A 72,089-nucleotide genomic window follows, 5' to 3' on the forward strand; every position below is an offset into this window, starting at 1 on the left:
CAAAGCATGAATATATGCCTTTTCTTCTAAAACAATGATATATTAACTGTTTTATGCACAAACTATCACTCTGAAGCAATTATCAACATTTTTTCCCCAAAAAAGTCGAATAAGCGGTCAGCTATTTCAAAGCATGTACATATGCCAGCCTTCTAAAATTGTTTATATATTTACTGTTTTTATGCCCAAATTATCACTCTTAAGCAATCATAAACTTTTTTTTTTTAAAAGTCGATCGAGGAGTTCAGCGGCCTAGCGGCCCAGCGGCGTGAAGTTAGCGGCCTGGCGGCCTAGCGGCTTAGCGGCCTAGCGGCCTTAAATGGTTTCCTAGTTCAAAGTTTGTATACATGCGTTTTCTTCTAAAACAATGATAAATCTATGGCTTAACAATTCTGAACTGCTTGATCGACTATTTTGAAAATAAAAGATAATTAATTAAGAGTGATCATCTGGGCATAAAAAACAGTAAATATATCATTGTTTAAGAAGAAAAGGCATGTATACATACCTTGAAATAGGAAACCATCTTAGGCCGCCAGGCCGCTTACTTCACGCCGCTAGGCCGCTGGAGTGCTTGTTCGACTTTTGGGGGAAAAAAGTTGAAAAACGCTGCAGAGTGATCATTTGTGCATAAAAACAGTAAATATATCATTGTTTTAGCAGAACAGGCATGTTTTAATGCTTTGAAATAGCTGACTGCCTGATGGACATTTTGGAAAAAAAGAGAGTTTATTATCGCTTCGGAGTGGTAATTTGTGCATAAAAACAGTTAATATACATTTTTTTAGAAGAAAATGCATGTATACATGCTTTGAAATAAGATACCAGTTAAGGCCGCTAGGCCGCTAGGCCGCTAGGCCGCCAGGCCGCTAACTTCACGCCGCTAGGCCGCTGAAGTGCTTGATCGACTCTCTTGAAAAAAAAGTTGAAAAACGCTTCAGAGTGATAATTTGTGCATACTACAGTAAATTTATCATTGTTTTAGAAGAACAGGCATGTTTTAATGCTTTGAAATAGCTGACTGCTTGATCGACTTTTTGGAGAAAAAAATGTTGATAATCGCTTCAAAGTGTTAATTTGTGCATAAAAACAGTTAATATGCCATTGTTTTAGAAGAAAACGCATGTATAAATGCTTTGAAATGGGTTTCAATTTTAGGCCGCTAGGCCGCCAGGCCGCTAACTTCACGCCGCTAGGCCGCTGAAGTGTTTGATCATTTTTTTTAAAAAGTTGAAAAACGTTTCAGAGTTTTTTTTTTGCATAAAAACAGTAAATATATCATTATTTTAGACGAACAGGCATGTGAACATGCTTTGAAATAGCTGACTGCTTGATCGACTTTTTGGAAAAAAATGTTGATAATCGCTTCGAAGTGTTAATTTGTGCATAAAAACAGTTAATATGCCATTGTTTTAGAAGAAAACGCATGTAAATATGCTTTGAAATGGGGTTCAATTTTAGGCCGCTAGGCCGCTAGGCCGCCAGGCCCCTGACTTCACGCCGCTAGGCCGCTAGGCCGCTAGGCCGCTAGGCCGCTGAAGTGTTTGATCAACTTTTTTAAAAAGTTGAAAAACGTTTCAGAGTGAATTTTTTGCATAAAAACAGTAAATATATCATTATTTTAGAAGAACAGGCATGTGAACATGTTTGTAATAGCTGACTGCTTGATCGACATTTTTGAAAAAATATTTGAATTTCGTTTCAGAGTGATAATTTGTGCATAAAAACAGTAAATATATCATTTTTTATAAAGAAAAGGCTTGTATACATGCTTTTAGATAGGATACCATTTTAGGCCGCTTGGCCGCTTACTTCACGCCGCTAGGTCGTTAGGCCGCTGAACTGCTTGATCGACTTCAGATTGATAATTTGTGCATTAAAACAGTAAAATTATCATTGTTTTAGAATAAAACGTATAGAAAAATGATCTGAATAGAAAACAATTGAATGCCGCTATGTAACTGTATGAATAAAAAAACTCTGATTTATCATTGTTTTCAACAACAAAAACGCATTAACAATTGCTTTGATGAGGAAAAAAATAAGCCGCCAGGCCGCTAGGCCGCTAGGCCGCTAGGCCGCCAACTTCACGCCGCTAGGCCGCTACGCCGCTAACTTCACGCCGCTAGGCCGCTAGGCCGCTAACTTCACGTACATTTTACGATAGTACCAATACATAAGATAAACACTAAGAAATATAACATGATTATCTTTGATAGAGCTGATATGTTCATTCTAGTTTGCGATAAGATTTACTGAGCTTGTTTCTTTAATTTTTGAAGAATTAATGAATGTAAACGTAATTCATCTTTATATACAATGTTTTGGGTTAAGAAATCGCAATGATTGCACAATTCTGTTATAAAAAGTGTTATTGATTCTAAGTCATTAGCTTCTATACAGCGAAAAAACAATCGTAAAATGAGAGTAATCCATTTTAATATCTTTAATCAAATTAAAGTTGTTGTTTTGCCAATTAAGCAAAAAAAATCACTAATGAATTATAGTATTTTGTTTCTTGAGCCTACCATTACCATAACGGTCTACATAGGGTAGAGACGTTAAATTGGTTAAATTGGTTTAACAGTTTCCTATGATTTCTATATATATTTGTTGCAATTGTTGACAAATGTATGATCATAAATGTACACGACAATGCATTGGGCCGTTTTCCTGGATAAGTTCTCTGATGTTTGTGTCTAATGTTTTGTGTCTCCGTAAACATGTAAAGCTGATCATGTACAGAGTGGAACGAGGAAAACATACCCAAATGAATCGTCCACTTTATTCATACCTCAAGGTTACTAACGGTTTAAGAAAAATGCATAAAATATCAATTTTTCAACTTTATTATAAAAATCTGCGGTGGCTTTTTTTGTCACCAGTCCTTTATAACTGGTTTCAATGGATTTTCGCAAAAAATCGCTCGTTCAAAGACAAAATATAAAAAAGTTGTCAAAACGTTCAATCTGTGAGAGTGCAGCTTTAACCCAATGTGATTTTAATTATTAAGGATTTAGTTCGCGGATTTTTTTAAATTCTATAAGCTAATGAATTCGTTTTACAAGAGATATTCATAAGCAATAAAGCAATACAATTAAAATTTGTTATTTACAAATTCATGATTCAGAATCTGAAATATAAACTATTAAGTTTAACTGGACAGCATGCTTTTGTTTGGTACTAACAATTCATCAACTTCAAGATGCTCAAAATGTTTCTTAAAGTTGTCATTTCCACTGCCTATATAAATCATGTAACAGTTTAGAAGTTTGTAAGCATAATATACCCATCAACTCGACTGTAAAATATGTAAATTATAATTAATTACATGAGCTATACCTTAAGTGTTGCTTATTTGATCTTTATAAATGTTTTAAACGTCTTTGGTCTCACCATTTTTGTGTGGACTAATGACAACGAGGATTTTTCAATCTGTTTATTTATTAATTTGTCAAAGATTGCTTCTGACGAATGAATAAAAAATGATTCATTGAATGTATTTCAGTCACTCCATTCCCGACTAAGGTCTACTTGTAGAACGGCAGAGTTCATTGTTGCGATCTACAACCGCGCTTTTTTGGGGGAACGCACTTTTTTCATCCACTTGCTTTGCCCCTGTGATATGTTATCATGTGAGATTTTAGCGCGAGCGTTAAATAGCCCATGCGTTATAGATTAATTATATCAGTAAATATGTGTCGGGCGATGGTAAATTATCGCTTCTTTGTGAGTATTTGTAGCATATTTGTTTATCATTTTCGTACCTGAGTCTGTACGCATACAATTTTTGTATTCCATTCATCTTTCTATTCATGTGTGCTTACCCTAATAAACAAACCCATTTCTGCCTACCGTAGTTCTAGCGATAGAAAAATATGCTAAAATAAATATCTTTGCTTCTCAAGTTCGCAAGGGCGTATACTTGCCCATGCCTCGCAATTTCATTCAAGGCACTGGTCGACGCTTCTGTGGCAATACGTTCTTCTTTTCAAAGCTCTTATCTTTTACATCTTATCTGAAATTATTTCTTTAGATCTGGATAAAAATAATCCCTAAGTTCAAACTGACAGCTGCGAGATTCGCTAACTTGTCTGAAATTCATGTTCACTATCATTTAACACTTTGGAGAAAGAAACAAGTATATCAATAAATATTTTTGTCAGAAATATTTCAATTTATAGATATCAACTCCCCCGGCCATCATTTTAGCTTTCCTTTTGAAATACAGCGTACAATATTGGAAATTTTATTCTATTTCACCGCTACAAAAAAGGCTCGCTGTATAAATCAAAGCACTGAAAGTGCTGAGGGACGGTGCCTCTGGTGTATGTGCAGAAAAATATACAGGGAGAGCTGCCTGGTTTCAAAATCGTCGTTGTTATCAACTATTGACAGTTTGGTTATTTCAAGAGCCAACTTTCGTCATGCATAACTATTTTTTATGAATGCATGTTAAGCAAGCGATCACTTCGTACGAAGTTGCGTACGATGATTTCTGCGACCGTTTTATTAACGCTTTCGTACGTAATTACTCTTCAAAAGGGGGAAGAATCGGACTAAAAATGTAAACAAACCGTAGATGTGAGTATACCAAAAAAAAATTCGCAAATAGTGATTTGATCTGCTTCGCTTTTCGAATAATCAAAATAGATTTTTACTATTTATTTTAATAAATATAGTGGGTGGTAACCTTTTGTCGACTACGGTTGCTACGGCAAGGTTTGACCCGTTTAAACAGCTGTTTCTGTGTCACATTGCAATGTTTTCAGGTTATGACACATTTCGATACCAACTATATTCATTTCTTATCGCTTGTACTGTGTATAATAATTGTTATGGCGTTAACATGTTAAATAATCACATCCCAAAAGGTAAATGTACTATTACGTTCGTTAATTCTTTGTTCTATTCGATTGAAAACCCCGGAAGTACAAATTTAAGAAAGAGTTTAATTAGCGAATATTATTTGAACTGTATCTTAAGGTATGTAAGTTTACACACTCAAATATGTTTTAATATACAATTCTATATACTAACCAGTATACAAATGACATTTGTCATTACAAATAGGTATACCTATTGTCAATTACAGTATCCTCTTTGTTTGTTGTTGATTGCAATCTTTTGAAAGAAAAGCTCAGTCATCTGAGATGCAGTGTTGCATCACTGAAAAGCATTGGATATGACTGTATATCTCAGCGTATGATTAAACCAACTATTGCAAAAACTATGCAAACAAGTAATCGGGGAGGAGGATTATTATTAGATTTTTTATTGTTATTAGACCCAGTCTTTCAAAAACAGATGCAATTGCCATTAAAACATAGTATAAAATAAGAAAATACTTTCTACTGCTTTTTGCAAACTACCGATTTTTTTACCAATATATGTTATCATAATATAAAATATCACTGTCAAGGCAGGCATTTCATTTGAATTTGAGAAATGGCTTTTACAAAACAAATTTGTACTGTAGTGTTGTTGTTTTATCTCTTAAGATAAATGTGTACTTTTACAAGAAATATTATCAAGAATTGTATTTGAAAAAAATGGTAGAGTATTTCTTTTTTTTTATTTTACTAACAACTTTCACGTTTTATGGATAATAGTAAAGATTTATGTATCTTCTATTTTACAGGTGCCCATCATAGAGTGTTTCTCTTTGCCTGCAATCAGGATACATCAACTGACCTTTGAACTGTGTTTTCCAACTTGGGATTCAAACACATGCCCTCTTGGGTAGGAGAAAGTCAGACAAACACCTGTGGCTATATCACTATACTTCTTCAAGTCTCGCTCTATGAGTGATCATGATGTGAAATAAAACAAAATGCAGTCATCTTTTTGTCATATTAAATAAGTTATGAACAAATAAAATATTTCAAACATTTTATTCATTCGTTATTTTGACAAACAGTATGAATAAACATACATGTATACCAATAGACAAACAAATAATTGGCAAAGAATGGGCACAAAAATATAAGAATATTGAAGTTGGAGATTTATTGTTAACATTGATTTTAATGTGACAGAAAATGCCCCAATTTTCCAAAAACCACTGAATATCAAATGACAATGCTTGGATTTACAAGATTCTGCCCAAATGAGCATAGATCTGTGAGTTGCTGTTTGGTATTTGTTCATTAAAGTCATGATATATAAATCAAAGTTTAAAACAAAAATGTTGCAAACATAAAACAGTGGAGGATCTGATGTTATGTTGAAATGATATACTTGTATAAGCTATTTAAACTGTATATGAGCAGATTCTTATGGAAATATGAGCTTTAAGTATTACTTTATTCCAAAATGGTGACCTAGAAGGTTTAGTTCCTTGTATTGGTCAATGTTATATTGTTCACTTAACAGCTTGAGGTAAATGCAAGATATAATACAGTCAAGTTCAGAAACTGCTCAACAGTTATAATAATAAACCCTTCCTCTCAATATGGTGTACATTTGTGGGAAGTTATATCAAATCCTTCAAAAGGTTAAAGAATCATGGAGCAGACACAATTTGTTACAGACGGACAGACAGACAACTCGAGCTAAAAGAATTAGTCTATTTCAGGAGGAGACATACTTAGCCAAATGGTTCTTAAGAAAAAGTCATTGAAAATAATTTATAAAAAGTACAATAAACAGGCAGTCATAAAAGTTAACATGAACACTAACTTAGGCTTAGATGAGCTAGATGAAAAATGTCTTAAACAAAATAATTGAGAAGTTGCCCAAAATGTTACAGCTACATGTAAGAAATGAGCCAAGTATCAACAAGAGATGTTTGTCAAACAGTATGCCCCCACCTGAGCGCCATGTTGTCAGGATTATATGAACAATTGAATGAAATAAGCATGGACCGAAATGACAGCTGATTAGTCACTGACATTGGATGCCGTTGAGGCAGTTTTAAGATTATGACCATTCAAAGTGTGAGGATAGAGTGTGTTATGACCATGACCTTTGACTCTATGACCTCAAAATCCATATGAGTCATTAGCTGGTCTACAAAAATCTAAATGTGAAGTTTGAGGGACATGGGTTCAGGCATTGACAAGTTATCACACAGACAAGCTTTTTTCAATCAATGTCACTGTGACCTTGACGTTTCACCCGATGACCCCCAAAATGGAAAGGGGTCCTCTAAACAGAGGTCACTGTGACCTTGATCTTTGGCTCGATGATCCCCAAAAACAATATGGGTCACCTACTGGTGAGGCCCAACTTCCATAACAAGTTTGATGACCATAGGTCTAGGCATTGTTGTGTTATCACTCGGACAAGCTTTAAAATTAATTTACCATACAAGGTCACTGTGACCTTGACCTTTGACCCGATAAGCCCTAAAATCATCTTCTGGTCAGGCCCAACCTTCATGTCAAGTTTAATGACCATACGTCCAGGAATTGTTGAGTTATCACTCGGACAAGCTTTGGTCTACTGTAGACGGTACCGACCGACCGACCGACATGTGCAAAGCAATATACCCCTCTTCTTCGAAGGGGGCATAATAAAAAATGTCTTATTATGCACAACAGGAATTACATTGACAGAGACATTTTTTCCTTTGAAGTATTTATAAATTGAGTCAGTAGCTGAGTCCTTGGATGACATAACAGTGCAGTATGTTGGTTATAAAATTTGTTTCCTTTTTGAATGATATGCCAGCATGTATAAAGATTGTCTCTTCTTCCTGTATAGAGTCAACATCAAAGTCCACAGTAAATAGATTCATGTGAGTTGCAAGAAGACAGAATTTTCAAGTTTAAACAATTCACAATGTTGAACTGATGTAAATAGTTGCTCAGATGACACCAAGAGTAAACTGAATCAGAATGAATCCATTGAAGGTGTTGAAACAGTTTCTGTCTGAAGGCTGTTCAACTCAAGCACAATCCTTTGATATGAGATGGTGGCATATACTGTTTTGTGAATTCTGTCCTTGAAAAGTCTTTGGTAGTCTCAAGTATCACCTTGAAGAACAGTTAAGATGAATTTTGTAGAGATTGGAAAGTCTATTGCTCTTTCGGTAACTTTCATTCTAGGTTCTGAAGTATTTGTGACATGGTACTGAGTCTCTGAAACGAAAAACAAAAGTTATTTAAGAGCAAAAAAAACAATGATAAAAAAATAATTGAGTACATATACAAGATATTTTAAATTTACACCTTTTAACAGTCACAGAATATTTCACAGAGCCACTTGTAAAATACGTATAATAAAACATCTGTTGTTTTCTCAGTTAGATAAAGGGCACAACTCAAAAACTCTTAAAGCCGGATTTATAGACCTATACATCATTATACAAATATGATACAATAACATTAGTGTATTGTCTCTGACATGACGGACAGCTATAATGGTACCTTGAATTTTGTTCTTTGACAACAGACTTATCTGCTAGAAATCATTAAAAACCCTTTTTATTTCTTTTGTTTTCTTTAAGGCTGCACTCTTACAGATTAACAGTTTTGATAATATTTTATCTTTTGTCCAGGAATGAGCCAATTTTGTGTAAACATCTGAAAACCAGCGATACAAGAATGCTAACAAAAGATTTTATCGCAGTTTTTTCATATTTCTGTCGCAAATTAATGTTTTTGAAAAATGCTTAAAACATCAATTTTTGAAAATAAATATGAAAACTTGCAATGTGATTTTTTCAGCAGTCTTATATCACTTGTTGCTATGCATTTTCACATGCAATGTTACATATATACAGTATCCAGTGATGTGGATCAATCCATATATATGCTGCACATCTTTAATATCATAATTATAGAATGTGCATCAAACTATATGCATGATAAGCTTAAAAGTTTGTATTAAATTGAGATTTGGTAAAAAAAATGCTACAAACTGACTGTAAATACATACATAATGCACGATTTTCACTTGATTTGCTCTTGTGGTGTATTAACTTTTATCTTGATTATAAATAACACAAGTACGGTAAACCGGAAATAAACCGGCAGTTCTGTGAAACACTCCGTCCCGCCTAGTTACCAGCATCTTGGATCCATGTCAAGATCTGAAATAAAAAATGAATAATCTATTTATTTATAAACAGGCTGTTTTCTTTCTGAAGCTTAAAATATGGTTGACATTTTTCTTTAAATGCAAGGTGGTTTCTGTTTTAATAAAGCCATTGCTTGAGCTCAAGTATTCATCAGTCGTGGGGTTCAAGATCTGAACCTGTCCCACTTTTGCACCCAGGTTTACCGTACTAATATCATACGGTTCATGAGTGTGTCCCAGTACTAACCCACACAGGTCAGATTGTTTGCAAATTAAGTTATCAGGAACATTTTGTAGAGCTGGTTGAACAATTCAACTACAAGCTTTAAGTTATTTTAAGTTCTAAGGGCCTTTGAGCCAAGTTGATAGAGCACAAACTTGCAAACAGGGAGTCCCCAGTCCAAGTCCCATTACTAGCTGCACTGTTTTCAGAACCGCAAGAAAATTGGAAAAAAATGTAGTTTGGGACAAACAAGTCTCCCAACTGTGACCATCAGAGCTTATGCTTACCTTCTGGCTGCTCTGGATATTTTAAAAATACTTTTTGACTAGCTACAATAATGAGCAATCAACGATACTTTTTTTTATTATTTTGACATTTCTTATGTATCCCTGTAACGCTACAACTCTCTACCATTTAACACTGAGCGAAAGAATAAATAGTTATATTATGCATCAATGTTGAATAATAATGACAAAGTTGTTCAATATATACCCGACAGTGATCTAAACTGGATTTAATTTGACATTAGAGTCGTTATTTTCACATAAATATATTCTTGGTCACGAATACCGTTATACATGTACACAACCTGTCAGATTTGTCCCAGATTTACAGATATCGGGACACTTGATAAAAAAATCGACACATGTACAGTATACCTGAACATGTTTTTGGGCATAGTGACATAAATAAATATGTGTTTAAAAGTAGGCAATAATATTTTCGTAGAAATTTGAATTTATAACGGAGATAATTTCGAAATTGTGGTCGCGAAGATTCTCTGCGCAAGGACCGTTCGGTACTTTATGTTGGATGTACTCCACGGATGGTGGACGTCACGAGTCTGCCATATTAAAAAAAAATCGTCAAAAGACTCGTTGACGGCCATTTAGGTGGACTAATGAAAACACTGTGATAGAATCAGTCTGTTTTTAGCTTGTTTGTTTTACTCAAAACACCGTAAAATTCATATACCATGAGTCTAATGGTTGGATAATATTTCAGTCTATATTTCAGTGTTTTTATCACAAGAAAACTCTTGAAATGCATCGAAATAAGAGCATTTTGTTTTTTAAAACATTTTGACAGTTGGCGCGAGGTTGCGTCCCCTGAAAACTTAGTCAAAACGGCGTCGTAACGATTTGTTAATTTACTCACCGGGTTGCAGATTCTACAGAGTCGTCTTTTGTCTTGAAATTTGGCAGTTGGTTTTGTTAAAATACGCCATAATGAATGCAAGATCGCCAATATAGAATATTTCTGTTGTTGTGGCGGCCATTTTTTAGTCTACGAAGTTCGTACGCCACTGTAAGAGCTTTCGTAGAAATTTTCGTAAATCTACGAAGAAACAGGTGCTTGTTCGTACGAAAAATCTTAATAAAACGGCTAAACAGCCTGAGATACATATCGTACGAAGTTCGTACGCGAAGTTTAATAAAACTGGCCCTTATTCTAGTAAAGCTTGGAGTCCGGATTTAATTTTTTAGCAAGTAATTTGGTTGGTGCTAAAAAAAGGAAAAAGTCCAATGTCATTAAATGTAACGGTCAGCTCGCGCTGGAAAAAATCAAGATAAATAAATAATGCATTCTTAAGTAATGTCCTTGATGCTTTAGAATTATAGATTTATTGCATAATTATTAATGTTCTTGTAAGCTATTGAATATTACTGGTGTTTTGAGCATTGAAAAACCGCACTCTTTCTTCGACCGAGACAGGCGGTAAATCGGTTTGTAACTTTTCAGCCGATTGCCCCTACTATGAACGCTGCCCTGAGCGGGCACCGTCCAAAAATGATAGACGGAGGCCGCTAAACTGGACATTCCTGTCTCGAACGCCGCGAAGTGTCAAACTATATGTGAACCTAAATTTTGCATAAAGCAAAGAAACATTTCACATTGCTCTATCGCATACTACTGTTACAAATACGAGAGAAATCTGTCATCGACAAAGCAAACAACAAAAATACCATGTTATCAATAAAAACAAGCCTAAATCAGATAGTGACTGCCAACCGTGAATTTGCTTGTGACTTGTCAGCGTCTTTGATGTGGTTTTGCTTTCTGTTATTCAGCACTGAATGAGTTTGTTATGAAACAAATTAAACACTGAATGATTTGTTTGAACTAGTGTACTTTTTATATTTAAAATAACAAAAACCTGCAAACGTTAAAATATGCGTCTTAATTCTGCAGCCTAATTACGCACCTTATTGTAAATAAGTTTTACGGGAACGGCCGATTAAGCGATGGCGAAAACTACCGCACAGATCAGTGATACACGAAAACACAGGCATAACGACGTTCAAAGAGTGTATTTTCATAGATGCGAAAATGGATTTTTTTTAAATAATAACAAATACATAATTTCAATTTTTATATAATAAAAGCTGTATTGTTTCCATTCGGACATAAGAACATCTATTTGAACTTGAATTGATCTATAGATTTTAAAGCTGCTATGCATCTTCAAAAGATGTTATCAATTGACGGAATTTGGAAGTAAACCTAAATTTACCCCTATGTAATCAAAAACCAAAATGTAATATTGCATATTGAGAGCAGATGCCTACACTTTTCATCAAGGCAGCAGGGAACAAACGACGCAAGTCAACTCATGACCTTCAATATATGGTGGACATTTCAATGAACCACAACGTCCCTCTACAAAGTAAAACAACGCTCCATTCTGGTTAGCACTTCCACCGGAGATGGCCTTCGGATCAGCGTCCATGCACGCATAGTTTTTCTGTGACGGATGATTGTAATGGGACGTCATCAGATATCCCGAGTATTCGGTTTTCCATCCGGGATAACAAACATTTCTGGCTGGAATCATGAGAACATTGGTACTTTTGGTTTTGCAAACAGCACATGGAACATCATTGTTATGTAGGTTACTCATAAACGTGCCCGTTGTTTCGTATTCCGCTCCATAAAGAAGTTCTCTTGATCCTCCAGTAGGATTTTCTCCAAATATTGGATCCTCCGGAAGGCAGAGATAATTTGAGCCACCACCGGGATGATTATGTTGAGGCCCAGCAGCAAGTCCTTTGTAGACAAGCTCACTTCCAGTGTCATTAGGACATGTTGTTCTCCCCCATCGTATGTAGGTACTCCCGGCTGTCACACCAAGACTGGTCTCCAGAATATTAATTCTTGAGTCCAAGCTTTCTATTTCTTTTGATTTATCTGCAAAATGAAAAGTGATGCTACAAGAAGGATTTTATGAAGTAAATTCACACTTCAAGCCAACGTATCGTAGCATGACTCGTAATATATTACGAATACACGATATGATTTAAAGGCCCAGTACCACTTAGGAAAAAAAAAATTAGAGAAAAAAGTGCCAATATTAAATATGATGAAGTCTTAGATATTGGTTGATAAAACCCCGAGGTTCAGACGATGCTTTATTAAACAGAAATGGGTGGGAAATACCAAGGGGAATGGCTAACTCGACCACTGACTCACTATATTCTAATAAAGAAGATAAGTGGATGGAGCATATCGCTTTGCAAACAGTACCTGATCAGTTGCAGGACTCTTTTTGATATGGAGTAACGACTAGAAATAAAGTGAACATTTTCAAATAAAATTTCACAGAAAATCAAGCTACTGTTACTAAAATAAATGTAAAGCAATCATTTTGTATGATAAATTAGTAAGTTGTTTAGTGAAAATTCGCCGATTTCATGTGTTTATACAAATTGTCTTATAACTTTCATTTTCTTCAGATGAATATAATAAAGCTTTCAATTTAAATATTTTATGACAATAACAGAGTAAGTATTAACTTTTGTAAAAAAAATATTTAAACCAATAACTCTTTAGTTGAAAATGGTCAGCATAGTATATGAAGCAACATAGACTCTTCTACGAATGCAAAATTTAAGATATGCAAAAGATTTATTGACGTTGGGCACACTTGATTTAAATTTTTCTTTCGGTTTTGTTGGAGTTTGTAACTTCGATAAATGCATTTTTGTAACATCTTGGGGATTAAAAATGTCACAAAGGTGTAGAGAAGTCATTTTGATATATCTACATACAAAAACGTTTACATCACTAAAACATACTGTGACTTAAAAGTTTGAACACGGATCTTGAGTCACTATTTTGATTCGTTTGTTATGTGTATCTGTTATTTGTATTTATGTATTTGGCGCTTATACGAGTGTATCTCTATATAGTTTATTGACATTTGATATCTTGTCTTGTACTTCTAAGGTTTTGTCTTGAAATTTTGGCTACTAGGCGTAGTTTCCATTGTATTATTTCATGTGAAGAGAAGTTGTTTTACTAATAATTACCCTTGATTCTTTCGAAATTCATAGTAAATCATTTTACTATACAACTTATATCAATTAAACAATGCAAATGTTTACATCAGTCATTGAAAAATTCACAAATAAATAAATACTTATTAGAACTACATACCTGATAGTCTACTGTACACATTACTGAGCATTCCGCTGAGACGAGTGCGATCCTGCTCTGATTTAACCAGCTTCTCTAGCACGTGATATTCGTACTCGAATCTATTGTAACATAGGGTTCCGTTTTCGAACCCGTTTACGATGGTATCAATACATAAGATAAACACTACGAAATATAACATGATTATCGTTGATAGAGCTGATATGTTCATTCTATTTTGCGATAATATTTGATCAATTTAAACGTTATTCATCTTTATATACAATGTTTCGGGTTAAAAACCGCAATGATTGCACAATACCGTTATAAGAAGTGTTATTGTTTCTAAGATATTAGCTTGTTTACAGCGTAAAAAAGTCTTAAAATGAGGAGAGTAATCCATTCTGATATATTTAATCAATTTAAAGTTGTTTTGCTAACTAAATGAATGATGAACATTAATGAATGATGGTAAATTGTAAAAAAGTGACACACACTATTTTCGACTTTGTTTTCCGACGGAAAAATAAATACCAAGCGTTAAACTGGCCGTTCGGTACTAATACTGTGCTTTGGTGAATTCCGCCCCAAGGCAGGACAACCATATATTCGGTATGTTTTCACGGTCATGTTCTATCTACTATCAATCCTTTATTGCGTGTCACGGTCAAAGCGATTATGTGATCCGAAAAAAATGTTTTTAATATCTCTGCTCCACAAAGTCTGAAGTGAATAGACTTGCACATGTCGTACAATTACAATACATGAACTGGTCGACGTCACTGTGGCTATGCGTACAAGATTTCAAAGCACACACTCTTAAATTGAAGAGATGTATATTGCGACAACTAGTCGTATTAACGGCTAAATCGTAGGGCCACACGTTGTGTAACAAGTATCAAAGCTTTACATTGAAAACTGCGGTCGTTGGTGCCACAAAATTGGTAACCACAATTGTGTCCATGTGCGCTAACAATTTATTAGGTCAGTTTTACCATACCATTGCATTTGTATGTTTCGACTATTGGAAATGAATTGTGTATAAATGTATCAGCAACATTAAAAAAGACAGTTGAAAAATAGAACAAAATATTAATACTAATGTACTAGTGTAAAAACAGCTTTCAGGTGATGAGAATTAAAAATTAAGTGTCATGACAAAGCTATCAACTTAATAAGACACAAAGAAGACCCATTAAGGATTAGTAAGCCTTTTATAACAACATTTTGAACATTCGAATGTCATTCTGCGGTACCACACAATGTTGAAATCAGCTTTTGAAAGTCACACTTCACTAAACACAGCATTTTAAAACCACGGCTCCATTCTTGTCGTCATTTCTGCGAGGACATACACCGGGTCAGCGTCCATGCACACATAGTATTTTGTGAAGTTTGCTAGTTATCTGGCGCCATCATATCATACGAGTATTTGGTTTTCTAAACGGGAAACCAAGCATTTCACGCTGTAACCATGAGAACATTTATACTTTTAGTTTTGCAAAAATGACATAGTACGTTATTGTTATATAAGCTACCCATAGACAGTTTTCATACTCTGCTCCATAGATAAATTGTCTTGCGCCTTCAGTGGGGTTTTCTCAAAATATTGGATCCTCCGGAAGGTAGAGATAAACTGAGCCACCACGGGATGGTTATGTTGGAGACAGGTATTAACAACTCATTTGTAGACAAGCTCACTTCCGGTGTCGTTAGGACATGTTGTTCTTCGCCATCGTATGGCTGTGAAAACAAATTCCTTCATAATACTTTTTTTTAAATGATTCTATTTCATTCCATCCATCTGCAACAAAGCAGGAAGTTAGATAGGAATTAATATTTAAAAAAGATGGATAATACTTTCAAACTATATTTTGTATAATGACTATTATGGCTGTACCAATATTTATATATTTCTATCGATTTAAACTGAAACATTTTTTATTTTTTTATTAAATGTCTTAAAGTCAGATACTGAAAGAGATTTATTTGTATTTCATGACAAAACGTGGTTTTTAAAAATTCCATCAGTAAATGAATTTCATTTAACAATATCATAAATATAAAAGCAATACAATTGAAATTTGTTATTGAGAATGTTATGGTTCAGGAACTGACATATACAGTATTATTTTCAACAACACAAAATTTATTTTAACGGTAGTAACAATTCGTTAACTTCAAAGCGCTGAAAAACGTTGTCATTTCCACTGCCCATATAAACTATATAACAATTGAGAAGTTTGTTAGCATAATAATAGCAATTATTTATTACATGAGCTATCCCTTTATTTTTGCGTATTTTATCTTTATATACGTTTTGGTTTGATATAAAACAGTTCTTTCAAAACAGGTTTTAAAAACCGTTTAATTGTTACCATAAGGTTTTCCAGCTAAACAAAAACCAACAAATACAACCACAAACCAAACTTGAAACAAAAATCATACAATAACAATCAATCACAAAGAGCTGATTGTGAACTTATTGTAATCGTGTCCTTTATACGGTTCATGAAAGCAAGGACGATCAAGAAGATTTGTCAGATTGACATACAAACCTTTGAAATGGATGAACGTTCAGAATCAAAAGATGAGTGTGTTGAGTTGTACCAGGACTTTGTCGCTCGACCGGCAAAAGTACAATACAGATATCAACAATTTATTTTACACTGCCTACAATCCATAGCAAGTAATTAAGGCAAGAGAATGGTTAGATCCCAAAAAGAAGTATTTTTAAGCCGGGGGTGAAGGGGGCAGCATGTTCCTTTGTGGGTCCAAGGCAAAGGGGTCCTGGGGGCGAAGCCCCCCGGATTCTCATGGGTTTTAGTGGAATTTACAGTACCCTTAGACAGTCTTAAAATGATTTAATATTAAAAAGGTTACAACACTGAAAATCTATCATTAAGATCAATCCTTCCACTTACTAATCAGACCAATACTGATTATAATAAATAATAATAATAATAATAATAATAATAATAATAATAATAATAATAATAATAATAATAATAATTATGATAATAATAATAATAATAATAGTTATAATAAAAAATAATAATAAAAAATGATAATAATATATTTTTTTCGAAATGTTCGGTACAACATTTATTCGTGTTGCAATTATTCTAAGAATAAGTTGGTTGCTTAGCTTGCAATGATTAAACAAAACACTGATTCCTAAGCTGTTTGAAACATGTTCTATGCTTAGACTGTACAGCAACCACATGCACAATTACTATATGTAATCATGTTTGTGGGTAAATTGTTATAAATATAAGAACAAACTGGTGAATCAATGCAAATAAAGGTGTTGCAACAATCCGTTCAAGTTGTCTCGCCAACATATCCAAAACATGACACACAAATCGTCAACATTCACCGGTGAAATTAGCACAAATAAACAAAGGGAAGTAACTGTGACACTTCTGTAAGAGGCATTTCTGTTTGATTGTATATGTTGTTATTTCATATTAAGTTCTTTAGAATTCAACCTTATTTTTCAGCCAATGAAAGTACAGATTAACAATCAGAACAAGCCAAGAACTATGCTTATTCATTAAGATTTTCAACTTTAGCGGGTGTATAAAGGTCCGCCTACTGCAACGCATCCGATACACACTCCCTGTGTCAGAGTTTGCCTTCACAACGTGTCAGCCAATGAGGTTGTATTCATCGTCAGTTAGATGAACTGAAGAAAATTCTTAATGATTAGGAAGGACTCGTTCGCTAAGCTCACTCAGCCCATTCTCACTCATTAAGATTTTACTTCATGCTATCTTACTTTTATGTATAACCAATTGATACTGAAATGTCTTCTTTGCTTGTACCGCCCCGTTACTACTTCAATTGAAATCTACAGCGAAAGTGTCTCAAATGCATGTCATTGTCCTACATCATAGAAATACTATTGATGCTTTCAAGTGTTTGAAAAATGATTGATATTCCATATAATTAGCGAACATTTCACAAGTTAATTAACAAATATGCATTTGAAATAAATGTTCTGTCACAATCAATTGTGAAAAATACAAAAACATAACGCTATTAAAATATACCGTACCATGTTGTTCCTAGTTTTTAGACGATATTACAAATATCCTAATTATCCAGCATCAAGTCACTATTTGTTTTTCAAAAATGTATTTTGCCATTATTGCGGTTTATCTAACCCAGAGTGAGGCGTGGTATATAAGAGATAACACTGTTCGAACTTAGCAAATTGTATCGCAAAACTTTGAACATATCAGCCCTACCAAAGATGATCGCGATATATTTGGTGTTTCTACTTTTATTAAGTGGTACGATCGCACATGGGTACGAAAATGGGACACAGTGTTACAATAGATTCGAGTACGAATACCAGGTGCTAGAGAAGCTGGTTAAAGCAGAGCAGGATCGCACTCGTCTTAATGAAAAACTCAGTAATGTGGACAGTACACTATCTGGTATGTAGTTCTATATATTATTTGACTGTATGAAATCTATTATGTAATATAGTTGAATAAAAAAGGCAATGGAAATATTGATATTTGTTTCTCTTGTCTGTATATTTGTAATTCACAATTTTAAGGTATACAGTTAACCGCTTGAAACATCGGCTGTATGCCGGTACATACATATAGTTCGTATTTTTTTTAATTATATCATGAATTAAACGTTGTGTATAAGCTTGTATTTGTAGATCTAAGTTTACATTGATTGCCAGTGAAGTGTATCGTTGCAGACATAATAAGATTCCCAAGAGTTACGTCATTAAGTTTAACTGCTGAATTAAATTACTAAGCGATCAACTTGCAGCGGACTTAAACGTACCGTTTTCTGAGTATGTAAACCGTCCATATTCATCCGAGGTTGTTTTCGATAAAAATGGCCGAGGAGCTCCGAATGATGAAACGTATATTGTGGTTGATAGTTGGATATTCGGGATTAACCAATTTGAAATGGTCCAATAACAAACTGGCGAATGTACGAACAATAGTGAATTAAACCAGTGTTTGTTACAAAGATACATATGTGTACATGCATAAACATACATTTAGCGTGTGATTTCTTAATATGTGACCTTTTATACCATATAAATAGACATAATCCGAATCCCTACCCGACTGGTTGAAAGTTGAATATTCGCGAATAACCGACTGGAAATAGTCGAGTAGCTTAATATCAACATAAACATCTAACTCTGATTATTCGAACTGACTGGCAACTAGCAGGTAGTTGAATATTCGAATCCCAAATTACCAACTACCAACTACCTCCCAACTTTACCGCCATTCCAGCGGACCCCAGTCCTAAACAGACTTCAGTGTTTTAGACTCTGTAAAACTCTAACATTTTCTTGTCAATGTTCAGGCTCCCGGTATAACAGAAATAATACTCAAGTAAAAATTCATTTTACGTCGTAAGAGAATGGCATGCTTCAAAATCTTGTTTGATTTTACTCTTTTAATAGCGTATTTTCTTAAACCATATGTTAATAAAAACCTTTTGTAAATATTCAAAGAAAACTTATTCTAGACCAACAAAATATACTTGAGTGATTGTTAAAAAAACATTGAGTTGTACTGAATTACATTTTACAGGCTTAAAGTTTTTAATCAGTATATTCTATGCGAGAAAACGCTTTAAAAAGATTAGAACAATATTCAATTTTGAATGATTTTAAGCTGTTATATGGTAAAATGATATGAGATTGAGAAATGACTTAGATAGTTTTGTGATATTGGGGCCTGGGCTCACTGCTAAAATTGGTAATAAAATTGTCATTTGGGCGTTGTATTGCCATTGGTATGTTGTATTACAATACAAGTGTTATGCGTATCGACGCGATTTTCTACACATTGACTTTCAATTTCAATTCATGAATACTTGGGTCACGTTTTCTTCTCAATTTTAGATAAATCAAAAGAGATTGAAACACTGAATGCACGAATTGCTATGTTCGAAAGCACAATCGCTATCTCAGCCGGAAGTACCTACATTCGATGGGGACGGAACACATGTCCTGACGACACCGGAAGCAAGCTTGTTTACAAAGGATTCGCCGCTGGGCCTCATTTTGCACATTCTGGTGGTGGCTCAGATTATCTTTGTCTTCCGGAGGATCCAATATTTGAGGTAAATCAAATCGGAGGAGCAAGGGAACTCATTTATGGCGCAGAGTATGGTACACGGGGCACCTTTATGAATCAACTTCATAACAATGATGTCCCATGTGCTGTTTGCAAAACCAATAGTACAAATATCCTCATGATTCCCGCCAGAAAGGCTTGCTATCCTGGTTGGAAAACCGAATACTGGGGCTACCTTATGACGTCATATTACAAGCATGCTTCACAGAATAGCTACGCGTGTATGGATGCTGATCCTGAGTATATCCCCGGTGGAAATGCTGACCAGAATGGAGCGTTATTTTTCTTTGTGGAGGGACGTTGTGGTTCATTGACATGTCCACCATATATTGAAGGTCATGAGTTGACTTGCGTCGTTTGTTCCCTGCAGCCATGATTAAAAATGTAAGGATCTGCTCTTAATATGCAATATAACATTTTATATTTTAATAACATGGGGTAGATCTAGGTGCGCTGCGGCTAACTGACATGCTCAACCTATGTTGAGGGTTACGAGTTGACATGTGTCTCGTGCTCCTTACATGTATGATTGTTGTAAAATACAATTATTTCTGTTCAGTTAAATGCAGTACATTTAAAAATATGTATAAGTCAAATGACATCAACGGACATGTCGCACAACGTATTTTGTAAATGGCCCTGAGCCAATAAACGAATACACAGGAAATTGGCCCCTACTGTGACACGAGTGCAATTAGCACAGGATACACAGAAGGGGATTATCATGCCAAACATCCCTTAAACTAGGCCTTTAAGCATTACAATGTCAATGTTATTAAAGAACAAAATAAGAACTGCTTTAACTTTATCTGTAACGTCTTTTCAGTCGTTTTTACTTTTTACTTATCAGTAATCAGTAAGCAATTACCTTTCAAACGTCACCAAGCGTATGTGAAATAGAATCACCTGGGGTGGTATTCAATATTGGTCTTATTTGGATCTAAGAATGATGTAGCTAATCGGATTGCGAGATATGAATAAACGATATATACAGTGAATGGAGGCAATGATGTATGACCATAAGATTGAATCAAGTTGCATATTGAATACCAACCCAGGTATCACAATTTTATATTACGGCCGATGGCATGAAAATAAAACAGTTGTGTAAAGAAAACAAGATATACGACATTCTACATTCAAAAATTGTATGTCGTGCTGGCATGAACTTAAACATTGGATATTCAGAAAATGATTTTCGTGCTGGCACGATATTGGATATTCAAAAACCTGATTTGACATAAAATGAATGTCTTGCTATCACGAAATTAAACACTGATTATTGTACGACATTGGACATTTAAAAAAATGAATGTCGTGCTGGCACGTCAAGGGACATTCAAAAATTGATGTTGGGATGGCACGATATTTGACATTGATCGTTCATAAGTAAGAATGAATGGCGTTTAGACATGCCATTCATTTTTAAATGTCCAATGTCGTTGTCAGCACGAAATTCATTTTAATATTGAGTACAAAATACCCAATGTCATGCCAGCATTACATTTATTCAGTGTTTGGACGTCCAATGTCGTGTAATTTCTAAGGCAACTGTGCACCAGATGACCAGTTTGCAAGAATTTTGTTTTGTCGAAAACTGACATAATCTGGGTATTGATGTGTACAATGCATTGGAACTTACTAAATGAAGTACCACATAGTTTACAATCTATTTAAGTTTAGCAGTTATTTCGTATTTTTCCATTCAAAAAGTTTACTGGGTATGTCTACCTATTAGAATTCATTCCTTATGCGTGTTTGGCTAGTCGATGTTATCACGTGATATTACCAAGTTAGGTATATAGCTTAAATATACCAATCGTTTGAAGCAATCCTTCGTAGCTCAGTTGATACAGCGCTCAACTGCAATTTTGGCGACACGGGTTCGAACCCGGTCTCCGACACAATTTTATTTTACATTTTGGTACTTTTTTACAATTATGATATCAAAGCGTTACACATTCTATTAAAGAATTGTCCTGAGATTCATTAGAGATAAATATTTATTTTGGTGCCAATCTGGTGTTCAGTCCCTTTAATGTCTAATGTCAAATACCGCGCCAGCACGACATTTATTTCATTTTGAATAATCAATGTCATTCCAGCACTACATTCCGTTTTGTAATGTCCAAAGTCCAATGTCGTGTCAGTGTGAAATTCATATTTGGAATGTCTAATGTCCAATGTCCAAAGATTTGCCAGCAAGACATTCATGTTTGAATTTCACATGTCGTGCCAACACGATATTGAGTTCTTTCAAAAGGATGTTTTCATTGAATTGATCTTATGCTTCTGTTGGTGCTCGCTTTCTTCTTATGGTTAATGTTTGTATGCTTGTATATATGTCTATAAAATGGTATATATTTGTAAATACGTTGATTTGGATAAACGTATTTATCTTAACCTATTTCTGAGAAGTGTTTGTGCATCGATGAGTTCACAGTGATACCGTCATCGTTACAATCGCTATCATAATTTTCCGATACAACACACACACACATATATATATATATATATATATATATATATATATATATATATATATATATATATATATATATATATATATATATATATATATATATATATATATATATATATAGCCCTATCAAAAATGATCCTGATAGAATAAGTGTTTCTTCTTTTATCTACTGGTACGATCGCACATGGGTACGAAAATGGGACAAAGTGGTACAATAGATTCGAGTACGAATTTCACGTGCTAGAGAATCTAGTTAAATCAGACAAGGATCGCACTCGTGAAAAACTCAGTAATGTGACAGCACATTATGTGGTATGTAGTTACATATGTATTTGACCTAGTTGTGTTAGATTACATAATATTAGATATAAAATACATGCAATGGAAATGTTGGCATTTGTTTACCTTGTCATTTTGCATGCATTTGACATTTTCTAAGGAATATAGTTAAAAGCCTGATTATCGGTAACATAAATCGCCTATTGAACTATGTTTGTGAGTCCGGTTATCTTTGTTTCGTCTACAACTCCCATGTCGGAACGGTAACAAGTAGGCGGAGCTTAACCGTTCAATAAATATCATGCGGATAAATTACAATGATGTTCACTTATACCTCACGCTAGTTATGAACGGTGTCTTAATAACACAATACAGAACAGTTATGCCATCCACTACCATCTGATTTGAAATTAAACATCCGGGCTGAAGCGCTCGTGTATAATTTCAATTACTCAGGCTGTAGGGGCGGTAACTACAACATATTCCAAACCCAATTTAGAACCTTAGATACGATAAGGTTCCGTTTAATCTCACAATATGTACACCTCAACTTCCATTTCTTAAATGAACTGCCTTTTGGCAATTGCGATTATCATCCGATGAACGCAACATCTTCGGATATGTTCGGATCACGAATCATCGCATAACAATATATTACCTATTAAAATCTAACATAAACGATACTGTTATCAACTTTGTTTACAGTAACAAAGTTCTTAAGAATCGGCCCAGTATCTTCAAACTTTCTTTAGGATAAACCATTCCAACAATTGTCGCTAAAATAACGCTTCCAGGACAAGTTCACGTATTACAACACCATCTGAACAGCGGCGGCGTAAATGATATCACTAGTTTTATCGGCGTCGATGTGATAAATCCTCATTGTACCAAACACACGCGTTTGGTTTATAGTGTCAGAGGTAAAAAATCTTAAGACATAATCAATAACATACATATTTTATCTACAATGTTGTCATTCATATGAAACAAACAATTTTAAGAATGAATCAATATCAACAATACATATATATATATATATATATATATATATATACATGGAACCACAACACAGTTGAAATATGAATACAACTGAAAGTCTATACGTTCATCAAAGAAAGCCAAATACGAGTGGCAAACACATTTTGTTAAATCTCATTGGTCGTCTGCGGTTTTGCTCAAACATGGAATAATTCTACAGATGAGCTTCTTTACAATTGAGCCTATCGCCTTTGGTTGTTTCTTTTGCCATTTGGATTCGTCTGGTTTGTCACGTCCTGTAAAGAAATGAATTTCAATTAAATTGTGTAATTAAGCGTCCCTGGAAAAGTAAAATACCATTAAAATATTATTTCATCAGACAAACATATATTACGTTCATAGATTCAATGATAATATATATAGCAAGTTTTACATTTCTTTACATGGAAAATTGATCATGTCGATGGCTTTCAACATTTTAAATCCTTTTTGGACGTTGGAATGATAACTTAAAGATATATCATTTTCAATTTATTACGTTCAGTCGTAAATGTTAAGACCAAAAGCTTACTTGTGGTTTTCTTAGTCTGTCGTTTGTGGTCGCCATAAACGTCGACGCAAGCCTTGTTTATTTTCTCAGCAATTGCCTTGTACTCAGAATCCGCGCCTAATTTTATTTCAGCCATAAGTCTTTCAATTTCATCTTCTTCGTATTTGGAAAGTTGGTCGAATACGCCATCCAAGGCTTCGTAGTTTACAGCACTCGCAACACAAACTTTGCAGTTGCACGATTCAAACCCATTATGTTCTGGGAAAGTCGGTTTCTCGTTGTCTATAATTACAGGAAACGTTAATAAATGATAAAATGAAATAACAGCAATATTGTTTTAAACGAAAATCTTAATAATTTCTCATTGATGTTAAAATCAAACTTATATCCATATTGCGTATCTATACTATCATACATGGATATGCATTATTCTTGACGCTACATATCAATCGATATTATGAATATCAAGTTCTGTAGAATAAAAACAAATACCTCGATTGACATAAATTTGCATATCCGTCGTCGGTGTGGGAGGAGCGACCTCTGGAATGATAAATAATAATAATAATAATAATAATAATAATAATAATAATAATAATAATAATAATGATAATAATAATTATAATAATTATAATACTTATAAAAATATAATGATAATGATAATAATAAAAATAAAAATAATAATAATAATAATAATAATAATAATAATAATAATAATAATAATAATAATAATAATATGATATTATTATTATGAAGAAGACAAATGACAATGTTAATGAGAAGAAGAAGAAGAAGAAGAAGGAGAAGAAGAAGAAGAAGAAGAAGAAGAAGAAGAAGAAAAATAAAAACACCGATTATAAGAATAATACGAATTAGCAAGAGACTAAAAAAGAGAGAAAAAAGAACAATATTTAAACAAAAGAAGAAGACAATTAAAACCTAATTAATTGGTATGTAATCGCCGCTTCAAACCTAAGTTTGAAAATCTCCACAGAATATACTTTTTTGTATCTATTTTATTAATTGTCAACGAACCTTCATCAGGAGTGTATGCAAAGTCCTCAAAAGAATCTTTGCACAGATGAAAGTTCACCCATTTTTGCATCTTTCGGGAGCTGTTCATTTTCCGTATCTGTGCAATAGCCACAAAATGACGCCAAAATGTTGGCTCCTTTTTCGTGGTTAATAGCGCCCAGTCAGGATAATCCATTGGCGTGGGTTGCTTGGCCCTTTTCACCTTTTTTGACCTTTTCCTGGGCATATCGACAGTTTTGATGTTGAATACAACTGATTTGCTGATCTATTGACGACAACGTCACTTTATCGTTATTGACGTCATAGATGCATTGTGAACGTATGACGTCATTTTCCGATGTTCTAATTTAGGTTTGAGAAAATCTGCATATGACCCTCATGAAAAAGGGGGAGGACGTTCTTTCATTTCATACAGAATGTTTCAGAGCAAACAAATTGACGGCGAGTTTGTAAGGAAACATATCTATTCAGGTACTAACTATTGCCTTGTTTAGGTGGACTTTCTCTTTAAATCTTGAAAAAAAATGTCTATGTCCTTTCACTAATGCCATTTTTATTTTATTAATGTTCAGCAGAAAAGTAATCCAATTCACAATCACAAATAGAAAAATATACCAAGAAACACACCTATATATACCGACCCTTCTTACTCTATCTTTTCTATGAAGTTTGTTTTTGTGAATAATAAAACAAAAGTTTGCGATTAATTATGACATTATTTAATCGGCGTTTAAAAGATCAGCACACACTGAGTGTAAATAAAATTACTCATTTGTTGATAATTATCACATTAAAAATCAAAAGTCAATTATTACAAAATTATATATATAATTATCTAATGTATTCAAGATTTACAGTTCGTTTTAAGTGTTAAAATAAAGGGGACTGTCAACATATTTATAGAAGTAATTGTTATGCTGACAGTCCCCCTATTCTTCGTTCAATCAAACTCACTATTCGATTGTTTTTATGTAACATTTTCAAAGCAATGGTTGATTGTTGGGGACATTGATACCGGGCCTATCGATACCGGGATTTCTTAAGAGAATAGTATATTACCCGGTACCGACTGTGACAAAAAATCCGGTATCAACATAATCTGGTATCATACACAGTGATACCGGCTTCTCTCAATATCAATACCGGGTACAGGCTTTAATCACCACCACCCCCTTCTGGATCACGGTCCCTGAATCTATCCCCTCTTCAAAATATACAAGCAATAACTGGCACTGCAATGAATTTAGACGTCTATACTGTATTGTACTTAGTAATCGGCCGAATACCTCCATTAATTGACTGCTGTTGGGTACCAAATCAACAATTACCTACTATAATTATATCATTGCAGAAAGAGACGGAATGAAACCACTCTGATATTTTAAAACTAAGGGACTTCACCTTTGGTAATATAATATTAACCAGTACTGTAGTAGCGTCCCTTGTTTATAATTCTGCTATGACATCAAAATGAAATCAACGGTAAGTTCGAGGTTAATCGACGTATTCATTTAATATTTTTTATATTTTGAGTTATGATTATGCACCAGTCAATTATAACCACGACTCCACCAGGTCCGGGGAATAGCGGTGACTTTAACTTTCGGTCCAGCCAAGCCCGGGAAAAATCCCCGCCCTGCGGAGACGAACTGCTGGTAAATTTCCCGTTAAATGCCCCAGCACCCCGGGACCCTAGGTTAAGGCCCATTCCCCGCTATATTTGGCGCGAAGACAAAACCATCGCATTCACCCGGCAAGGTAAAAACACGGCCCAATTTCCCGGCTATCCCCGGTATACCCCCGGACCTTTTAAATGTTTCCATTCATTTTTCGCTTGGTGCCTCGCTCATGTTTTGTCAAATGCACAAGTTTTTTTAGTTTTTTTAGTGTGGCAAATCATAAGGAGTGTTAAAACAAAAATACTATAAGCTGGAATCCTTCAGCAAATGTTGATATTTGCTCAAATATCGTCTTTGAAGACCACACTTTTCATAAGCGTTTATAGCGCGATTGAAAATTAATTACGGCTGTGGTGTTGCGTGATTGGTTGATTGACATCATAACATGATGTTATCCTAACAACTTTTGTTCAAGTCCCGGTGGCCATGTGGACCAGCCGGCTGCTTTACATCTGAGGTTGTTTTTGAAGGAAAGTACCGAAGTACTCAGATTGTTATTAACAGTATATATACGGTTTGTGTTTTTAATTAAAATAGTGTTTAATATAGATGCACAAATAGAAATTGAACTGAAATCATATAATTTGTATAACAAACATCTCTTATAATAAGTAAGTATAGGAAAACAAACGCTAAGGACATTCAGTTGGTGAGTCGATTTTTGTGGGAGTTAAACATGTGTTACCCTTTAAAGAAAAAGGAAGTGCCGTCCTCATTTCTTTCAGTATTTAAAGCGAAGGTCACATACAATTAATTGTTGACCTAATTGTAGTTAAATGACATGAAGTAACATCTAAATTATTAAGAATGGGCGGTGTGAACTTACTGGCTTAGAATAAAACCTCATTGGCTGACACATTGTCAATGCAAAATCTGACACAGGGAGTGTGTACTGGATGATTGACAGTAGGCGGACCCGCGAAAGTTTAAATTCTTCATGATTAAGGGTAGTTCTTAATGATTACCATTTCCATGAAGGTACCAAAAACGATTCGAGAACATAGAGTTGCAGCTTTGCCGATCGGTATATTTTTTGCGACAATTGGCGTTACAGATGCGACATATAATATCAGTCGGTTTTGCGACATAAAGCGTTGGTTGCGACATTGAGCGTCAGCCATGCGACATATAACGTCAAGTGCGACATATAGCGTGGTTGCGACATTGAGCATCAGCCATGCGACATATAACGTTAAGTGCGACATATAGCGTGGTTGCGACATTGAGCGTCAGCCATGCGACATATAACGTCAAGTGCGACATATAGCGTGGTTGCGACATTGAGCGTCAGCCATGCGACATATAACGTCAAGTGCGACATATAGCGTGGTTACGACATTGAGCGTCAGTCATGCGACATATAACGTCAAGTGCGACATATAGCGTGGTTGCGACATTGAGCGTCAGCCATGCGACATATAACGTCAAGTGCGACATATAGCGTGGTTGCGACATTGAGCGTCAGCCATGCGACATATAACGTCAAGTGCGACATATAGCGTGGTTACGACATTGAGCGTCAGTCATGCGACATATAACGTCAAGTGCGACATATAGCGTGGTTACGACATTGAGCATCAGCCATGCGACATATAAAGTCAAGTGCGACATATAGCGTGGTTACGACATTGAGCGTCAGCCATGCGACATATAACGTCAAGTGAGACATATAGCGTGGTTGCGACATTGAGCGTCAGCCATGCGACATATAACGTCAAGTGCGACATATAGCGTTGGTTGCGACATTGAAAGTCAGCCATGCGACATATAACGTCAAGTGCGACATATAGCGTGGTTGCGACATTGAGCGTCAGCCATGCGACATATAACGTCAAGTGCGACATTGATAAACAAAATTAAACAGCATTTTACTGCACTAATAACATAAACTTTAATATCATCATTCTAACCATTTGAAAATCATATTTATCTTAATGTGAATGCGTGCTTGTGCGTGCTTGTGCGTGTGTGCGTACGTGTGTTTGAGCGTAAACGTACGTTCATGTGTGTGTGTGTGTGTGTGTGCGTGCGTGTGTGTGTGTGTGTGTGAACTATAACAACCCTTGACATATGAGATTATTTAAACGATTCAATGTTTTCATTTATAATTAGTGCAACTCTTATTAAATCATTTTGTCAAAACGTCAACAGAAAGAGAAGCACCAAACACACTACGCAATGCATCATATCTAAGTGTGTGTTTATGTTAACGCCAGTGTTACATTCAATTTTGACACCGTCGAAAATAGCCCACAGAAGTCATTTTTCTGTCCAACGTGTTGACGGATCAGTATTTAACGAATAGAACAGACACCGGCCGTTAATTAATGTCCTTTCGTTGCGTGAAAAATGACCCTCGTTGAAAGTTAATTCACTGTTTAACTTAGTCAATCAAATGGCCATACATTGCATTTAAACGCTGGCGACGGATTTGTGAATATTTTTGTATAGAAGGGAGTTAAATTGTCCAGTCTAAATTGTTTCTTTTGGTAAAGTTAACCTGGTAATCTTATAATTACTTTCGCGAGCTTTAATTCAGTCACGTGTTTGAAGGTGTTTGGTCGTTTTTAGAGCGAAATGTTTAAATTGAAGAATATCTTACTTGCGTTATTACTTGCGATATCTTCGGAAAGTCAGTGTTTGTTTCATTTTCATTTAAAACATTATTTCTAATCGCATTGATGTGAATCTGATGTGCATTTAGCAGATTTTATTTTAAACATGCATGTTCATGAGTATAATCCGTGATATATTGTGATGTTGAATGTCTGGTTTAAATTACTAAGTAGTATTGTCATCCTTTATCTTTTTCAGAAAACCTGGGTATTTCTGCACAAGGAGCACGTTGACGGTAGCAGTGTAAACACACCGACGTCTGGCGTCCAGTGAAATGTGCTTGCGAGTTAGATATACAGTTTTCAACAGATATGTGAGTAAAACAGCCTATTGCAATTGATTGCGATTCAGAAATTGCAGTCAACTTTAAAATTTATTTTATTTTCTTGTGTCAATTTTGTTCTTGAAGTACCTTCAGTTTTGTTTTATCATTTGTACATGGATGTTGATCTTATTTGAGATATGCTGGATTTTTTCAGAAAGACGAATACGACTATTTATTTAATAATATACGCAATAAACATTTCAGGAAGACATTTATTCACATGTATGTTTTTATTTGTACTGGTGTAGGTTTTCTGATATACTCGCGTTAGTTTTCGATTGTTGAAGTGGTAGGACATTTTATTTGCTTTAACCAGTCAGCACCAGGTTCGCATCCGGGATCGTTGTACGGACGTATGCACCTTATGTTGTCATTGTGTCGATTCCACAGTGGGTACCATTATAGACTTGCTCGCAAGACTTTGGGTTTATATGCATTTGTGACAGAAACAGAGAAACAGAGAAACAGAGAAAAACACAGTGACTTATTGTGTAAGGACTGGACAAATGAAAATGGAGTTTAAGGTTGTGGAAATTTCCATTCGTTTTAACCATCCTGTTAGTTATGCTATACAGATACTGTCATTTTGGACATACCACAATTAAGGTGGTCACCAGATTCGAATCCGGGCTCGTTGTGCGCACGTTCGACCGACGCATTACCATGGTAACCATGCCGACGAGATAAAAGTACGAGTACATTTTCAACAGATGTGTGAGTAGAAATACCCTTTGTTTGTTTCTTATTAAGAAACTTTAGTTACCTACTTTTGTTATTTTATCTTTGCTAGTTTTCAATTTGAGTTTCACGGATGTGAAATATTAGTAACATAATTTGAGGGTATCGTCCATACAAAGGAAGACATTTCAATTGCATTTTGTTTCACTGGTAAAGGTATTTATTAACTGACTTGGCTTCCGCGTAGTGGAACATTCTATTTGCCATTTTCAAGTGTAAACTACAGTATGGTACTCAACAGACGTGTGAGTAAAAACACAATTTCTTTTTAAATAAGATTCATGTATCCAGTTTTGTCACGTACACATCTTCACAAAAGACATTTACGCATTTAAGTCAACATTATGAACATTGATATCTATATATAAGAAATCAACAGTCACCTATATGCATACATTCTTCAGGTTCCGTGCATACTGTACCCGAATATAATACAGGTTCTTGGGGCGGGTAATCAACGCCAGTTAAGACATGGATTTCACGAATTTAGTGTACTGTAGCCTTTTACAGTTATGCCCCTTAGAAGTTGTGAATCAGTCTGGGATATAGGAACGAAAGGACACATGTACAAATAATAAGCAAAAACACAAAGATAAACCGGTAAGTTCACATAGAAAATTATGCTTTAGTATACAAATATAAAGGAACGTTTCAGAGTGTATATTTCAACATCTTTTGTGGTGTTGTTTAAAAAAAAAATCATTAGGCAAAGTTACTTACTGATTGATCAAAAACATGTTGGAGGTTATGCACCAGTCAATTGTAACAACGGCCCCGCCCCCCAGGTCCGGGTGAATAGCGGGGACTTTGACTTATGGTCCAGCCAACCACAGGTAAAATCCCCCTCCTGCTGTAAAATCCCCGTTAGGGACCCTAGGTTAGGCCCATTCCCCGCTATATTTTTGAGAACACAAAACCACCACATTCACCCGGCCCTGCGGGGTCACCTGAAAGGTAAAAACACGGCCCGTTTCCCCAGCTATCCATGGTATACCCCCGGACCGGGGGGGGGGGGGGGGGGGGGGGGCTGTGGTTACAATTGACTGGCGCATTAAAAGGGAACATTTATTCTTTATTAAATGATGGAGGGGAAATCAGATTGTGTGGAAAATGACTAATTTGTTAAAAATACCATTTTGGTAAAACTATCATTTTCCATACATTAAAATGGAACCAGTTTTGAAAACTCTAAAAATGTATTGTCATATTACATTAGCCAATTGATTTAAAGGAATCCAATTTTGAATAATTGCTTGAAAGAATACAACAATTATAAGATCTATTTTTATGACTCATATACATGCCATATTCCCCGATATTTGAGTTAAAACTCCATTATTAATTACAAAGTTGAACATAATACTTGTGGTATGTGTATCATAAATTGAATTGTGGTACTTTTATTGACCGAAAACTTGATGTATAAAAGGTTTGGAATTTACATAGTGATTTAGTGATTGCAGACGGCAGTTTTAATAGTTTCTGCTAATATTGGGAGTTGGAAGTTTGAAAAAACTGTTGCTATATATATCAATGCAATGAAGGGGAAGTTGTAGATTACTTTTCTAATTAAGTTAAAACCCAATTATTTAGTACAAAAAGGAACATAATATTTGTGTTATCTGTATTATAAATTGAATTGTGCTACTTACACTGACAAACAACTTGATTTATAAGAGTTCTGGAATTTACATAGTGATTTAGTGATTGCAGACGGCAGTTTTAACAGTTTCTGCTTATATTGGGAGTTGGAAGTTTGAAAAAAACAACTGTTTTGTATCAGGGAAGTGAAGCTTTAGATTACTTTTCTAATTGAGTTAAAACCCAATTGTTGATTACAAATAGGAACATAAAACTTGTGTTATCTGTATTATAAATTGAATTGTGGTTCTTATACCGACAAACAACTTGATGTATATAGAGGTTTGGAATTTACATAGTGATTTAGTGATTGCAGACGGCAGTTTTAATAGTTTCTGCTTATATATGGAGTTGGAAGTTTGAAAAAAAAACCTGTTTTGTATCAAAAAAGTGGAAGTTGTAGTTTACTTTTGCTAATTGAGTTTTAACTCCATTATTGTGTACAAATAGGAATATAATAATTTTGTTATGTGTATCATTAAATGATTTGTGGTTCTTATACCGACAAACAAACAACTTGATGTATAAGAGGTTTGAAATTAACATGGTGATTAGTGATTGCGGATGGCAGTTTTAATAGTTTCTGCTTATATTGCGAGTTGCAAATTTGAAAAAAAACTTATGTATCAATGAAGTGGAAGTTGTTGATTACTTTTGCTAATTGAGTTAAAACCTCATTATTGTGTGCATATAGGAACATAAAATACTTGTGTTGTGTATTACAAATTTAATTGTGGTTCTTATACTGACATACAACTTGATGTGTCTAAGAGGTTTGGAATTTACATATGTTGATTAGTGATTGCGGACGGCAGATTTAACAGTTTTTGCTTATATTTGGAGTTGGAAGTTTGAAAAATCTATTATGTATCAATGAAGTGGAAATTGTTGATTACATTTGCTAATTAAGTTTAAACCCTATTATTGACTATAAAAAGGAACATTTTACTTGTGTAATATGTATTATAAATTGAATTGTGGTTCTTATAACCACAAACAACTTGATGTATAAGAGGTTTGGAATTAACATGGTGATTAGTGATTGCAGACAGCAGTTTTAACAGTTTCTGCTTATATATGGAGTTGGAAGTTTGAAAAAAAAACTGTTTTGTATCAAAGAATTGGAAGTTGTAGATTACTTTTCTAATTGAGTTAAAACCCCATTACTTAGTACAAAAAATAACATTTTATTTGTATTATATATGACTATTATAAATTAAATTGTGGTTTTTATACTGACAAACAACTTGATGTATACGGTAAGAGGTTTGGAATTTACATAGTGATTTAGTGATTGCAGACAGCAGTTTTAACAGTTTCTGCTTATATTTGGAGTTGGAAGTTTGAAAAAACTATTATGTATCAATGAAGTGGAAGTTGTAGATTACTTTTGCTAATTGAGTTAAAACCTCATAAATGTGTACAAACAGGAACATAATGCTTGTGTTATCTGTATTATAAATTGAAATGTGGTACTTACACTGACAAACAACTTAATGTTTAAGAGGTTTGGAATTAACATGGTGATTTAGTGATTGTGGACGGCAGTTTTAACAGTTTCTGCTTATATTGGGAATTGGAAGCTTGAAAAAAAAAACTGTTTTGTATTTATGATGTGGATGTTGTAGATTACTTTTGCTTATTGGGTTTAAACCCAATTTAATATTATGTAAAATTGGAACACAATACTATTGTGTATTATAAATTGAATTGTAGTACTTACACTGACAAACAGCTTGATGTATAAGAGATTTGGAATTTACATAGTGATTTAGCGATTGCAGATCACAGATTTAATAGTTTCTGCTGATATTGCGAGTGGGAAGTTTGAAAAATCTATTGTGTATCAATGAAGTGGAAATTGTTGATTACATTTGCTAATTAAGTTTAAACCCTATTATCAGTGTTCGAAATTCACGGTAGCCCGATAGCCCGAGGCTACCAAATTTCAGCTGGGGCTACCGATTTTCCACAGAAACTAGCCCGACCGGGCTACCGTTTTTAGCTCACCTGTCACGTAGTGACAAGGTGAGCTTTTGTGATCACTCTTCGTCCGTCGTCCGTCCGTCCGTCCGTCCGTTCACAATTGCTTGTGAACACAATAGAGGTCACAATATTGACCTAATCTTTATGAAACTTGGTCAGACTGATCATCTCTATAAAATCTAGGTCAAGTTCGATATTGGGTCATCTGGGGTCAAAAACTAGGTCACTAGGTCAATTAGTAGAAAAACCTTGTGAACACAATAGAGGTCACAATTTTAGCCTAACCTCAATGCAACTTGGTCAGAATGGTCATCTCTATAAAATCTAGGTCAAGTTCGATATTGGGTCATTCGCGGTCAATAATTAGGTCACTAGGTCAATTAGTAGAAAAACCTTGTGAACACAATAGAGGTCACAATTTTAGCCTAATCTCAATGCAACTTGGTCAGAATGATCATCTCTATAAAATGTAGGTCAAGTTCGATATTGGGTCATCCGCGGTCAACAACTAGGTCACTAGGTCAATTAGTACAAAAACCTTGTGAACACAATAGAGGTCACAATTTTAGCCTAATCTCAATGCAACTTGGTCAGAATAATCATCTCTATAAAATCTAGGTCAAGTTCGATATTGGGTCATCCGCAGTCAATAACTAGGTCACTAGGTCAATTATTAGAAAAACCTTGTGAACACAACAGAGGTCACAATTTTGACCTAATCTTTATGAAACTTGGTCAGACTGATCATCTCTATGAAATCTAGGTCAAGTTCGATATTGGGTCATCTGGGGTCAAAAACAAGGTCAGTAGGTCAATTAGTAGAAATACCTTGTGAACACATTAGAGGTCACAATTTTAGCCTAATCTCAATGCAACTTGGTCAGAATGATCATCTCTATAAAATCTAGGTCAAGTTCGATATTGGGTCATCCGCGGTCAATAACTAGGTCACTAGGTTAATTAGTAGAAAAACCTTGTGAACACAATAGAGGTCACAATTTTAGCCTAATCTCAATGCAAATTGGTCAGAATGATCATCGCTGTAAAATGTAGGTCAAGATTGATATTGGGTCATTCACGGTCAATAACTAGGTCACTAGGTCAATTAGTAAGAAAACCTTGTGAACACAATAGAGGTCACAATTTTAGCCTAATCTCAATGCAACTTGGTCAGAATGATCATCTCTATAAAATCAAGGTCAAGTTCGATATTGGGTCATCCGCGGTCAATAACTAGGTCACTAGGTCAATTAGTACAAAAACCTTGTGAACACAATAGAGGTCACAATTTTAGGCTAATCTTAATGCAACTTGGTCAGAATGATCATCTCTATAAAATCTGGGTCAAGTTCGATATTGGGTCATACGCAGTCAATAACTAGGTCACTAGGTCAATTATTAGAAAAACCTTGTGAACAAAATAGAGGTCACAATTTTAGCCTTATCTTAATGAAACTTGGTCAGAATGATCATCTTAACATAAGCTCATCTTAACATAAGCTAGGTCAAGTTCCATATTGGGTCAACCCAGGTCAAAAACTAGGTCACTAGGTCAATTAGTAGAAAAACCTTGTGAACACAATAGAGGTCACAATTTTAGCCTAATCTCAATGCAACTTGGTCAGAATGATCATCTCTATAAAATGTAGGTCAAGTTCGATATTGGGTCATCCGCGGTCAACAACTAGGTCACTAGGTCAATTAGTACAAAAACCTTGTGAACACAATAGAGGTCACAATTTTAGCCTAATCTCAATGCAAGTTGGTCAGAATAATCATCTCTATAAAATCTAGGTCAAGTTCGATATTGGGTCATCCGCAGTCAATAACTAGGTCACTAGGTCAATTATTAGAAAAACCTAATCTTATATAAGGAAAGTGTTTAAAAATCTTCTTGTCTGAAAATGCAAGGCCTACGCATTCAATATTTGGTATGTATCATAACCAAGTGGTCCTCTACCAAGATTGTTCAATTTATGCCCCTGGGGAGAAGAGGCCCTATCCTGGGGGGAGTCACAAGTTTTGCATAGGCTTATATAGAACAAAAAACTTCTTGTCTAAACCAACAAGACATTGGCATTTTATATGTGGCATAACCTAGTGGCCCGCTACCAAGATTGTTCATTTTGTGCACCTGTGGTGAAAAGAGGCCTCACCCTGGGTGTCACAAGTTTTACATAGGCTTATATAGGAAAAAACTTTAAAATTTTCTTGTCTGAAGCCACAAGGACTAGGTCTTAAATATTTGGTTTGAAGCATTGCCTACTGATAGGGTCATGTGGGGTAAAAAACTAGGTCAGTGGGACAAATAAAAGAGTGGCCTCTAGGGGCCATATTTTTCATTGGATCTTTATGATAATAGGTCAGAATGTTCACTTTATTTAGCAAAGCTACAGGTGAGCGATACAGGGCCATCATGGCCCTCTTGTTTCCTTAGGTTATTTAAAAAAAACCTGCCAATTAAACGCGTTACGCATCATGTTTTTTATACACAAAGCCTTATTATTCAAGAATGCGTCCTTCTGGGCGACTGGAGCGATTAAGTCGCCTTGACAACGGCGAAGTCGGATTCGCCGAAATTTACATTCAGGGCTCAAGCCATGTGCTCAATGTTTGTTTATTTAATCAATAAATATAAACACATGCCGAAATTCATTAACGCCCGAAGTGACAAGTAATTATCGATCAGTTTCTAACCAATAACTGTGTGTATTAGCAGCAGTCAAACTCTATGACGTCATTAACTCCGCCCATTATGTAAATTAACCGATAAAGTCGGCAGTTTTCGACAACAACGATGGCTATGAAAATTGACAATGCTAAAATAGCAATATCAACATTGATATTTTATTTATTTCATTTAAATATATTTTATTTATTAGCTAATATAAAAAGAAAGATATTTAAGTTTTTAATGCGAACAGAACTTAAATGCGGAGGAAACAGGTGCTCGCTTACTTCCTGACAAATTTAATCAAAGTGAAAGGAGAACTGTCGGATATACAGTTAACTCGTTGTCTGTGTACAGTACAGTAAGGTTCTATTTTATACCTTTAAATAGCTTTGCCATTAATTTTTAAAGAACAATTATAGGAATATTGGCAATATAAACATCGATATATTTTTGTTGTTACTTCTGAAACTTGAAAGTGAAACTGAAAGTTGAAAAGAGAAAAATGTCATTGCACAATCGCTGGTGCATATCTGATTTGACAAGGATGCATTGGATAACAGAACTTATAGTACATGCATAACTCTTTCCATTAAATAAAATATATGTTCAGGAAATATTTTTCTCGTATTACCTTTTTGAAAACTTTATTAGTAACTGAACTTTTGATGACTACACTAATATATGTATGACTATAATTTATTATTGACGCATTGTAGCCCGAATGGGCTAGTGGATTCAAAGCCGAATTTCGTACACTGTATTATTGACTAAAAAAAGGAACATAATACTTGTGTTATCTGTATTATAAATTGAATTGTGCTACTTACACTGACAAACAACTTTATTTATAAGAGTTTTGGAATTTACATAGTGATTTAGTGATTGGGGACGTCAGTTTTAATGGTTTCTGCTAATATTGGGGGTTTGAAGTTTGAAAATACTGTTGTATATCAAAGAAGTGGAAGTTGTAGATTGCTTTTGCTAATTGAGTTTAAACTCCATTATTGTGTACAAATATATATAGGAACATAATATTTTTGTTATGTGTATCTTATGTGTTAATTGAATTGTGGTACTTATACTGACAAACAACTTGATTGGAAGTGGTTTGGAATTTACATAGTGATTAGTGATTGTGGATGGCGTACCCGGTAATATTGAAATATTATCAATGGAATGGAAGTTGTTGATGACTTAATTTTGCTCATGTACATATTGTTATGAAAACAGAATATGCCTGGGACTGGTAAAAGTGGCTTAGTGTTGGTGCTTTATGCTTTATACCATGTATTGGTATCTTTATAGATTATACACTAAAGCAACATAATTATGCCTGGCCTGGGTTATTTTTGATAAGTGTAGCTTTTAACTATGTTTTGTTATGTTAACAGAACGTGCTTTGGCCAGGTTGTTGTTACCTGTTGTTGTTCACTTATAACCATGAATTTTTATGTTTACAGAATGTGCCTGGGTCAGAGTTTTGTTACTTAGTGTTGTTCACTTATAACCTTGTATTGTTATGTTTACAGAATGTGCCTGGGCCAAGGTTTTGTTGTTTAGTTTGTTTCGCTTTAAACCATGTTTAAATTATGTTGAAAAACAATGCCTGGGCCGGGATTTTATCGTTTAGTGTTGTTTACTTTTAACCATATATTGTAATGTTTACAGAATGTGCCTGGGCCGGGATTTTGTTGTTTAGTGTTGTTCACTTTTAACCGTGTATTGTAATATTTACAGAATGTGCCTGGGCCCGGGGTTTTGTTGTTTACTTTTAACCATGTATTGTTATGTTTACACAATGTGCCTGGACGGGGTTTTTGTTTATTTGTTGTTTAGAGTTGTTCACTTTTAACTATGTATTGTTATGTTTACAGAATGTGCCTGGGCCAAGGTTTTGTTGTTTAGTATTGTTCACTTTTAACCATGTATTGTTATATTTACAGAATGTGCCTGGGCAGGGGGTTTGTTATTTAGTGTTGTTGACTTTTAACCATGTATTGTTATATTTACAGAATGTGCATGGGTTGGGGTTTTGTTGTTTAGTTTTTTATTCGCTTTTAACCATGTATTGTTATGTTTACAGAATGTGCTTAGGCCAAGGTTTTGTTGTTTAGTTTGTTTCACTTTAAACCATGTATAATTATGTTTACAGTATGTGCTTAGGTCTTTGCCTTGTCGTTTAGTGTTGTATACTTTTAACCATGTATTGTTATGCTTTGAGAATGTACTTAGGGCTGGGGTTTTGTTGTTAAGTATTGTTCACTTTTAACCATGTATTGTTATGTTTACACAGTGTGCCTGGGCTGGGGTTTTATTGATTTGTTGTTTAGTGTCATTCACTTTTAACCATGTATTGTTATGTTTACAGTATGTGCCTGGGCTTAGGTTTTGTTGTTTAGTATTGTTCACTTTTAACCATGTACTGTTATGTTAACAGAATGTGCCTGGTCCCAGGTTTTGTTGTTTAGTATTGTTCACTTTTAACCATATATTGTTATATTTACAGAATGTGCCTGGGCAGGGGGGTTGTTATTTAGAGTTGTTTACTTTTAACCATGTATTGTTATATTTACAGAATGTGCCTGGGCAGGGTGTTTATTATTTAGTGTTGTTCACTTTTAACCATGTATTGTTATATTTACACAATCTGCCTGGGCCGGGGTTTTGTCGTTTAAAGTTTTGTTCACTTTTAACCTTGTATTATTATGTCTACAGAAAGTGCCTGGGCCTGGGTTTTGTTCTTTAGTATTGTTAACTTTTAACCATGTATTATTATATTAACAGAATGTGCCTTGGCCTTGGTTTTATGGTTTATTGTTGTTTACTTTTAACCATGTTGTGTTGTTTTAACAGAATGTGCCTGGGCTGGGTTTTGTTGTTTTGTTAATAAGTGTTGTTCACTTTTAACCATGTATTGTTATATTTACAGTATGTGCCTGGGCTGGGGGTTTGTTGCTTAGTCTTGTTCACTCATAACCATGTATTGTAATGTTTACAGAATGTGCCTGGGCCAGGGTTTTGTCGTTTATTATTGTTCACATTTAGCCATGTATTGTTATATTTACATAATGTGCCTGGGCCAAGGTTTTGTCATTTAGTATATTGTTCACTTTTAAACATGTATTGTTTTATTTAGAGAATGTGCCTGGGCCGAGATCTTGTTGTTTAGTATTGTCCACTTTTAACCATGTATTGTTATGTTGACAAAATGTGCATGGGTTGGGGTTTTGTTGTTTAGTTTTATTCGCTTTTAACCGTGTTTTGTTCTGTTACAGAATGTGCCTGGGCCTGGGTTTTGTTATTTAGTATTGTTCCCTTTAACCATGTATTGTTATATTTACAGAATGTGCTTGTGCCAGGGGTTTTGTCGTTCAGTTTTGTTCTATTTTAACCTTGTATTGTTATGTCTACAGAATGTGGCTAGGGAGAGGTTTGTCGTGTAGTGTTGTTTACATTTAACCATATATTGTTATGTTTACAGAATGTGCCTGGGCCGGGTTTTTGTTGTTAAAGTATTGTTCACTTTTAACCATGTATTGTTATATTTACAGAATGTGCCTGGGCAGAGTGTTTTTTATTTAGTGTTGTTCACTTTTAACCATGTATTATTATATTAACAGAATGTGCCTTTGCCAGGGTTTTGTTGTTTAGTTTTGTTCACTTTTAACCAAGTATTTTTATGTTTACCTTATGTGCATAGGCCTGGGTTCTTTTTTAACCATGTATTGTTATGTTTACACAATGTGCCTGGGCTGGGGTTTTGTTGATTTGTTGTTTAGTGTCGTTTATTTTTAAACATGTATTGTAATGTTTACAGAATGTGCCTGGGCTGGGGTTTTATGGTTTAGTGTTGTTTACTTTTAACCATGAATTGTTATGTTTACAAAATGTGCCTAGTCCGGGGTTTTGTTGTTTTGTTAATAAGTGTTGTTCACTTTTAACCATCTATTGTTATATTTACAGTATGAGCCTGGGCATGGGTTTTGTCGTTTTGAGTTAGTTTTGTTCTTTTTTATTCATGTATTGTTTTGTTTACAGAATATGACTCGGCCGGGGTTTTGTCGTTTGGTTTTGTTTGCTTTTTTCCACTTATTGTTATGTTTACAGAATGTGCCTGGGCCGGGGTTATGTTCTTTAGTATTGTTCACTTTTAACCATGTATTGTTATATTTACAAAATGTGGTTACTAGGGTTTTGTCATTTAGTTTTGTTCGCTTTTAACCATGTATTATTATGTTAACAGAATGTGCCTTGGCCGTGGTTTTATGGTTAAGCGTTGTTTACTTTTAACCATGTATTGTTATGTTTATAGAATGTGCCTGGTCTGGGGTTTTGTTGTTTGTTCACATTGAACCATGTATTGTTATATTTACAGAATGTGCCTGGGTCTGGGTTTTGTCGTTTTGAGTTAGTTTTGTTCTTTTTTAACCATGTATTGTTATGTTTACACAATGTGCCTGGGCTGGGGTTTTGTTGATTTGTTGTTTAGTGTTGTTCACTTTTAACCATGTATTGTTATGTTTACAGAGTGTGCTTGGGCCGAGATTTTGGTGTTTAGTTTTGTTCACTTTTAACCATGTATTGTTATATTTACAGAGTGTGGCTGGGCCGAGGTTTTATTGTTTAATTTTGTTCACTTTTAACCATGTATTGTTATGTTTACAGAGTGTGCCTGGGCCGAGGTTTTGTTGTTAGTGTTGTTCACTTTTATCCATGTATTGTTATGTTTACAGAGTGTGCCTGGGCCGAGGTTTTGTTGTTAGTGTTGTTCGCTTTTAACCATGTATTGTTATGTTTACAGAGTGTGCTTGGGCCGAGGTTTTGTTGTTTAGTGTTGTTCGCTTTTAACCTTGTATTGTAATGTTTACAGAGTGTGCCTGGGCCGAGATTTTGTTGTTTAGTATTGTTCACTTTTAACCATGTATTGTTATGTTTACAGAGTGTGCCTGGGCCGAGGTTTTGTTGTTTAGTGTTGTTCACTTTTAACCATGTATTGTTATGTTTACAGAGTGTGCCTGGGCCGAGGTTTTGTTGTTTAGTGTTGTTCACTTTTAACCATGTATTGTTATATTTACAGAATGTGCCTGGGTCTGGGTTTTGTCGTTTTGAGTTAGTTTTATTCTTTTTTAACCATGTTTTGTTATGTTTACAGAATGTGCCTGGGCAGGGGGTTTGCTATTTAGTGTTGTTCACTTTTAACCATTTATTGTTATATTAACAGAATGTGCCTGGGCCAGGGTTTTGTCGTTTAGTTTTGTTCGCTTTTAACCATGTACTTTTATGTTTACCTTATGTGCAAAGGCCTGGGTTTTGTCGTTTAGTGTCCTTTATTTTTAACCATGTATTGTAATGTTTACAGAATGTGCCTGGGCCGAGGTTTTGTTGTTTAGAGTTGCTTACTTTTAACCATGTATTGTGTTAACAGAATATGCCTGGGCTGGGGTTTTGTCGTTTAGTATTGTTAATTTTCAACCATGTATTTTTATTTTTACAGAATGTGCCTGGGCCAGTGTTTTTGTTTAGTATTGTTCACTTTTAACTATGTATTGTTATGTTTACAGAATGTGCCTGGGCCAGGGTTTTATCGTTCAGTTTTGTTCACTTTTAATCATGTATTGTTATGTTTACAGAATGTGCCTGGGCAGGGGGTTTGCTATTTAATGTTGTTCACTTTTAACCATTTATTGTCATATTAACAGAATGTGCCTGGGCCAGGGTTTTGTTGTTTAGTTTTGTTCGCTTTTAACCATGTATTTTTATGTTTACCTTATGTGCAAAGGCCTGGGTTTTGTCGTTTAGTGTCCTTTATTTTTAACCATGTATTGTAATGTTTACAGAATGTGCCTGGGCCGGGTTTTTGTTGTTTAGTGTTGTTTACTTTTAACCATGTATTGTTATATTTACAGAATGTGCCTGGGCCAGGGTTTTGTTGTTTAGTGTTGTTTACTTTTAACCTTGTATTGTTATGTTTACAAGATGTGCCTAGGCCCTGCAGTTGTTACTGAGTTTTGTTTCTAATAACCAAATATTGTAATGTTTACAGGATGGGCAGGGTTTTGTTGTTTATTGTTCTTCACATTTAACCATGTATTTTATGTTTACAGAATGTGTTTAGGGCGGGTTTTTTTTTGTTAAGTGTTGTTCGCTTTTAACCATATATTGTTATGTTTACAGAATGTGCCTGGGTTGCAGTGTTCTTACTTAGAGTTGTTCACTTTTAACCATGTATTGTTATGTTTACAGAATGTGCCTGGGCCAGGGTTTTCTCATGTAGTCTTGTTCACTTTTAACCATGTATTGTTATGTTTACAGAATGTGCCTGGGCCAGGGTTTTCTCATGTAGTCTTGTTCACTTTTAACCATGTATTGTTATGTTAATAGAATGTGCCTGAGCCAGGGTTTTGTTGTTTAGTTTTGTTCGCTTTTAACTATGTATTGTTATGTTTACAGAATGTGCCAAGGCCGGGGTTTTGTCGTTCACTTTTAACCATGTATTGTTATATTTACATAATGTGCATGGGCCAGTGTTGTTGTTTAGTTTTGTTTGCTTTTTACCATGTATTGTTATGTTTACAGAATATGCCTAGGCTGGGGTTTTGTCGTTTTAAGTGTCAATCACTTTAAACCATGTATTGTTATGTTTACAGAGTGTGCATGGGCCAGGGTTTTATCGTTAAGTTTTGTTCGATTTAATCATGTATTGTTATGTTTACGGAAAATGCCTAGGCCGGGGTTTTACCGTTAAGTGGTGTTCACTTTTAACCATGTATTGTTATGTTTACAGAATGTGCCTGAGCCTTGGTTTTGTTATTTAGTGTTGTTTACTTTTAACCATGTATTGTTATGTTTGCAGAATGTGTCTGGGCTAAGGTTTTGTTACTTAGGTATTTTCACTTATAACCATGTATTGTTATGTTTACAGAATGCGGATGTGTGTGTGTGTGTGGGGGGGGGGGGGGGGTTGTTGTTTACTGGTGATCACTTTTAACCATGTATTGTTATATTTACAGAATATGCATTGGCCTGTGTTTTGTTGTTTAGTGTTTACAGAATGTGCCTGGGCCAGGGTTTTGTAGTTAAGTTTTGTTTGGTTTTAATCATGTATTGTAATGTTTACAGAATGTGCCTAGGGCAGGTTTTTTTTCCTTTAGTGTTGTTCACTTTTAATCATGTATTGTTATATTTACAGAATGTGCCTGAGCAGAGTGTTTGTTATTTAGTGTTGTTCACTTTTAACCATGCATAGTTATATTAACAGAATGTGCCTTTGCCAGGGTTTTGTCGTTTAGTTTTGTTCACTTTTAACCATGTATTGTTATGTTTACCTTATGTGCATAGGCCTGGGTTCTTTTTTAACCATGTATTGTTATGTTTACAAAATGTGCCTGGGCCGGGGTTTTGTTGTTTTGTTAATAAGTGTTGTTCACTTTTAACCATCTATTGTTATATTTACAGTATGAGCCTGGGCCTGGGGTTTATTGCCTAGTGTTGTTCACATTGAACCATGTATTGTTATATTTACAGTATGTGCCTGGGCCTGGGTTTTGTCGTTTTGAGTTAGTTTTGTTCTTTTTTATTCATGTATTGTTTTGTTTACAGAATATGACTCGGCCGGGGTTTTGTCGTTTGGTTTTGTTCGCTTTTTTCCACTTATTGTTATGTTTACAGAATGTGCCTTGGCCAGGGTTTTTTCATTTAGTTTTGTTTGCTTTTAACCATGTATTATTATGTTAACAGAATGTGCCTTGGCCTGGGTTTTATGGTTAAGCGTTGTTTACTTTTAACCATGTATTGTTATGTTTATAGAATGTGCCTGGTCTGGGGTTTTGTTGTTTGTTCACTTTTAACCATGTATTGTTATATTTACAGTATGAGCCTGGGTCTGGGTTTTGTCGTTTTGAGTTAGTTTTGTTCTTTTTTAACCATTTATTGTTATGTTTACACAATGTGCCTGGGCTGGGTTTTTGTTGATTTGTTGTTTAGTGTTGTTCACTTTTAACCATGTATTGTTATGTTTACAGAATGTGCATGGGCCAGGGTTTTATCGTTAAGATTTGTTCGCTTAAATCATATATTGTTATGTTTACAGAAAATGCCTAGGCCGGGGTTTTGTCGTTAAGTGGTGTTAACTTTTAACCATGTATGATGTTTACAGAATGTGCCTGGGCCAGGGTTTTGTCGTGTAGTTTTGTTCGCTTTTAACCATGTATTGTTATGTTTACAGAATGTGCCTGGGCCAGGGTTTTGTAGTTAAGTTTTGTTCGCTTTTAACCATTTATGGTTATATTTACAGAATGTGCATGGGCCAGTGTTGTTGTTTAGTATTGTTCATTTTTAACCATATATTTTATGTTTACAGGATGGGCTGCAGTGTTGTTACTTAAAGGTGTTCACTTTTAACCATGTATTGTTATGTTTACAGAATGGGTCGGGGTTTTGTCGCTTTGTGTTGTTTACTTTTTACCATGAGTTGTGATGTTTACAGAATGTGCCTAGGCCGGGATTTTGTCCTTTAGTGTTGTTTGCTTTTAGCCATGTATTGTTATGTTTACAGAATGTGCCTGGGCTGTGTTTTTTTGCATAGTGTTGTTTGCTTATAACCATGTATTGTGATGTTTACCGAATGTGCCTGGGCCGAGGTATTGTCATTTAGTGTTGTTCGCTTTTACCATGTCTTGTTTTTGTTTAGATATTATGTTTATGGTTGTGTTTTTGTCTTACATAATATTCTTGGGTTATTATGTAGACAAGAACAGAAAGTTTTGTTTTCTAACTCTTGTTTATCTATGATCATGTCTTGTTTGTCATGGTGTTGTTTATGGTTGTGTTTTTGTTTACATAATATGCTTGGGTTATTTTGAAAACAAGAACACAACCTTCGTTTTTTCTAACTCTTGTTTATCTATTATCATGTCTTGTTTGTCATGGTGTTGTTTATGGTTGTGTTTTTGTTTACATAATATGCTTGGATTGTTATGTAAACAAGGACATGACCTTTTGTTTCTAAACAGTTGTTTATTAATCACCATGTCTTGTTTGTGGCTGGTGTTGTTTATGATTGTGTTTTTGTTTTCATACTTTGCAGTGCTTGTGGTGCTGCCCTTTAACTATTAGTGTTGTTCACTTTTAACCATGTATTGTTATGTTAACAAAATGTGCCTGGTCCAGGGTTTTGTCGTGCAGTCTTGTTCGCTTTTAACCATGTATTGTTATGTTTACAGAATGTGCCTTGGCCGGGGTTTTGTCGTTAAGTGTTTTTCACTTTTAACCATGTATTGTTATATTTACAGAATGTGCATGGGCCAGTGTTGTTGTTTTGTATTGTTCATTTTTAACTATGTATTGTTAATGTTTACAGAATGTGCCAGGGCCAGGGTTTTATTGTTAAGTTTTGTTCGCTTTTAACCATGTATTGTTATGTTTACAGAATGTGCATGGGCCTGTGTTTTGTTGTTTAGTATTGTTCATTTTTAACCATGTATTGTTATGTTTACAGAATGTGCATGGGCCTGTGTTTTGTTGTTTAGTATTGTTCACTTTTAACCATGTATTGTTATGTTTACAGAATATGCCTGGGCCAGGGTTTTGTTGTTTTGTTCACTTTTAACCATGTATTGTTATGTTTACAGAATGTGCCTGGTTCGGGGTTTTGTTGTTTACTGTTGTTCACTTTTAACCATGTATTATGTTTACAGAATGTGACTCGGCCAGGGTTTTGTTGTTTAGTTTTGTTCACTTTTAACCATATATTTTATGTTTACAGAATGTGCCTGAGATGCAGTGTTGTTACTTAGAGTTGTTCACTTTTAACCATGTATTGTTATGTTTACAGAATGGGTTGGGGTTTGGTCGCTTAGTGTTGTTTACTTATAACCATGAGTTGTTATGTTTACAGAATGTGCTTAGGCTGGGATTTATTCGTTAAGTGTTGTTTGCTTTTAACCATGTATTGTTATGTTTACAGAATGTGCCTGGGCTGTGTTTTTTTGCATAGTGTTGTTTGCTTAAAACCATGTATTGTGATGTTTACAGAATGTGCCTGGGCCGAGGTATTGTCATTTAATGTTTTTCACTTTTACCATGTCTTGTTTTTGTTTACATAATATGCTTGGGTTATTATGTAGACAAGAACACAAAAGTTTTGTTTTCTAACTGTTGTTTATCTATGACCATGTCTTGTTTGTCATGGTGTTGTTTATGGTTGTGTTTTTGTTTACATAATATGCTTGGGTTGTTATGTAAACAAGAACACAACCTTTGTTTTTCTAACTCTTGTTTATCTATAATCATGTCTTGTTTGTCATGGTGTTGTTTATGGTTGTGTTTTTGTTTACATAATATGCTTGGATTGTTATGTAAACAAGGACATGACCTTTTGTTTCTAAACAGTTGTTTATTAATCACCATGTCTTGTTTGTGGTGGGTGTTGTTTATGATTGTATTTTTGTTTTCATACTTTGCAGTGCTTGTGGTGCTGCCCTTTAACTATGGATTGAACATATGGTGTGTGTTTTAACTTGTGTGAGTTGGTAATTTTTCATAAAGAGGTGCCTGTTGTGTCCTCTTCGTACAGTTGCATAGGCTTTTAAACTTTAACTTAAGGCAGAACTTGTTCAGTCTTAACTATTAAATGCTCAATAGTTCAGGTATTTAGATTTCACCCTTTGGTCAAACATTTCAGAAAAGCCTAACATGTAATTGTAATGTTAAATTTTATATGTATCTCCATTTCATGAATTTTAGAAAAGTCAACACTGCCTGAATGTGCTGGATGCAAGTCCAGATAACCCATCTACGGGCTCCAGGCCATAGCTGATGCAGAGGAAACCAAGGAAACTGGTATGTCTGGAGTAGCTTTGATTGTTACAAATGACCATACCTGAAGTGTTGATAGCCAAAGTGTTTATAGTCTGGTGGCAGAGAGTCTTTAGCCATTCCCTTTTCCACCAAGCTTATAAGCTTTTCTGTTGTTTGTTTTGAAGAAAAGTCAGGCTGTTTAGATCACTTTGGTTACGTCATTGTATTGCAAAAATTAGGGGATGTGATTGACTTCAGATTTCCACAGATTTGAGTTGCTCCTAGAACCAAATAAATGATAATTGAAAAGTTTTTTATTTGGCTGGTAGCCTTCTGTTGTAACTTTAGTATTAACACACCAATTTGATCCAAATTTGAAACCAGGAGACTCTCAAAAGGATCTTGTGAACAAAAGACAAAGAAAATTGATTGAAACTGCAGTATACTCCCAATAGTTTGTTTATTCTTTGCATTGCACTCTTTATGACAAATATTGAAGTTTGTATTTACAGTTGTTCATATATCCTATGTCATTGTGCAGATATTGGATATGTGAGGTGTTGTTGCGTCAATGGCGTCCTGTGATTATTGAGGACATCCTCGTGGAAGCGTTCCAGGTACATTATAATGAAGAATGGCAGATATCACTTGTAGTGCAAGACCACATTTGTATTTCTCAAATATTTTGTTCTTACAGTTTCGGATTGAATACTTATTTTACAAAATTTAATTTGAATGTTTTTAGAAATTTTACAATTTTTACAATCTGATTTTTTCACAAAATTTATGATCATCCAACATTTGAAATTTACTATTGGAGGAGCAGGAAGTGGACAAGGTCATCCAAGGGGTGGAACTAGGCTGATGGACATAAGCACTTCCGTCTATCGAAAAGATGATACTAACACAATATTTCTATAATAAACTTTTGCATAAGAATTTTCAAAAATATATACCCAAATTGAGGGAATTCTCTAGTCGTCCAGCATGTGAATGACAATCATTTTGATATTGTGTTAGGGACATGGCACCGTTCACCGTTAAACAGGTTCATTGCATTAAAGATTATACCACTGACACTCACCATACCAATCATATCAATGTTTTTTACACAGCAATACAACCGGGAGTCATCTACGCCACAAGATTGTGAAACTTGGAGGGTAAGATGGAAGAGCGGGATGTGGACCAGCTTATCCGAGAGAAGGAACCAGACTGATGGACAACTTACCTAGTAAGATTTTTGATTTTTAGGTCTGTAACGAAACCTCTTTGAAAATACACCATATGTGGCAATGCCTGATGAAGATGATTATGGTGTACCATTTTCTGTGTTATGTTTTATGTCTGACCTCAACCGTTGCCTTAGACTGATTTTTATTTTTGAAGAAAATCAGAATGCACCATCTGTTGTCTGTGTAAATTTTAAATGCATAATGCAATTTTAAATTCCACACACTTCATTACAGTTGGGGACTTGACCCAGCAGCTCTTCTTCCTCAATCAAGCCCAGCAGGCTGGTCTAACATTTTTCAAAACTCCACAGAAATGTGATGCCTGGAAATTGGATGCCTTCGGAGTATGTGCATAAGGCTCAGGTACATTGTAGATCTTAAATACAGAATGATGTATACGGGTACTGAATGTTACAGGACAGCAAGTGTTTTATTTGTTGGATGTGACAGAGTTACCAGGGAAGGTCCTGAGCAGAGACAGCTGTGAGCTTGGTGCATTTCTGATCATTATGCCAGCAAAATTAAAATCATATCATCCTATGGTATCATCTCTTTGTGGTGACAGGTTTAAATTCAGCATTCCTTCATCTAAATTGCAAACATGTATCCAAAAGCTACGTCTACTAGAACTATGCTGTCTATAAATGTACAGATAAGTCACCCTGGCAAAGACTGGTAAATTCAAAACATTTGTATCTCAAAGAGCCTGGAAGAAATGAGTCAAAAAATTAATTTATCATTTTGTACACAGTACAGTTCAATAGATGTATGTTGTAATGTTAAAGTACTAACATTTTATTCACAGTACAGTACCATAGGTCAATGTCATTATGTTAATGTAGTAACATCTTTCTAATTTACATGCACATGTATCTGTTGTAGGACTACATATGCGGATTGAGATATCTAGGATAGCCACTGGGAGCTCCTTGGCCATTTTCCATCGAAAACAACCTCAGATGTTAATGGACGGTTTACAAGGTCAGATATCTTTTAATTTTCAATTTAGCAGTTAACTTTTATGACATTTCTTATGGGAATTATGCAAAAATGCACTTCAATTAATTTAAAAATAGATGTACAAAATACACATAAAAACACTACAATCCATTTAAACTATTATCTAAATTGTTTACAAACTTCTTCTACAGATGTACTGGCAAACATCAAGGTTATTTTCGATTGAAAATGGCCGAGAAGTTCCAAATGCAATGATAGCAGGAAATACAAAGTTCCACCTGGATCTGCACTGGCGCACTTCAGTCCATACTGTAGTAGGTTAATACTTACTGAATAATTCCCTAAAAGACTTGTGCTTAAGATTTTAAAAGTAATCACTTTTGTTTTAGCCTTGGTGTTGTTGTTGTTGTGTCATGTTAAGGAATGAATTGTGGGGTTGATGTCATTATCGGGGTATGAACGCAATTGGGTTGGTCAATGTGTGTGGAGTCTGAAGGACTCCACGCATGCTTCCACGCGTGCTTTGACCAACCCAATTGCAAATCAACCCCGCAATTCATTCCTTATATTTACACCAATAGTTCATTATTTCATTCAAGAATTGTTAAAAAAATACTTCATTTCATTTAAGAAAACTTTTCAGTAACCCGTTCTTACCCATTCGGTAAATAGATAGACCCGACTATAACCGGAAACATTTTTTTTCAAATGACGTCACAATAACGCGGGAAAAGATCAACCACTTGAAATCACTTTAAAACGTAAAATTGAAACACTTCTGGTACCAATATATTTAAAATATGATAAAGTAACACTTTTAAAAATGTTGATCTATATTTTATGGGACCTGCAGACACAATACAACCAATAATTAGATCAATAGCTTTTATGTATATTGTTATGCAATGAATTACGATCCGAACATATCCGAAGATCAATCGATGAACGCAATTGCCGAAAGGCAGTTCATTTAAGGAATGGAAGTTGAGGTGTAAATATAAGAAAACTAACCTTGGCCATAACTTAAATACTATTGAAACTATTTAAATACAATTTTGTTGACATGTTGCCAGAGGAATTATGAAGATGTGTAGCAAGAACTGTGACTGTGTTTTTATGTTAGTTTAATTCTTGAAATGAACAAAATAAGCAAACCCTCCTATGATTTCAGATGGAAAATCAAATGCTGAGATGATACGAAGTGGCTGCGACTGTGACCAGCTCATCAAGGAGTGGCCATAACATTCTCCAACTTGAAGCCGATGCCTGAAAACCGGTCAAGCTCTTCCATAGGAAACACTACCTACAACGGTTTAAACAGCTTGAAAACAATATCTCGAAGTAACACCATTTTGTACTGAAGGTATGATAACATAAAATTTGTCATATCACCATTTCTTTAAAGCTGCACTCTCACAGAAAGCTTAACAGGCTTAAGTAGTTTTTAATTTCATATGTAGATAAATCTCATTGAGGGCAAGTGCAGTGCACAAAAACTGCTTCTCTTTCAGAGTTATTGCCCTTTGTAAATTTTCATGCTTAAAGTTTTGTCCGGGCATATCTTTTAGAATATAAGAGTTACCAACTTGAAACTTCATATGTAGATAGATCTCAATTCAAGGGGTGAAAGCTTATTCTTTATTTAATGTCACTTAGAACTTTTTCGCATTCACCCCTCGTCATGGAGGGCAGGTACAGTGCACAATAACAGTTACTCTTGCATTCCTGATTTTAGAGTAATTGCTCTTTGTTAATTTTCATGCTTAGTTTTGTCCGGGGCATATCTTAAAGAATATAAGAGGTATCAACTTGAAACTTCATAGCTAGATAGATCTCATTGAGTGCAAGTGCAGTGCACGAGAATCGTAACTCTTGCTTCAATATTTTTAGAGTTATTGCTCTTTGTTGGCAGACTCTTCCCGTTTTCACTTGTCCTGGGCATATCTCGTAAGCTATAAGTGATATCACCTTGAAATTTCATATGTAGATAGATCTCATTGAGGGCAAGTGCAGTGCACAAGAACCATTACTCTTGCTTCAATATTTTTAGAGTTATTGCTCTTTGTTGGCAGACTCGTCCCGTTTTCACTTGTCCTGGGCATATCTCGTAAACTATAAGTGATATCACCTTGAAATTTCATATGTAGATAGATCTCATTGAGGGCAAGTGCAGTGCACAAGAACTCTTGTTTCCATATTTTAAGAGGTTATTGCCCTTTGTTAATTTTCAATGTTAATTTTTGTCCAGATTAACATTGTTACCTTCAGTTTCAAGTACCAACTACACTTGAATGTTAAATGGCAACATCATCGTCTATAAATGAATAAAATGCCAATCTAACAGCTGTAATGTCAACAGTAAATAATTTGTCAGGCGACACATCCGACTCCCTGAGTTCTAGTGTTATTTTTTGTGGAATTTTTTTCGGTTTTAAACATGTTTTATAAAACAATAATTTCAGCAGATGGACCCAGATTTGTGCAGTGCAGAGAGATTGCTAAATCAGATGCTTCATTGCTGAAAATTGGAGGAGTTGTCTTGCCTGAACTCCCATGTGAATCTGTACCAAGGGCATGGATCTTGAACAACAGTGATATTTACATAAGAAGATAAGAGAATACTTCAGAAATGACATAAATAATAGACAAAGCTACCCAGACCATCTCAGCCAAAGCAATGAACACACTGTTACCTTTTCTTCTTACAATTTGTTTTGAAACATCTGTCATACAACTGATGTATGGTAGGGTGAAATATGTTTTCAACTATAATACATTCTCTATTGAAGGTTGTCTATTGAAACCAACAATTGGCATTCATTGTATTTTTCGCCTGTGAACTTTTTTACGAAAATTCCCTTGATAGCTTACTTTAAAGATGCTCTCTTACTCCCATATAAGATGTACCACAATTTATTTAAATGATTTTATATACCATAAAGGACAAAAACATGTCCAAAACAATAGTTCTTATGAAGGATACAGTTAAATTTTAAGGAAATTATGAGTGGCTGGTTGATCACAATCTTTTAGCACTCACCAGTTGTTTAATATTTTGGCTTTTTCAGCTATTAATCAAGGTTATTATCATGTAACAAATATTAGTAATTTTTTCCATAAATGCAGTATCAAGTAGTTAATCAATTAAAGTTTACATATGTTATTCATGTGTATGAATTGAATTTGAAGTGTCACTTTAAAGTAATTATGGCTCCTCCATTTATGTTTTTGCCCTGTCTGTCAGTCAGCCTGTACGTCACACTTCGTTTCCACTCGTTTCCACTCAATAACTAAAGAACGCTTGCACCCAGGAACTTCATACTATTTATGCTAGTTGGTCATGACTAGCAGATGACCACAATTGATTTTGAGATCACTAGGTCAAAGGTCAAGGTCGCGGTAGATATTCACTATTTAATATGGGTGAATAAACCAAAGTTCACTGTTAGTTCGTCTCCAGCCCAAAATTACAAATTTCATTTCCATCATTTATTTTTCTCAGATACGACCACACAATAGGGGAGACAAGGACTTTTTCAAAAAAGCAATCTCTAGTTTCTGTTTACTTTTAATGTCGGCGTGAATAATCAATTTGAAATTCAATGTTTTACCACAGTTATAAGAAGGCTGAACTGAAATGTCAAAACAAAACATGTTATATATGTGTGTGTATTTTAGTTTTGTTATGGTAACATTTCAGTTTTTGTTTTTTTATCATATTTATTATTTACTATAATTTTGTATCTTAGTCAAATAGATAGTAACAAAAGAACACAGTTTATCATATGCTTTCCTGTACTTGATAGAGATTTATCAGTGAAATAAAATAACCATCTTCATCATTTAATTAATTTGATTTTGTATATTCATCTTTAAAATGGTTGAAATTTGAGAACTGACTACTTGGGAACGGTGTTAAGGGTATTGTTTTTTGTCTTTTTTTAGTTTGGTAAAAAAAATAAAATTATATTGTGTATAATGAGTATAGCTACAAAATGCATAAATACCAGAATTAACCTGTTAATTGTATTACTATTTCTCAATCTTTGGAATGTATTTTTTTTTTTGACAACAATGATCCACTCTGGACATAATTGAACACATGTCTAAACATAACGTTCATCACAAATGTAAAGTTTTTGTGTGTTATTGAAGCGTTTTATGTCAAGTGATGTATGGTCAGTGGAGGGCAAAGGCGGGAATATGCATGGGGTTTAACTGTATTGGTCATTTTCATGCTAGACTTATGTGGTTAACTTCATTTTTTTTTAAATTTGAGTTGTTTAATGTTGGCACATAGATGCTTTATGGATTTAATGTTATAATTATTATCGGAAAATGTTAAAGTCAGTGGGAACATTTATATAAACATGTGAATCAATTGTTTAGTTCATTGGGAACATTTATATAAACATGTGAAAGGTCACGAAATTAAAGTATTTAAAAAAAATACTGATGAATAATGATTGAAATACGGATATATTTTGATCGCATAGAAAATATGAATGAATTTTGAAGCATTTATGGTATTCTGAGGTACAGTTTTCCAGAGTTATTTTACAAACAGTTGAAGTTTTGATCTCTGGTTTTTACCCCGTCTTGGAATATCATAATTTGTACAACGTTGTATTATTCGAACATTGTATATACCGTAGATGTTGTATGGTAACAATTTTTGGTATATATGTATATTTGTAATTTGTTTAAAGTCTGCCGGAGAAAAATAAATTGATTGCAAGTCTTGCTCAAAGCAACAAAAGTGTTTGTGTTAGTTATGTTAAGACATAACCATAACAAATTTAACAATATAAGTATTATTACACATACTCTTACCTTTTAGAAGATATTTCTAAAATGACTGCCTATACTTTTGTATTTAAAGTAGATTTTAAATGCCTATACTTTAATTATTTGAGTGTTTATTAAATGCCATTATCTTTGTCTTTGAGTTGATTTTAGTGCCTTGAGTAATTTGAGAAGTTTTTTTAATTCCTACATGTAGCTAGTCCCAATTTCAGTTAGCCAAAATGCATACTTTAATTGATACATAAAAAAATGATTTATTGTAATTAACGAATCCTTTATAAAGTATAACAAATTATTGAAAAACATAGTGAGCTTAGCTTAGTCCTGTTATAAGAGACTTAAAAAAGTTCGAGAAATTTGGGCGATCATCACCATGTTTGTATTTTTAATGCCTTTATTTTTGTTGAGTAGTTTTTTAAGACCTCTAGTTTGACCTTTAAGTATTTCTAGTATTAACTTTTGACACCTGATGTGTTGCATATTGTGTTGCATTTTATTGTTGTTGCCATGGAAACGGTGTTTATATCAATGAAAGTATTGTGATGGTAACATTATTAATAGCAACTAACATGATATTACTAGATATTTGTCGCCACTTATGTTATTTTGTGTATTATTATTATATTTATAATATGTATTATGTATTAATTATTTATATACAACTACAAAATATATTAAAACATGTTTTCTTGAATTATTATCTCTTAAATCGCCAAGTGGGGCCTTCCATAGGCAAGGTATCCATGTCCAAAATCTTTGGACAATTCTGGACTCTATTGTATAAGGCCTTATGATGCATGTTGTCGGCAGGGTTATCTTGGACTAGAGTAGTGTACAAATTTGTCCACCCAGATATGTATTTCGGGAAATGTTATTATGTTACTATTGACTGTTATGTTTTACCTGGGACCTGGAGTGAATAACTCCAAGGTTTTATTTCACAATATTTCATAAAAACACTTATCAGTTATGGCATTAATAAATGCCCTTTTTTCTTTCAAAGCTTGTGTTACGTTTTCCATTCATCCATACGAGTTGGACCCGGCCTGTGACTTAATACCTTGACGTTGGACAATACGTAAAAACTGACCAGTTGTTCTTTTTACTTATGTTTTGGAAAACCCCAGGTTATATGATTACAGTTACTGATTAGGGTATTATGATCTTGGCCTTCGTATTTTAATATCTTTGTCTTCGCCTCCATCCATCCATAATTACCAAGCACATACGTTGATCACTCATACCGTAGATACCATAAAATAACATGACATTTTATTAATCAGAATACACAAAAACGCATGCAAAAAAGGTGTTACACAAATTCAACCTGGTATGTGAAGTGACGGCAGCTGTTTTTTGACAATTTATAAGATGGCAGCTCTTGAAAATAACAGCATTGTTTATGTTAGTTTATGAAGGTCAGTTTTGAGGTATGTCTGCACACGCTGGCTGCATTATGGCTTGACCCCACCGTGATGCCATAACTGGTGTTTAAATGCCATATGTGACATGCAATAGAAGTGTCAGCTATTCGCAGTCAAATCCAGATATTGGAAGACTAGAAGAAACATAGTAAGATACAAGAGATCCGGATGCAATATCCTAAATCTTTGCAAAGAGACCTCTTGGTTCTTTAACGTGGTGTCGGGTCAACTCGGCCCAATTACCTTTTCGGCCTGGTCCAAATCGGCCTAGTCCTTTTTGGCCTACTTTTGATAGGAAAGCGTGTCTATGGTATTAGGTTGTTCCAACCTAAGTTGGTGCAAATTATTTAGAGCCGTGCAAATGTGAGAGTGTTTAAATGAACGCCGACAACACCTTTGATAATTGAAAATTTAGACAACGTCAGCAGGCTGTGGATTGTGACTGGTGCCAGCGATGGCAACACAGAACTTGCGGAACAGGTAAGAAGTTTTGAATTTGCATAATAGTTACAACACTGGACTGCTATATTTTTTACATTTTGGTCCTTTCTATATAATTATGATTCAAAGCTTAACACATTCTATTAAATAATTGTCCTGAGTTGCGTTACAGGAAGAACATTTTTAGGTGCCAATCTGGCGTACAGTCCCTTTAAAGAAACCCGAGAACAACAATGATGAATTGTTTTCCAAACATAGCAACATGTTATTGCAGAGGCAACAAAAATAAAGAAGTAAGTGAAAATGTCACCATCATGGTTAGCCAAACACAACATTTATAATTATTTTTAAAGCAGTACATGTTGTCCAATCTGTAAACATATGAGTTAGCCTTTGCCAAGCTTACCAACATATTTCCTTGACGAGTTGTATAATACAGTCTATTATATGATGACGAGTCTTAGTATCAAAATATTCTTTAAGTAAAGGCAACAAAACAACCAACCTGTTTTATTTCTCTAGTAAAAAACAGGATACCATAAAAGCGATGCTATTCTCTGCACTACATGCATGCATTGTAAAAATGTTGTATTAGGAAAAATTTCAAACCAAAAAATCATGCGATCATTCTCATACTGTTTGTAAGAAGAAAACATATTAAGGTGATATCAAGTACAGCAGAAGGAATAACAACAAAAAACTAAACTCTTTCTTTTTAATTGTGACATCATAATGGTCACCGGTAAGATGAAGTCATAGATTACTATGTGTTCATGACGTAATTTCCTATTTAAACCAATATAGTACCCCATTCGGTACCCGACGTGATTGAAAGTTTTTATCAGGAGATAAGATAAATATCACATTTTCCTCTTAAAAATTGGTTGGAAATTTAATTTTAACTTTTTTCATCACAATGAATACAAAAATGACAAATTGTCATTTGAAAAAAACTATTCTTGCCAATGAATTTGTTTAAAAACATGTGGAAGGATACTATAAGTTCCATGGTCAGTAGGTAACCCGATATGGGATATTCAATGTAAAGGAAATCATACTGCGGTGGAGTGAAGCTCGAACCTAAATATGGATTCTTGCCCCCAATATATCCAATACTATGTCACCTACTAACCCTGTAATGTAAGTATAACATTGACAACCTGTTACCCTGTTTAAATGTTTTATTTATTTCCTGGGTTACTCAGTACCGAGTACACCACTTTTCCAAGCACTACCCTTTAAATGCCGAGCGCCAGGCAAGGGAGCTACTTGTACCAACTTTTAACGTCTTTCGGTATGAAATGGCCCGGGATCGAACCCACGACCCCCGCTCCGCAATGTACGAAGCAGTCAAACTCCCGGCTTTTAAACTTGGCATGACGTCATAATCAAGATCATAAAGATGCCTGTAATGCGTCTATGCGATACTGTATAGACTAGGTGCCATGCTTTTGAACGACAAAATATAGATTTTTCTTCATACAAACAAAGATTGAAAACGTTATATTTGGTAAATAAACTAATAAATATCGTATACTTGAAATGGGTAACAAAAAGAATTGAATTTGGGTAGAGAATAATCAATATGTTGATAGTCGATCATTAAAAACGTGCACTTGCTGAGACATCAAAACACCAAAAAGTCCAAATAGAGCGGAACGAAAATAGAAGCAGATCATAAAATTTCATCCACCAAAGACAATTTCAGATTCCGAATGGAACAGTAATTACTGGTTAGATTCTCTGTTCAATATTTCAAATCGTAAAAATATGATCTCTTTAATTATTTTGTTTTAATTATAAAAAAATAACTGGAATTCATATTTAATTTGTTGTTCAGTCATATTTTTTTTATAATAGCTTAATTATTGATATCGATATTTATACAGCTTGATAAACCCGCTCCTAATTATAAGAAATAACTTGATGCCATATTTAAAGTAAATGTTTAGGCATGGTTATACTGTGGCTACTCAACTTAATAAGATTACTTTTTAATAGCACTGATGGATGCTGTTGACATGTTGTGGCAACCCTCTAGTGATGGGCCGATTAGCGGGTATAATCGATTAACGGCTAGAAGAGCCCAACCGATTCCGATAATCGATTGTGTTTTCTCTGAGTCGATAGCGGGTACGAATACTCACGGGTACGAACAAAGATTTCCGAATGGGAAATAACTCGTGAATGCACGCAAAATGGCTGCTCTAGCAGACGGCAATAGAGAGTCGGAGATATTTAATCACCCAGGATCCAAAACTAAGTCTAATGTATGGAAGGTCTTTGGATTTCAAAAGATCGCCCTGAATTTGCCACCAACGAAGGACAATTTGAATATGAACATCGCCATTTGTCGTCTTTGTAAAAAGACATACAAAAACACCGGTTAGTTGAATCTTTTGAAATTTCCCGTCCAGTATTTTAATGTCAGGCTTCAGCATTATATTTTGGAACTCAAGAGCTGTGTTTGTGTAATCATCATTAATGTTTTGCTAATATATTGTCCCCACTTTAATAGAAAGAATGCGTGCCTGTCCGAAAGTTTAAAGTATCCGAAATATCAGACATGATTAATGTTTAACTGTTAAAACCGAAGTATGCCGGCAAATGGTCAGCCAATGAAGCGTTAGTAGTTCGTTGCAGTTATCCAATGAAAATTGATTTAACATCGTACAGTAAAGCACAACTGTCAATATGGCGGCGCCCATAGCGTCAAAAAAGTAAGTTCAAAAGAATTAGCAAAACTTTGATAGATTTTCGTATTTTATAACGGTATGTCCGATTGAATCTATCTGTCGACAAGGGACAAAAATGCTGTGACATTTCTATATCCATTATTATGTAATATCGGTGGAAAGAACTTAGTTTTTTATGCAACTTGATTTTTTCAGTGACATTCAATGTACATGTTAAAGTGTAAAACAGTGTTTTATGTGAATAATGCTGTTGTTTGTACTAAATATCTAGAAAAAAAATATTATAAATAAGTTGTAAACTGTCTTTGTGTTTAAATTTGTTGTTTGTTTTAAATGGGATGTTTTTTTCATAAATAAAAAGTATCAAACTTGAGATGTAAGGGTGTAAAAAGAGCATGTATATAAAGCAGAATCAAGTACGTAAAGGCCTTGTAAAGTTACGGCATAAACAATAAAGAATGTAAACATAAACAATAAAGAATGTAAAAGGTTATACTAATATCACAGTGACAGAACAGCATAACAAAGTGTAAAATGCAATAAATACTGTGTAACAAATTTGTATAAAATCCTTATCCGGTAAACTTTGGCACTCGGCAGTTACTACTTGGGGTGGAATAGGATGCAAAATTTCCAAATGATATGAAGTGTTCATAATTTCATTTTGATTTACCATTTATTCGTTATATTTGCAGGTAATACTACAAATTTTAAGATGCATATTGAGAGTGAACATAAATATCTGAATAGAAAATTATGAAAATAAATAACATTTAACCGATTATTTTTCCGATATATCGCATCGGTTTGCTAACCGATTCCAACCGATAATCGGTTGCAGTTCTCCAACCGATATCCCATCACTACAACCCTCTTCGAAGTCCTTGTCTTTGTACAAGAGGACAAGCTGCACTTCTTTACATAAGTTCTATATCACTCACCATCTTGGTCATTGAAATTGTCAGCACTATGTGTGCGTGTACAATTGCAGTCAGATGGTTATAGGTGAAATAAATGTTTTCTAAAATAGCCAGGCTGTGTGCATAACTCACTGTAGTATCAGGGCATGTGTGTTATACACCAGTCAATTGTAACCACGGGCCCCCTTTACATTGTCTTTTCCTGTCTTGGGCCTTAAAATAGGGTGTGTTTTCTGAATACCCAATGGACATTATTTTTTGTCATCAATTTTTAATTGCCAAAAATAAATTAAAAATCACTTTCCAAAAAAGTTGGTATCTGATTCTTTTCTGCCCAAAATATGGCATTTTCTTATTTAACGACTAGATTTTTTTAGGCACCAAACAGCGCATTTGAGTTGGCAATTTTTTGTGAACCATGGAAATCAGTTTGATAAGACTGCTGATAAAAATAAGATTTTTACATATAAGTTAAAAAAAAAATGAAAATCTGAGTTTTTGTCAGCAATCTCATATCATTGGTTTACAGATATTTACGCAAAATTTTTGCTTAAAACAAAAAAGACAATGAAATAAAAAAAGTTATAAAAATGGTATATCTGTGAGAGTGCAGCTTTAAGAAATGATGATAGCAAAGAAATAAATCTATCTTGATATGCATTTCAATAGAAAAACTGTTCATAATTTATTGGAAAATAGTGTTAAATTTTTAAATATTTTCTACAAATTCATAATAAAGTGGTGTACTGGAGTAATTTTACATATCACATAGAAGGGAATCTCATTACAGTGAGCTGAAACATAGATCAAGACAGAATTAAGATTATCTCAGCTTATATGCAATCAACAGCAATAAGGTTTCAAAAACAAGTTCCTGAGGGTTTAGGCATCTGGTTTCTGAAAATATTTTATCAAGGATTGTCTATATTATGAATTAAATTTAAATTTAGAATTTTGACATTAATTTGGTTTTGAATGATATTTTGCAGGACCTCTTTCTGGTATGGATTGTTTCAGAAATGACCCAAGAGATGCGGCCATGACTGTGACATGGATTGTATGATGATATTGTGTGAAGACTAGTACAAGAAGGGTGTCTCTGATCCATTAGTATTACCGGTAATTACTGTCATCTATGTTTCAATGAGTATTTTTATAACTTTTAAGTTATAGTTACAGTGTCACCAAAACCTTCCACAGGTAGTATTAGACTGTATATATTATCAAGAAGAAATCTTCAAAGTTCTTTTTCTCAGAAACCTACCTTATTGTTCATATTAAGTTGTCTTGAAATGTGTTAAGTTTTTGTATGCTGTATAGTTATGCTGTTATCTCAGTAGCTATACAGTAGAATGCATATGCCAAAAAAGTATGTATATTTTGAGTTTTTTAATGATCCCCAACCAAAATTTAAGTATGGCGTAGTATCTTGGTCAGTGTGTCTCAGTTTTTATTATATATATCTGGGTTGTAAACCAGGATATTGACAAACTTTACATATCAGAAGGAAATTTCCTTGTCTGGTCTGTAATGCAAATGTATAATGTTTTTAAATGTAGCTTGAGTGCACAATCGCCCTTCAGCAGACTGAGATGAAGGGTTTGAAGGAGAAACTGTTGTCACGTGATGTCACCGCCAATCATGCAATAGCCTCCCTGCCGAGCAAGATCAAAGTCAAGGTGGAACAAGTATGTGTTACAGTAGTAGTGGAGGAAAAGTAGAGGTATTGTCATACATTTGAAGTGCTGGGGCAGTATTCATAAAACATCTTGAGTAATTTTTTAACTCAGGTTCATTTTTTAAAATTTTCATTGTCAGATTAAAACAAAAGTATAAAGGTTTTTAAAATAAAAAATATTTATATTAAATAAAGTCAATGACAATAAAGAGTATCGGATATTATTTAGATATTATATTTTACTTTACTGAGGACTTCAGATAGGAAATGACTTAAGATGTTTTAGGAATACGGCCCCAGGAATCTTTGACCTCATTGAAAGAGTTGTCATTGATGCAGAAGTTATGTGAAACTATATCTTTTGGATAAGGAGTATTTAAGGCCCATTTTTTTTTGGCATTAGCTGCTGTTTTGATCTAATCATGTATAAAACTTTTGTGTAAAGTTTATCAAACATGTCAAGGTGGTACATTTGTAAGTGAAGACAATTGATTTTTATAATATAATATTATAATGAAAAGAAAAGTAGGAAATAAAGATTGGAAATAAATATTTCGCCGACAGCAGGGATCAAATCCCTGTCCTCTAGGTTGTCTTATCAGGAACCATACCCGTTACACCACAGTTCACAGATACCTTATAAGGGTTTTATGTGACATACATGTATCATAAAAAGGAACATTTTGGGCGGAACATTGAAACAAAAGATGTCAACATTTGAATGGTTACTGTTATTGTTTTTATTAGTTCATTTTTTAAACAACAAAAAGTTTATAACTTTTTTCTGTCATGTATACCAAATTACTCAACAATTTGAAGAAGCCAATCGTGAGAAAGACCACAAAAACCTTGAGTACCTCAACAGAGCAGAATGGGCAGAGGGAAAACTTCGTGAGGTGGAGAAAGAGCTGTCACAGTTTTTGGAAAAGGTTAGGATCATTAAAGACTATAGGTTTCTGCTGATCTCGAGGCCAAAGTTAGTGTTTGAATCTGTCATCAATTTATTTTAACAAACCCTGCTGAGTTAAATCCATAATTTGAGCAAGTCCTGAAAGCAGTTTACTAGTCAAGGACTTGCATGCTGGTTGCTAATTTTGACCAATGGTGACTTGATACTTTTGGGAGTGTTTCAGTAGGGTTTGTAGGGTTTCTCTGGCAATGATAGTTCTAAAAGTGATCAATAAGCAGGATGAAGTAAAGTACATGTTTGTGATAACGGGGTAAAGTTAAATGAGGAGGTGGGATATGCGTTCTTAATCCAGTCCACTTAATACAGGACGTTAGAAAAGCGTCCTGTCATAATATCCCCTATATATACAACCTCCATGTGCCCATTGTTTGTTACAGATAGTGGAGATTGCCAATCTAAATCGGGAACTCGGCAACAGTCGGGAGATGGTCTGCTCTACGGACACTCGTGTCAAATGGACGCAGGACAAACTCAAGGCTGAACTTGATGCTCACAAGGTATGCATTGGCTGTTTTATGCTATTGAAAAAAAACATTTCTATGCAGTGGCCTGACTGACTGACAGAAAGGTGGGTCCCAGAGTGATCAGAATTGTTGCCATTTGCGACAATATATTTTCTTAAAATGACTTTAGCCACCAACTCAGCGGTCAGTCTCTGGAGTTAATTAAGCTTGTCACTGTTGATATCCTATAGAATATGAGCACGACTAGGTTAATTAATTCGGATTTGTAAGGGTTTCGCGTATTAACAATGACATCCTTTAATGATAATGGCTCTTTGTAGCATAAGTATGAAAATTGTTTACAAGATAAAAAGAAGACAAATTTGATATCTCTTTGATGTGATAAAAACAGCAAAGTCAATAAATACTAGTGATGAAACGTTAATCGAGTACAATCGATAAATCGTCGGCGACAATCAATAACCTGTCTCTATGGTGTAGTTGGTCCGGTCTTACCTGCAAATACCGGTGATCCCGGCTCGATGCATTCTGTTTTTAAAACCTTTTTTGGTATCGTTTGTAATTAACTAATTTACTTTTTTTTGTGAAAGTTTTATGAAATTAAGATTTTCTAATGAAATGTTCAATATAACAGTTTATTGAATGTTAAGCTGGTTCACAAATATTTAATATGTTTTTACATGGATAACATGCTAAGATAACTTACTTGATGCGGTGTGCATCATTTTGCAATTTATGTGTAATTATTAAGCATGTGTTGTGTTGTTATGTTTTTTATTAAAGATAGAAAAGGTTATGGAAATTTACTTACTGTTGCAAATCACACTTACTGATTCCAGGTTTAACCATTTAAATGATCATGATGATAATATGTATAAAGAATGTATTGCTTACTGATATTATGAACTTTCGATAATTGTACGATAGTAAATCGAAATGCTTGGTTCGATTCGATTATCAATAGCAAATGGAGTCCAATTTTCAAACACTAATTAACACAGACCCTTAACACAGAAGTTATCATATGTGTTGCACTCAAGGATGTCCCCTGGTATTTGGCTGATGTGTGAATAACAAACACAGTTAGTGGATTACGATTTCTACATTTTTTATTGACTTCGCCATTTTGGACCGAATTTGGAAAAAAAGTATTTTTGATTAAATATTTTTTTAGGAATTATCATATGTGTAAAAAGTGTAGTATCTCATATTCCTTCGTATTACTTGTAAATTTTCCAATTAATGTCAAGTTATATTCCTTTACTTTGAGAAATATGGGCGAACATTGACATCCATTTGTAGTACTCTTGTTTGACTATACTTGGGATGCACCTGTATTTTAGAGCTTAAAAACTATTTTCTTATACAAGCAGATACATGTAAAGGAATGAGTTTCCAACAAGAGGACTGTATCATCAATAATCCTATGAACACTTTAGTACCTTGGAGACACTAACAGTGCAGTACTACTGCTGAAAATCTCTCTTAGGAACGACATCTCTCCAAGAATCCTAGAAAAAAGGGCTCCCAAAGCTACAAATATCCTCCAAAACAAAGTCTCTTGTCTGTTGTTTTATTTCCATCGTCCCTATCTGTTACAGGATACCAAATCTCAATTGAACAAGATGAGTGTGAAGCTTAAAGAAGCCAAGGAAGAAACTCGGCAGATCCGCTGTGATTGTCAGGGCATCATTAAACAGTACCAGGTACATACAAGTGTAGCATTAGTTAGGATTTTAGCTAGTTTTTAAAAAGGGCAGGGTGCTGCGGAAAAGGCGCACAATGTCATGATGATTATTGAATTAAATTTATAATAGTGTTTCCAGCTTGGTCAATACTGTTACAAGAAGGATCAATACCATTCCCTGCTTGGTCAATACCGTACCATTCCCTGATTTCTCAATGCCTTTCCCTGATTGGTCTATACTTAGTGGCCTATCCGTGGTCTAGTTGTAAAACACTTGACTGTCAATCCAGGGGCCGCAGGTTCGATTTCCCGGGGCACTACTGAACGAAATACTAGTCGTCTTCCAGGAGGGATGTTAAATGGGGGTCTCTTAGTCGGTACTATACACTGGTGCATGTTAAAAAACTAGAGCAGCTCTAACCAGGGTTACATTTTGTAACAATCTTATCAGAGCACTCGCCGAATCGGCCTTTCCCGAATGGGAGTATAAATAAGCTTACACATCTACCCAATTGGTCAATACCATTTCCTGACTGATTTCAGGTGATGAAGCTGACAGAAGACCTACAGCAGGTGGAGATGGAGAGCCAGGATGTTGAAACCAAACTGAAGGGGCTGGTAAGCATATATTGTGTTTGTGGCCAAAATAATTATATACACATGTTTGGTCAACAACCCATGATATTCTAAGATGCCAAAAGGGCTGTTGAGGTCTTCGACCCACTTAAAGGTGAAAGTTCAATTAACAATAGTAAATGCTTAATTGTGACTCCTGGTCACCCCATTATAATGTTCATATCATTGGAATGGGGTATTGCTTGCTGATTTGTGTAATGCTAAGTGAAATACTTAAAATACTTCATAAATGAAGTGAACTTAAATCTGTGTATCTGGAAGAGAGACAGGCCACTGAGAAAAATGTACGGGAGGAGGAGGCACAGAGATACTCTACTTGGCAGGCTGGCAGGCAAGTTAAAGCCCAGTGAAAGACTAAAACATTTAAATAAAGGTTGAATGCTTGTATTATAGTAGTCAAACTTTTAGGAGAGGCTGGCCACTGAGAAAAAACTTTTCCACATGGCCGACAAGGCAAAGGTGGTTGAAGTATAAGAAGTATAAAACAAAGTAGAAGAACCTATATAATGGCATATTTTATTGTTTCCAAACTTTCAGGTGGAGAGCCTGGCCACAGAGAAAAAGCTACAGGAAGAAGACGCCCAGAGTTTCTCTACCTGGCTTGCTTGGAAAGCCAAGGCTGTGGAAGACCTGAGCCGGAAATTTGACGATGAGAGGGATGAGATTAAAACACTGAAACGTAAACATGCCAACAATGTCTCAAAAGTATTTTCAGTAAGAACCTGCTACTGGTCAAAATGAACAGTTCAACAGCAATTGGCTCTGACAGTTCAAATTTTGAAAAATAAGTTAATTTTAAGTAGAATAAGAAGTATCTGTTCGATAGATTTACTATTTGAAACCGTTCAATTGAAACTTGTTAATAAAAACCCTGGCTCAATACAATACTTTTTTAGCTCGATTATTTGAAGAATAAGGATTGCTATACTACTCACTCTGGCGTTGGTAAGTTCAGGGATGATCAAGTTCATGATTTATTCTAAAATCACTATTGAGAGCTTTCAATTTAGCATTAAAATAGTCAATTCGAAATGGAATTAGATGGCGTTGGATTTTGTTTGTGTTATCATCCTTCATTTTGTGATGCATGTTTCAGAGTGTTGCCGTACCAGTACAGAGTATTGACCCAGGGGCCATCCTACACAAGGGCACACCTTTATAGCTGTATACCGCAAACGATGTCGGTCTTCTTGGCTTGTCCACAGCTCTCCTGGACCAGATAATGATTAAGGTTTAAAATATTCTGTTCTGATAATGGTTGGAGAGCTTAAAATGCTCAGTTTTGATAATGGTTTGAATAGGTTGTTTAAAAAAAGTTGAGTTTTGATAATTGTATGAATAGCAAGTTTAAAGCTGCACTCTCATAGATATACAGTTTTGACAACTTCTTTATTTTTTGTCTCGGAACGAGCAAATTTTTGCGAAAATCCATGGAAACCAGTTATAAAAGAATGCTGACAAAAAATTAGATCGCAGATTTTTACATTAAATTTCAAAAATTGATATTTTATACATTTTACTTAAACTGTTAGTAACGGTTTAAGCCATAAAACATTAATTTTTGAACAGAAAAATCTGCAATTTGATCTTTTGTCAGCAATCTTTTATCATTGGTTTGCAGATATTTACGCCAAAATTTGTTCTTTCCAAGACAAAAAATAAAAAAAAGTTGTAAAAACAGTATATCTGTGAGAATGCAGCTATAAAAAAGGATGTTCAGTTCTGATAATGGCTTGAAATATGAAGTTTAAAGTGTTGAGTTTTGATTATGATTTCAATATGAAATTTAAAATGGTCAGTTCTGATAATGGTTACAGTAGGAAGTTTTTTGATCAGTTACGAGGTGTCTGTCTGTGAATGGAGATCTTGGTGTCATCTGCGTACATGACAACATCACATCAGTATCTGCAACTGTTGACAGACAATTCTGCCATAAAGAACAACACTGGAAGTGCAAGTAACCCAGCGTACTTGCTCCACCAGTTGTTACAGTAATTCTACCTGTCCTACAGATGAAGCTATGGCCATATTGTATACATCAACAAAGACATGTCATTCAGACTCCCTGCTCGAGTAAGCTGAAAGTATTTTCATTGATGCAAATATTCTAATGGTTGGGAGAGCTCAGAGATCATTCATATCACAGTAGTTGGCCGATAGACTGCAACTTCAGTCTCAAAGACGGAACTGATGTCATTCACCTGTCATTGTTCAGTGACCCAGGGCTCGAATTTAACTGTTTTTGATACTTGCAACTTTTTGCGAGTGCTTATTAATAATTAATTTTCAACTGGCAAAACCTGAAACTCACTCCCATTTTTTAAGTCAACCGATTGTTTTTGCTAAGAAAAAAATATGTTGTAATGGAAAACACTGATTAAAGGCATAGTTTTATTCTTTTAATGAATAATCATGTTATTGTACATTAAATGATATCATTATGTATGTAACACTGACAGTCCAATATTACTCTTTCTGCCCATAGGGTAATTCATCCGGCCTCCGGCCACACTGCGATTTTAAATCACGATGTGTAAAAAAACTTGTTATCCTTTTGCTTGTCATCATTATACTGACTGTGTCTCGATAGCATTATCGCTAAATATGCCGCCAAAAATGAAAACGAAAGACCAGCCTAGAAAACAGTATACATAGTAACGAGAACCTGCCACATAGTAATGAGTACCTGCCTCAGCGCAGAATGTTAATCTTGGTCATCACTTTCTGTGTGTTTATTGGAAAATGAAAATAGGCATTTCTAAAATTAGTTTTACATCTATCATGCAAGAATTGATCACCGATTATGTTTATATCTCTTTTGAGGATTGCATATTTTCTGCAAATTTGTGTCTTTAAATTTAACTCGCATCTCCCAATTGTGCGAGTGCAAAATTCAAGCCCTGCCTACCCTGCACATACAGTCCATCAACTTCATACCCCAACAGTGAACATAATGGCATATAACAGACTTATGATTCCAGTCTGTGTTATAATTGTCATTAATTGTCCAATAAATTGCAATCCCCAACAACAAAAGATTTTGAAAATCCATACTGAATTTGCCTATCTCAGAGGATTGAAGCTGGCTCATCCAGTCACCATGGAAACTACTTAAGATATTTCCATCATGATTGGAGCTGAGTTTAATTGGAAAATTTTAAGTGATAAGACCATCAGATGCGATATCCCCACTGCGATGAGCTCCCATATTGGGTACTTCATGTCCGGCCCAACACCCTCAACACCATGGAATTACCCTTCCAACAGTCACGGATATCAAAGAAAGGCTTGTATCAGAGACCACAGAAGCACGGGGCATTCCACCAGGACAAAGCATGGACATATTTTCTACCTGAAAGACTTCCAAGAAAACTGTTCGAAAATGACATTCACTGATGGCAAAATTTAATGCACAACAAAATTGCCATGGAAAACAGATTATGAACAGCTGCCAGATAATGATAAATTATGAAGAAGGGGAAGGAGAGTACCATCCTTCATTGATTTGTACCTGCTTTAAAGTAACAGAGAAGTCCTACAATGCATTGGACCATCCACCACTTTCATTTATGAGAGTCAGTGAAAAGTCTTCTTTATCACGGGTGTAGACTTTACCAGACCCTTACGTGAAACAGAGGCATGAATGAAAAGTTTACATTTGTCTGTTTATATGTGCAAACACTCTAGCGGTCCATTTAGAAATTTAGAAATAATAACCGATCTCACTAAAAAACCTTTTCTGCTGGTTTTCAGATGTTTTGTATGCATATGATCATTACCCAGACTAATGATCTCCGATAATGCCACCTGCAAGCTGATGCCAATCAGATAGAAAAAAAATGGTGTTCTGCAGGAAAACCCAGAGAGCGTGATAATCCACTATATGTCAGTTACAAATCTGCAAAACGAGCATTCATCAACACCCAAAAGGCTGCTATATACAATTGCAATGAAAAGTTTTATAATGACTTAAACGAGGCTGCGGAGTGCGACATGCGTCTATTTTGGTATTTAGTAAAGACGAAACGTACTTCTAGATCGAATCCAATAAATGAGCTAGCTATAATTGGTATCTCATTGAGGCACCCACACCAAATATCAAATGCTTTTCGTGACTACTACTCACAAACTTTCAAACCTAAGAGTGCACCACATTTCGACAACGAATTTCTGAACAAATTAGATTCTGATGTTAATGCATTCATACAATCGAATGACTATGAGTTCGACCCAAATTTAACAGAAAACGTACAGATCGAAGAGTTAAATAATGCTATTAGAAAAATGAAGATGAGAAAAGCCCCCGGATATGACAAAGTAACGCCGGAGCACATAAAATACGGCGGCAAAACTCTGCGGGCATATATTGCACGACTATTTACGCTAATGATCAAATGTGCTTACGTTCCGGAAGAATGCAAACTTGGTATCATTATACCAGTTCACAAAGAGGGAAAACCAAGGTCCTCCCCAAGTAGCTACAGACCTATTTCTTTATTGCCGGTGCTATACAAGCTATTTGAAAATGTCATCCATAGCCGTTTGAATACATGGTGTGCTGACAGTGGCATCGACTTCCCTAATAAACAACAAAATGCATACCAAAAGCATATCGGGCCCGTAACAACATCGTTCAACGTACAAGAAGCAGTTGCGAATAGACTGGAGCTCGGATCAAGTGTTTGCTGTGCCCTACTGGACACCAAGGGTGCATTTGATTCCGTTCGGCACAGTGCCATAATTATGAAAATGAAATCACTTGGTCTAAAAGGCATTTTCCTGAGGCTGATGGTTAATATATATTCATCTCTTAAAGGATGTGTTCTTGCAAATTGAGTCCTATCCGAAACCTTTCCTGTTCTTCAAAGTGTACGACAAGGCGGAATATTATCAACATGGAGTTATCTCCTCTTCATTGATGAAATACTGAACATCCTTGAAAATAATGGCCATGGTTTAACACTGCATGATATCCCCTGTGGGAACCCCACTCTCGCCAATGATCTAACTCTACTTTGCCCGAACAAAATGTCTCTTGAAAATCAACTCGCTGTTGTCCTTGAATACGCCAACAAATGGGGCTATGAATTTAATTTCAGTAAATGCCAACTAGTTATATTCCAGAAAAACATTCCTCGTGAAACAACAGTACCATTTGGGCAGCAAACACTGGTCAGCGTACACTCTGCTAAACACCTCGGTGTGAACTTGAGGTATAATTTAAGTTGCAGTGAAACTATTTACAATCGTCTACGAAAAGGATACTCCTCCCTTTTCAGTGTACTTTCAATTGAAAAATCAGAGGGCGATGTTAACCCTTTGACAATAGCCTCTCTCGTGACAAAAGTAAGCATACCCACAGCACTGTACGGCGCAGAATTATGGTCCAACGTTTCCGCTACATCAATGCTGCGATTAGAAAGATTCAAGCGCCTAGCAGCTAAACGAAGTCAACATTCACCGACATCGATACGCACGGATATGGCCCTAAGCATGCTAGGCTGGTACACAATGGAATACGACATCCATAAACGTAAACTCATGTTCCTGCAAAAACTTTGTACTATGCCCACCTCATTGCTAACTCGTCAAATATTCAACTATAGACTGAACCTATACATAGCAAAGGGATTTCAACATCAGACAGGCTACATTCCGGACATAATTTCACTTTTGCAAAAATACGAACTGATTGGGTCTTTGAATGTGTACCTTAAAACATCCATATTCCCAAGTAAAAGTAAGTGGAAACAAATAGTCAATCGAACATTATCACTGTATCACAAAACTCAGTGGCGAAGAAGAACCAACTCCGACGAGGATTTCCGAAGATTCCAAAGCGTCCATGAGTCTATTGCCCCATCCATTCTTTGGTTGAATGCACAGTCACGCACGGAAATCATTCACGCCATAAGTGCAACCAAGGCCTTAGTTTACAGACAATTTCAACCCGAATACACGTGTAAACTCTGCAAAACTGAAACAAGTGATATTATAATGCATACCATTATCATCTGCTCAAAAACTGGCAGCCTCAGAAAAACTTTTCTACACGAAACTAAAACATTATGCGGTCAGCACATATATACGTTGCTTGTAAGTTCGGATAATGAATATCTAATGCGTTCACTCTTCCAGCCAAACTTCATCACTGCTTTCAGTCTCCCGGAGAAAACTTTTAAGATGTTTCTTAAAAAAGCATGCAAATTTGTTCACGACACTATCAGTCTGTACAATAAAAATAATAGTGTGTAAGTGTGATAAAATATTGCTTGCATTTTGTTGCATAAGTACCCTAACATACACATCTTAAACCTGCCACTAAATGCTTATTTTTCGTTTTCGATAAGCTCTTAGTTATTTGACGGGTAAATATACAGTATGCATGCGTGTACATATTGAATGCAAAATTTGAAAGGTTGGTTCAATCATTATAACCAATCATTTGTAAATAATCATACAACTATATAATATGTATAAGTAATGTACTTTTTGAACATGTATTATTTATATTATTAACTACATTGTATGCCATGTCACTTATATCATATGTTAAATCACTGAAAAGTGGAATAAAAGAGAATATATAAGAGAAACA

At 34.8% G+C, this 72,089-nt stretch overlaps 2 protein-coding genes and 1 long non-coding RNA gene across 3 annotated transcripts; 2 read left to right on the forward strand and 1 right to left on the reverse strand.

Annotated features, from left to right (window-relative positions):
* Positions 1-8,883: 8,883 nt before the first annotated feature.
* LOC128226119 (uncharacterized) lies at positions 8,884-13,917 on the reverse strand. The gene is made up of 2 exons (XM_052936011.1): positions 13,685-13,917; positions 8,884-12,436 (listed from the first exon to the last, which is right to left on the reverse strand). The coding sequence occupies exons 1-2, from the start codon at positions 13,893-13,895 to the stop codon at positions 11,826-11,828; spliced, it is 822 nt and encodes a 273-aa protein (XP_052791971.1). The 5' UTR covers positions 13,896-13,917; the 3' UTR covers positions 8,884-11,825.
* Positions 13,918-17,837: 3,920 nt separating this feature from the next.
* Positions 17,838-22,270, forward strand: LOC128228900 (uncharacterized). Its single transcript, XM_052940445.1, has 2 exons — positions 17,838-18,108; positions 19,560-22,270. Exons 1-2 carry the CDS (start codon positions 17,922-17,924, stop codon positions 20,168-20,170), a joined length of 798 nt encoding a protein of 265 aa, XP_052796405.1. The 5' UTR covers positions 17,838-17,921; the 3' UTR covers positions 20,171-22,270.
* Positions 22,271-37,316: 15,046 nt separating this feature from the next.
* LOC128228598 (uncharacterized) lies at positions 37,317-55,475 on the forward strand. Its single transcript, XR_008259947.1, has 10 exons — positions 37,317-37,345; positions 47,241-47,280; positions 47,521-47,616; positions 48,116-48,191; positions 48,690-48,808; positions 49,044-49,172; positions 49,692-49,790; positions 49,961-50,087; positions 50,941-51,132; positions 52,232-55,475. It is a non-coding gene; the product is annotated as an uncharacterized LOC128228598 (long non-coding RNA).
* The last annotated feature ends 16,614 nt before the right edge of the window (positions 55,476-72,089 follow it).

Source organism: Mya arenaria, chromosome 3 (assembly GCF_026914265.1).
Source record: "Mya arenaria isolate MELC-2E11 chromosome 3, ASM2691426v1".
NCBI lineage: Eukaryota > Metazoa > Mollusca > Bivalvia > Myida > Myidae > Mya > Mya arenaria.

What these genes read in the sequence shown, in the direction of transcription:
- LOC128228900 (XM_052940445.1), top strand. Translation starts at nt 17,922, where the DNA reads ATGATCGCGATATATTTGGTGTTTCTACTTTTATTAAGTGGTACGATC. An exon ending in TGTGGACAGTACACTATCTG is followed by an intron (nt 18,109 to 19,559) that starts GTATGTAGTTCT and finishes TCTCAATTTTAG; the next exon opens with ATAAATCAAAAGAGATTGAA.
- LOC128226119 (XM_052936011.1), bottom strand. Translation starts at nt 13,895, where the DNA reads ATGAACATATCAGCTCTATCAACGATAATCATGTTATATTTCGTAGTG. An exon ending in TGTGTACAGTAGACTATCAG is followed by an intron (nt 12,437 to 13,684) that starts GTATGTAGTTCT and finishes TTCATTTTGCAG; the next exon opens with ATAAATCAAAAGAAATAGAA.